Source organism: Toxorhynchites rutilus, chromosome 3 (genome assembly GCF_029784135.1).
Source record: "Toxorhynchites rutilus septentrionalis strain SRP chromosome 3, ASM2978413v1, whole genome shotgun sequence".
Classification (NCBI taxonomy): domain Eukaryota; kingdom Metazoa; phylum Arthropoda; class Insecta; order Diptera; family Culicidae; genus Toxorhynchites; species Toxorhynchites rutilus.
Window position 1 is genome coordinate 34,765,365 of NC_073746.1, and position 62,848 is coordinate 34,828,212.

General features: G+C 37.0%; 1 long non-coding RNA gene across 4 annotated transcripts; it reads right to left on the reverse strand.

Annotated features, from left to right (window-relative positions):
• Window positions 1–3,198: 3,198 nt before the first annotated feature.
• Window positions 3,199–47,604, reverse strand: LOC129780104 (uncharacterized). Of its 4 annotated transcripts, XR_008743832.1 has the most exons (6): window positions 47,496–47,604; window positions 47,385–47,438; window positions 47,244–47,322; window positions 10,492–11,246; window positions 3,547–3,623; window positions 3,199–3,402 (listed from the first exon to the last, which is right to left on the reverse strand). It is a non-coding gene; the product is annotated as an uncharacterized LOC129780104 (long non-coding RNA). The 4 variants fall into 4 exon arrangements; XR_008743833.1 differs by lacking the exon at window positions 10,492–11,246; XR_008743830.1 differs by having other exon boundaries at window positions 3,199–3,623.
• Window positions 47,605–62,848: the final 15,244 nt, after the last annotated feature.

A 62,848-nucleotide genomic window follows, 5' to 3' on the forward strand; every position in this document is an offset into this window, starting at 1 on the left:
GTTTGAAAATGCCACCTCCATGTACCCATTATGGTAATACACTCTGTCCAACTTCTATAAGACCAGGTGATGATCTTGCTGCTTTGTGTCATTGTAAGAAACAATGCTTCAACTTATTCTAGTGTGTTTGTATTGGTGACTACCATACATTGCATGATTTTCATATGTGTGTGTGCAAGCACTGAGCGTAAACCAAAGGTTTTGTATTTTCCAAGTGTCAAGTTTCTATAAGACCAGTTACATTTTTCCGTTGTTTTAGATGTTTTGATCAATAAATCTGGAAAATGCCGAAGGGAAAAGTGTTCACGGAGCAGTGCTTAACGAATCCTCAAGGATACGGTAAGAAGGAGAGATCTCCACGTAAATCGAAGCTATATGACCGGGATAAGCGGGAAAAAGCTAGAACAGATTCGAATACCTCAAAATCGCTTATGCAAATAAAGCAATATTCCAATTTAAATGTTATTCGGGTGACAATTCGTCGAGTTTTGGTAAAAAATCCCCATATAAAGAGGGTTTGAAAGGTTAAAGCTCCTCATCTTACACCATCTCACATCGGAAGACGTCTGAGTTTTGCCAAAGCTCACATAAACCGACAGTGGGACATGGCATGTTGTGACAAAGAATGTTTCCAAAAGAACAAAAAGTTCTTCAATGTATAGGTTATCTTCACTGACGAAAAAAAGGTCAATTAGTATGGTCTTGATGGTTTCAACGGGTACTGGCGTGATTTACGGAAGAAGGAACAGCATTTTTCAACCAGGAAGTTTTGTGAAGTGCATGGTTTGGGCGGGATTCTGTGCAACCGGAAAGCTCAAGACAGTTTTCATATCATTCAAGGATTACATACAGGTTCTGGAATCCTCTCTCCTACCGTTTTTGCGTGGATATCGTCACAAAAAAATCAGAAAAAAAGGCAGAATCTACACTGAGAGAAAACGGTACACCACCATTGAAGAGCTCAATGTCGTAATTTCGGAAACATGGAAAAATATCGAGAAATTCGTTCAGTAGCATTTGGTAAATAGTATTCCAACACGAATTTACCAATTTATTACCCCGCTGGTAAGGTTGCCAGTTATTGACATGTAAATCAGCCGATCGTTGTGAATTTTTCATTGATAATCTTTATGAATTTTGAAATGGTCTTATAGAAACTGGACAGCTGAAATTATCATATTTAAGCACAATAAATAAACAAACAACTCTTTTGAACAGAAATTGGCGTTAAATATACTTTATTCTAAGCATTCAACAATGTATAAATGCATCTTGTTGAAATTTTAACTAGTTGTTTTGCAACGAAATAGAATCAGGGTGGTCTTATAGAAGTTGGACAGAGTGTAGTGTTCGTGGAGTTTCGTAATAATCGGACCCATTATGGTAATAGTCGGTGTCACAGGGAAAAGTGTTAATATAATTCAAATAATACTTCAACAATTATTTTTAAATAAAATTGTGCTTCTAAATCCTATTCCTAGTATGCAATACAATGTCGTTGATTCTATACTCGACAAAAATTATGGGAAAGGAGCGCGAAGTCGAAGTTTTTAAATGATTTTAGAAACGCTGTAACTTTGTGTAAAACCAACCGATGAAGATGGGATATATATCATTTTGAAGCTTCAAGTTTTGAGATGTAATACTTGAATGCTTCCATCTTTTTGTGTGTAGGTGTAGTGGGTAATAATACCGGAATGAAAAAAAACTATTTTTCCGTTTTTTAAAAGATTTTGTAGATTAACACAGTGTTTTATTAACCGTGTCAATAGTAAATCCAATTAACCTTATCAATTAGCATTTATTTGATTCCAAGAACGCTCCTGTAGGTCATTGTACTACAGGAAAAAGTTTTGATAGAGTGAAAAATTCCCCTTTGACAAATATCAATTCTGATGAAACACCAACTGGAGAGTACGTGTACAGGATCCAATGAGCACGTTATTGAAGACTTAGCTGGAATTATGGTAGACGACTGCACAGTGACGAAAAATTGTGATTCATAGAAGAAATAATAATCTGGATTTCTACGCCAAGAAACACGCCTTGAATGTATTTTGAGTGACAAGTTCTAGAAGATATATGACCACAGAAGTCAAAAGTAGTTTCTTTTATGAACATCATTACTTTTTATGAATATGTGGTTAGAGGAGACGAAGCAAACAAGCAAATTTGACGCGATAAGGACAACGTCATTATCCGATGTAGAAAGCTGTGTCGATAATTTATGGTCGACATTCACGCAGAGGTAAACAGGGAACGACACAGCGATTTCTACGACACAATTAACAGAAGGGGCGTGAGAAATAATATATTCACGCTATCATGAGCAACACCGACACAGCCTTCACTATTGCCAAACCAAAATGCATGCAACGTCATGACATTACAGCACATGTGTTCGAACAAAAATTATGTCTTTAGTGGCCTCCATTACCATTCGATCCCACACGTTGATGGATATAGTCGGTTGAATGGCAACTGCGAGAATTACTTCATACGCACATTTTTAGTTTGATTATTCGGCAAAATACGCCTTGAGGAAATCGATAGTGTAATTTCCTCGGAATCCCATATCCATCTATTGATTAACTACTTCTGTATTCTAACATCTTCTCGAGTCAGAATTGCCCGAATGGATCGCAATATTGCATTCTGTAATCCGTTCGACACAAGTTCAATCGGGTTGTGCAAATGTGCCGCACAATTCGACACAGATGTCATTGATCCTCGTGTTCCATTTCTGTGAAGGGCAATGGCAATGAATTTTTGGATGAAAGAAACACACTTTAAAAACAAAAATTATATATGAAAATACTGTGCCAAATTTATTGAAATAGGCTCTTCTATATGATCTGTGTAATGTGGTGAAAAAGCTTGAACAAAAATTGTCTCTGAGAATGATTTTATATGATGGATATAGTTTTGACGGAAATGCAAGTAGATTTATAGAAGAATAAATTAAGTTAGGGGTATGACTAAGTATCCAAGGTATTTACACAATTTAGAGGGATAGTTTTCAATTAAATTTTAACAATTTATAGATCATATAGATTTTCTTTATTTCAGTTTTCTACTTTGCTATAAATTGGTAAAACAGTCATACACACTTACACTTATGCATTAGTTATTGTTCATTTAACGACTAAAATATTCACTAGAAAAATAATGACCAAAATGTTTTTACTAGATTTGATTTATATGACAGAACAACGTGTGCCGAGTCAGCTAGTATATCTATATAAATGAAAATGGATCGCCAAATGTGTTGGTGAACGCAAAATCCGAGAAAGAAATCGTCCAATTGAGCCGTCTTCATTTTGTTGTATTCGTCTCTGCCCGTAGATGGATGTTGTAATTTTTAATTTTTGAGAAAATTTAAAGGAAAAGCTCGAAACTGTACTGTAATGACATAGTTATTAGTCCAATTTGATTTCGTGTTTGCGGAATTAAGCTTCGTGTTCCGCTGGTGTAAAGTAAAAATGGTAATCGATTCTCAGGAGGGATAACGCGCTTTGAAAATGAAAATTATGAATGAAAATTTACTTCTCTTTATTAACACGTTCACACTGGCCCTGTAATTCATGCTCCTCGCCCACCAATGCTTTTCGCGGAAATTGCATCTGAAAATAAATTTATATTATAATGCCGAATTTTGGTAGAAGTTATAGGAAAATTAAAGTAAAAAAAAAGTAAAGGGCTATTTGCGATTGAACCCACGAACGATCGTTTAGTAAGAAAACGTGAATGTTCGAAAGAGTTCAAGTTAGGAAATCTATTTTGTGCGGGATTGTTTCACATTACTGATAAAATTTTATAAATTAAAATAACAAAGCTTAATCAATTCAATAATTCTATAATTCATCATCTTCAAAAGCGAATTATTTTCCAAACTAGCAAAATTTTAAAATTCCGTTGTTTTCTGAATATATACTGTACACACTCAAAAACTCACACAAATTAATAAGTATACGCGAAAGAAAAAAAAAATGGAAGAGAACTAATCAAGACAATTTTTCATGAACTAGACTGGATTGAATATGATGTTTGGAACACTTTTTTTTCCAATTCATTTATTTGTAAGGCTTTGCATAAGCTTTTCGGAGCCGCTAATTCAAGGTTTGTTTATACAAAGTTTCAACTAATTGCTATGTTTAGTAGAATTCGACCGAATACTCGTGGTTTACTCGAGGTTAAAAGGGCAACAATTTTTGTGGGACGGGTCAGGTTAGGAATATGGATGTTTAAAGAGTTGATTTTATTTCACGTCCGAGCTGGTGTACATCACAAAAGAGTATATTCATGGTGTGGAGTGACGCTGCTTAACTACGCTATCTAATAATGAAACTGTCCCTAAGACAAATGCATGGCGGTATTGGTTATGTCAAAGTAAATCCATGTATGTGTGAATAATTTAAATTAAACTAAATAAAATCACATATTATTACACGCTTTCCTTTTTGTTTGTTGAAACTTAGCCTATGGTTAGCATTTGGGGACCGTTTACCCGCGGCCAACTCGGGGTTAGTAAACTACTAAACTACCCATTCACCATAGCGTTTCGGAAGAATAACTGTACGACCTGAACGTGTTACAGGAGGGGAAACTACAGGGGACAAAGCGTCTTGAGAAGAGTGATGAGACTGTAATGAATCATGAAGATTTTGTGGAAAGGAGCTTAAAGGTCTAGCTGTAACTTCACCACTAGGGGACGAGTCATCTAGCTCACCAAAACTATCACGGGAACGGGGATTAGCTAATGTCTTACCCGAAACTGAGATCTCCGTAGGACCACAGTTCGATTTAGAATGATTGTGATTCGAAGGACTTGGTACAGGCAGGTGTTGATGTTTCGGAAGATCATCTTCAGTAAGTAGCTCACTAGTATTCAATTCATTATTAGTGGTTTGGGTTATAAACCTGCGATTTCGACGAAAGTGATTTTCAAAATTGTCTCTAACCACAAAAGAGCTACCGTTGACATCACGTAAAATTTGCCCATAATGCAATTCTTTAGAATTTTTCTTAAACATAACTCGATCTCCAACTTTCAATAGTGGGAGTAGAAGGCCTCCCAATCCATGGTGGGATAGCCAATGTTCAAAGCTTTATGTAGAAAAATCGAATGCATTTAAAGCTTTTCGGAAACGAGGAACCATTGACAATTTTCAAACGTATTTAGACCTTGAAAATCAATTTAAAAACTTGAACAAAGGTAAAAAACGTGCTTATTGGCGAAATTTCGTGGGAGGTTTGTCACGAGAAACGTCAATGAAAAAATTATGGAAAGTGGCTCGAAACATGAGAAATCGCTCTTCATCGAATGAAAGCGAGGAACATTCACATCGATGGATTTTTAATTTTGCGCGAAAGGTTTGTCCCGATTTCGCTCCCGTGCAAAGAATTGTTCGATATATACCACAAGATAGGTGCGATCTTGATTCCGAGTTTTCGATGGTAGAATTCTCTCTTGCTCTCCTTTCAAGTAACAATTCGGCTCCAGGATCGGATAGAATTAAGTTCAACTTGTTGAAAAACCTCCCCGATGTGGCCAAACATCGCTTGTTGAATTTATTCAATAAGTTTCTGGAGCATAATGTTGTTCCGGATGATTGGAGACAAGTACGAGTTATAGCTATTCAAAAACCCGGAAAACCCGCGTCCGACTTCAATTCGTACCGCCCAATAGCAATGCTGTCTTGTATACGGAAATTGATGGAGAAAATCATCTTGTTTCGCCTTGATCGATGGGTTGAAACGAATGGGCTACTCTCAGATACACAATATGGGTTCCGCAAGGGCAAGGGGACGAATGATTGTCTTGCGTTGCTTTCTTCAGAAATTCAAATGGCTTACGCCGAAAAAAAAAACAAATGGCTTCAGTATTCTTGGACATAAAGGGGGCCTTCGATTCTGTTTCAATAGAGGTTTTGTCGGACAAATTACACTCTCGGGGTCTGCCGCCTCTATTGAATAATATGTTATATAACTTGCTTTGTGAGAAACATTTGAACTTTTCTCACGGAGATTCGGCAGTAAGTCGGGTCTCTTACATGGGCCTCCCCCAGGGCTCATGTTTAAGCCCCCTTTTGTACAACTTCTATGTAAGCGACATCGACAATTGCCTTACACAAAATTGCAGCCTAAGACAACTTGCAGATGATGGAGTGGTGTCTGTCGTAGGATCAAACGAATCCGACCTGCAAAGACCCTTACAAGATACTTTGAACAATTTTTCAACCTGGGCCATTGGGCAAGGGATCGAATTCTCCACGGAGAAAACAGAGATGGTGGTTTTTTCTAGGAAGCATAGACCAGCAAAACCAAAGCTTCAACTTTTGGGTAAACCGATCACTCATGCTATGTCATTCAAGTATCTTGGGGTCTGGTTCGACTCCAAATGTACTTGGGGGGCCCATATTAGGTATCTGAGTAAAAAATGTCAACAAAGAATAAACTTTCTCCGTACAATTACCGGCACCTGGTGGGGAGCCCATCCCGAAGATCTTATAATGTTGTATCGAACAACTATTCTCTCAGTGATGGAGTATGGCAGTTTCTGTTCTCAATCAGCTGCCAAAACACACCTCATTAAACTCGAGCGAATTCAGTATCTTTGTCTCCGTATCGCGTTGGGATGTATGCCCTCAACGCATACCATGAGTCTCGAGGTTTTGGCAGGCCTACTCCCACTAAAAGATCGCTTCAATTTATTATCTCTTCGGTTCTTCATCCGGTGTAAGGTCATGAACCCATTGGTGATCGGAAATTTTGAGCAGCTGATCGAGCTAAATTTTCACTCCGGATTCATGAGTTCATATCATGAATTCATCTCCATGCAGGTTGATCCTTCTTCGTATATTCCCAACCGTGTTTGTTTCCCTGACTACATCAATTCCTCTGTGCATTTTGATCTGTCCATGAAGCAAGATATCCATGGATATTCAGATTATCAACGATCGAGGATCGCTCCAACGATCTTCGATGAAAAGTATGGGGGTATCAATTGTGACAATATGTACTTTACTGATGGGTCCACTATAAATGAGTCCACAGGATTTGGAGTGTTCAACGAATTTTTTAGCACCTCACACAGTCTTCAGAATCCTTGCTCAGTGTATATTGCTGAATTGGCAGCAATTCATTGGGCGTTGGACAGCGTCGCCTCACGACCTGTTGAACACTATTACATTGTAACGGATAGTCTTAGCTCTGTCGAAGCTATCCGTTCAGTGAGGCCGGAAAAGCATTCGCCGTACTTCCTTGAGAGAATACGAGAAATTTTGAGTGCTTTATCCAGACGCTGTTATGTCATTACCTTTGTCTGGGTCCCTTCACATTGCTCAATCCCGGGTAATGAGAGGGCTGACTCATTAGCAAAGGTAGGTGCAATTGAAGGCGACATTTATCAGCGTCAAATCGCCTTCAATGAATGTTATTCTTTAGTCCGCAAAAATACCATCGCTAACTGGCAACGAAAGTGGAATGAAGATGAATTGGGCCGGTGGTTTCACTCGATTATCCCTAAGGTTAGCCTCAAACCGTGGTTCAAAAGTCTGGACTTGAGTCGGGACTTTATTCGCACCTTCTCCCGACTCATGTCCAATCACTGTTCGTTAGATGCGCTATTCTTTCGTTTCAATCTTGCCAGCAACAAACTCTGCGTCTGTGGTCAAGGTTATCACGACATCGAGCATGTTGTTTGGTCGTGCGAGGTGTATCTTGTCGCCAGATCGAATTTAGAAAACTCCCTTCGGGCCCGAGGAAGACAGCCCAAAGTGCCGGTGAGAGATGTGTTGGCTCGGTTAGACCTTGATTACATGACCTAAATATATGTTTTTCTTAAAACTATCGATCTTCGTGTGTGATTGTCCCTATGTCTTCATACCCTCCTTTTCATCCATTGCGAGCGATTGCCCCCCTTGGTATAAACAATAAAATAATTTGAAATGTAAATATACAATAGATATACGAATAGATTTAAGAATTGAGTGTGATCATCAACATTGTAACAATTCCCTTATATCCCATCCCCTTCCTGAAAGAATATGTCACCCTTCTAAACTCGAGTAAACCGTGAGTAATCGGTTTTCCACCTTACTAACCATAGTGTTAGGAAAATTGTATATGTATAGTTTTAAAAAATACATTTAAGAATTCGGCTCCTTTTAACTAATGTAACTGAGCCTGTAAAAATAAACGATTTATAAAAAAAAAAAAAAAAAAAAATAGTGGGAGTTTGTTAGCAGAGCGATCGTAGTATTGTTTTTGCACCTCTCGTTTCTTCGATTTTTTTTCTCGAACTACATGTTCATCAAGCGACTCTCGAATCAAAAGCGTTTCATTCATAGGTAAGCGTGTTTTTTGTTAATAACAAAAAACAACTGACTAGGGGAAAGCTCATGCTGGCGACAGGTGTCGTGTTATATTCAAGCCGTCGATATTGGAACTGTTCAACCTCTCCAACTTCATAACATCGTTTCAGTATTTATTGGCTATAACCACCGCCTTTTCAGCAAGACCATTGCTTTGCGGATAACGAGGACTAAAGAATTCGAATTTGATGTTATTTCTGTTCGCATATCTTTCGGATTCGAGGGAATTAAACGGTACGTTGTCACTTTGAATAAGAGTCGGATATCCATAGCAGTTGAACATCTTGTCGAACAATTTACATACACTAGCAATGGTCTTATCTTGCAATCGATCAGAACAAATGAATCCAGAATAAGCATCTGTTACTACCAACCAATCATATCCACCATACTCATAGATATCAGTTGAACTCTTTGATAGGGATACTCTGAAATATTATCCTGCACCAGAGGTTCTTTGCAGTTGTTACGCCGGAACTTCTCACATATTGTACAAAAAGAAACCAGTTCCTTTAAGTCATTAGTCAACCCGGGCCAAAAGAATTGTGTCCTAGCCTTGGAGAGCGTTTTCTCGATGCCTAGATGTGCAGCATGTAACCATTTAGAAATCAGCCTTTGTAGAGCAGTAGGTACAACCAAACGATGATTTTTGAACAACAAACCATTTTCATAATGCATCTCATCTCGATACTTATAGAAAAGCATACTTTACTATGCGCATGTAACGTTCATCTGATACAAGAGCTTGCAAATATCGATCATAATTTTCCTTTGACATACAGGCATTTCTTGTCAACGAGTGGACAACATTTTCAAGTTCAGCATTTGATTCGTCGACTTCTGGTAATGGAGCTCGAGAAAGACAATCAACGACAGGTATTCTTTTCCCAGGCGTATACAAGATTGATAACCCAGGATACCCGAATGTCTTTATTGATAGCATTCGTCTTCCCAGAGTCAATGATACTTCCCATGAATGTAACTTTGGCTTGGCGGTACTGTAGTTTAGCAGCATTGAACTTAACGTTGTTGATTTGAGCTCGCTTAATGACTTCAGCTAGGGCTCTGTCATGCTCAATTTCATCTTTGCCCGAGATTAACACATCGTCGAAATAAACTACAACGCCCGGAATATCGCCAAAAATTTGCACCATCCGTCGTTGAAACATTTCTGGTGCAATGTTCAAACCGAATGGAACACGATTCCATCTATATCTCCCGAAAGGTGTCATGAATGTGGTTAAATCCGAACTTTTAGGATCCAACTCCATTTGCCAGAAGCCACTACTTAAGTCAAGAACCGAAAAGACATGTTTCCCTGCCAAGCGACTGAGCAAATCTTCTTGAGTTGGAATCAGGAAATGTTTACGTTTTATGCACCTGTTAAGAGGCTTAGGATCTAAACAGATGCGTAATTTTCCGTTCGATTTTTCCACTAACTGCATATTGCTGACCCAGTCTGTTGGATAGTCCACAATAGAAATCACGTCTTGTTCCACCAAATGTTCTAGTTCCAATTTCAATCGATCTTGAATCGCTAATAGAATTCGCTTTCTGTAGTGCAACAACGGAGCAGAGTTCTCTTTCAAAACAATCGAACATTTCCCAGGAAATTTTCCTAATCCCTCGAAAATTCCATGGAAGCATTCTATAAACGCTTTACTTTCCTTTGGGAACTCCGAATGCCTTTCTATTGCGCTGAGACGTTTGATTAACCCAAATTCAATACACGACTGTAAACCAAGCAAAGGTTCAAAAGAATTATCAACGACAAGAAATGAAGCCCCGTACGAATGATCACTAGCAGAATCGACACAAACTAGCTTCACCTTTCCATGTATTTTTATGTCATTCGAACTGTAATCAAGAATCTTTCCGGACATCATCAATGGGAAGACACAATTTCCTAACAATCTGTATGGGAATACAATTAACATCAGAACTTGTGTCTAGTTTGAACTTAACTGCTTTGCCATTGATATGAAAAACCTTTCTCCACGGACGGGATTCATCAAGGCGACCACACACGGAATTGGAATTCACTCTATAAAAATTCAATCTTTGTTACTTTCAGCCGCGCATGCATTGTCTACCTGACCTAAAACTGACAACTCACCAGCGTCATTCCAGTTCACCGTATGTATCGTTTTATCATTCCTTCCAGCTGACTTTGATGACTGTTGATGACTTCCTGGCTGCTTCATTGTCTTCTTGCGGCAACACTTGCTGTAGTGGCCAATTTCTCCACACGAATGACATACAGCAGTCGACGCCGGGCAATTCCTCCGATGATTTTGATTGTACGGCCTTCCACAATTATAGCAACGGTTACGTGTTACTGCATCCACGGTCCTGGCACTCGAATCAATTTGCTCCTTCGAAACCACCTTCACTTCCAAAAAAATACTCTTCCGATCCAGTAGCTGTTTATTCTCGGATGCGGCTTCGAAAATCTTGCATGTCTCGATGATCTTTGATAAGGGGTCGTCTCTGCCATCCAGAAATTTGAGTTGCAGCTTCTTATCCTGAATCCCAATTTGATGATTCTATCTCGCAGCATACGGTCGCTGTAGATTGTTTGACAGGTAGCGCAACTAAATTCGCAATATTGAACTTGCGTTCTCAACTCAGTCTCGAACTCAGCAAAAGTTTGCTTCTCTTTCTGCGCAATGGAATTGTATTTGAAGGCCTCCATTGCAATATTCTTACGAGGCAGACAGTACTCATCAAACGCTGCGATCGGTATCGTTGTCTCAACCGAGAGTTGCCGCACGCACTGTGGCATTGTGCATAATGACCAGGGATAGCATCTGGTGTTCGACTATCCGTCGAGGGTGGGCGACGGTGAGATGAGGGGACAAGACAAACAAACTAATAATGAAAAAGAAAAACACAAAAGCATTAAATATATACTTATACTAGACCGTTTCACAAACATATAGATCAACTGCATATAGCAGATGTCGCGAGTTCCCAACACGTCTCTAACAGAAACATAGGGTTGTTTTCCTTGGGCCTCAAGGGCATTCAAAAGGTACTCTCTGGCTGCGTAATTATCCGTACATTGCCAAACTGCTTGATCGATGTCATCGTAAACGTTTCCACACCGACAGACGTTGCTTTGAACAAGATTTATTCTGTGGAGATGCACATCTAGCGAGTAGTGGTTGGACATAAGTCTGCTCATTACACGAATGAAGTCACGACTTACGTCCAAACCATTGAACCACGCTCTCGAAGAAACCTTTGGAATAATAGAATATAACCACCGCCCAAGACTTCCAGTGTCCCAATCGGTTTGCCAACTCAAGAGGGAACTCTGACGCAGTAATTGGAAAAATTCATCGTATGAAATCTGTCCATCAAACAATTCGCCTTCCCGGGCACCCACCTTTGCGAGAGTGTCCGCCTTCTCATTGCCAGGAATTGAGCAATGAGAGGGGACCCAAACCCGTGGCCGAGTGATTAGCGTCTCACATTATCATGCCGGGTGTTCGGGTTCGATTCCCGTTCTGGCCGGGGGATTTTTCGTCAAAGAAATTACCTTCGACTTGCGCTGTGGTCACGCGTATTCAAGAGCTTGCCCCTAGGAATACATTCAAGGCGTGTTATTTGGCTTAAGAAATCTCTACTTAGTATTAGCAAATGACGCTAGTTAGTAAATACGTTGAGACGGCAAAAGTTCCACAGAGAACGATAACGCCATTCAAGAAGAAGAAGAAGAAGAAGAAGGGGACCCAAACAAAGGTTAACTTATAAGATCTTTCGATCAGTGCACTCATCTGCTGCCTCACTTTTGTGAGGAAATAAGATGGGAGCCTACAAGTTTTCATCGACTGGAGTGCCTCAAGCGAACTGAGACTATCCGAGAAAATGAAGTAATGGTCTGCAGGCTTGTTGGAGATCATCCCCAATGCGAAGTCGATTGCTGCCAGCTCAGCAACATAAACGGAACAAGGTTCCTGCAGTTTACGGAAGGCGCTCGAATTTTGAAAACACCAAAGTCAGTGGATCCATTGCGGCAAGACCCATCAGTGAAGTATCTTTTCATGCAATTGAATTTTTGGTACTTTCGGTACGGGGAATGAAAGTTGGTCGAAGCTGATCTGAAATCCCAAGTATTGCTTGTTTCATCGACAGATCGTATTCAATTGAGGAACTGCTGATGGTGAAGTGAGCACGGTCTGGAGTAAACGTTGGAAGGCAAATATCTGATGAAATATAGTGATGATAAATTCTCATAAACCGAGATTGTATACTTAGATGAAGAATTTTTTCAAAGTTTTCAATCACAAGTGTGTTCGTGACACCGCATTTCACCAGTATTCTGAGAGAATGTTCCCAGAATCGGTTCTGTAGAGGAGTTACTCCTGCCAGAACCTCGATACTCATGTTATGCGTTGAGTGCATACAGCCGAGAGCTATACGCAGACAATGATATTGAATTCGTTCCAATTTTAGAAGGTGACTTTTAGCTACTGAGAGAAAGCAGAAAGAGCCATACTCCAGAATAGATAGAATAGTTGTTTTATAAAGCGTTATGAGATCTCCCGGATGAGCTCCCCACCACGTGCCGCAAATCGAGCGGAGAAAGTTGACTCTTTTTGACATTTTTGCTTCAAATACGTAATGTGGGTATTCCAAGTGCGTTTTGAATCAAACCAGACACCAAGGTACTTGAAGATCAATGATTGGGTAATGTTTCTGCCCAAAAGCTTAAGTTGCAATTGGGCTGGAGACCGCTTTCGAGTAAACCATACCAGTTCAGATTTTTGCGGCGAAAATTCGATCCCTAAGTTCCTTGCCCAAGAAGACAAGTATCTAGGGAATTTTGCAATATTCTTTGCAGGTTTTCGGCATGAAGACCTCTGACCATCACCTGCAAGCTGTCTTAGCGTGCTTTATTCTGCCAAACAACTGTCAATATCTATCACATAAAAATTATAAAGAAGGGGGCTGAGACATGAGCCTTGGGGTAGACCCATATAACTATTTCTGGATGTTGTCAGCTATCTGAGGGTGAAGTTCATTTGCTTTTCTGACAACAAATTGTACAAGAAGTTATTCAAAATTCCAGGAAGTCCACATCTATTCAGATTGCCCGACAGAATTTCTATGGAAACTGAATCAAAAGCTCCCTTAATATCCAAGAATACTGAAGCCAGTTGCTCCTTGTGCGCAAAGGCCAGTTGAATATCTGTAGAAAGCAACGCTAGACAATCGTTTTTTCCTTTGCTCTTGCTCTTGCTCTATCACTTTGACCTGTCTCCATTCGGGTGGCACAATATTGTTTTCTAGTAGGGTATTGAATAAGACTAGCAAGCGTATTTTCGCGATATCGGGAAGATTTTTTAGAAGAACGAATTTAATCATATTGCTTCCGGGTGAAGAGTTGTTCGATGAAAGAAGTGCCATAGAAAATTCCAGCATTGAGAATGGTCTGTCCAGAGGTCCACCGCTCGGAGACGTTTCTCGAAGAATATGTTGGGCTGGAACTGAGTCTGGACAGACCTTTTTAGCGAAATCGAATATCCATCGGTTGGAGTATTCTTCACTCTCGTTGGTAGATGAGCGGTTACGCATGTTGCGAGCTACCCTCCACAGGGTGCGTATTGAGGTTTCACGAGAAAGACCTTCGATGAAATTGCGCCAGTAACCGCGTTTTTTTTTTTGCTTTATCTAATTGTTTCAGCTGTATTTCAAGCTTTGAATATTCCTCGAAGTGTGTGGATGTTCCATGTCTACGAAAAGCTTTGAAAGCATCAGATTTTTTCAAATACAATTTTGTGCATTCACCCAGCCAGGAGTGGCTGGTTTTCTTTTAAATGAAGTACTTGGAACTTTCCTTTTTTGTACTTCCAGTGAGCTTTTACACAATAAATCGACGAAGAATCGATATTCTTCCAATGGTGGGAGTATATCTATTGATTCGACACCGATTGTTACCGCCATTGCAATTTTTTGCCAGTCGATGTTCCTTGTTAGATCAAATGGAACTCGAGATGGTTCAGTGGATTGCGGGCTGCACTGGATTGATATATTGATTGGCAAGTGATCGCTATCATGGGGATCATTGATGACCTTCCACTGACAATCTAATGATAGCGAGTTTGAGCACAAAGATAGATCGAGTCGACTTTCCCGAGCCGGAGGTTTTGCAATTCGTGTCACTTCACCAGTGTTTAAGATAGTCAAGTTGAAATCGTCACATAAATCGTCAAAAATAGCCGCCCTAGTTTCATCATAAAGATCGCCCCACTCAGTACCATGGGAGTTCATGTCACCCAAAATTAGAACCGGGGTTGAGAGAATCGAAATTAGATTCCAAAGTTGACTACGGCTAATGGAAGTATTCGGGGGAACGTATACTGAAGCTATGCAAAGTTCTTTATTCTTTGCAGTTATTTGACAAGCGATGATTTCAACGTCTGATAGAGCTGGGAGAGGAATTTTATAGGAAGAGTAGCACTTTTTGATCCCAAAAGTGCTCCTCCATAGGAATCATCTCTATCCAGGCGAATAATAATGAAATCGTGAAGGTGAGTTCTGTGTCAGAAGAAAGCCATGTTTCGGAAAGGGCGAATATATCACAATCATAATTTTGAAGTAAAAATTTGAACGAGTCTAGTTTAGGTACTAGACAACGGCAGTTCCATTGTAGCACATTGATCATATCTTCTACTACGTTAGATGAATTATCCATCGAAAGATATTTTTTTTATTCTTTATTTTAGAGACTTTCAGCCTCCTGGGCTGGTTCGTCTCAGCAAAAACGACCGAAACAATGCCGCGATGTGCGCTTACTTTATTTCATTTTACATACACAAACGAAGGCAATTAAAAATAAAACAATAAACAAAAAAGAGATTTCGTCACGAGAAGTTTCACGCATTTGAGCTTTTTTTTCCCTTGTCGTTTGACGAGGATGTCCGTTTACCATGGCCCCAGGCCACAGGTGGGGAATCCGCGCCACTCGAAGATACCGACTGTTCTTGTTCCCTTTATCGCGAAGGTAAAGGAACAAGGATCTTCGATTTGATCACAAGTTTTTTGTTTACATTCTAAAAAACAGATCGACATCTTTCAAAAAACAGAGCAGTGCAGCAGTTCGTGGAAGGTCGTCGCCAAGCACATCACGAATGCTCCTGCTGATCCCGTGTAAGTTCCGGAGGTTCTACGGAGGTACTTTGGGCAAATACAGACGATGTGTTCGACTGAATTGCGAACCTCGCACAAGTCACAATGGGGATGAAATGGTCCTCTGTTGAAGTTATGAGACATGTTGCAGTGGCCCGTTCTTAACCTGGATAAGATTCGTTGCTCTCTCATCGTTTTGAGGTCTTCGAATCTGGTTATGAATCCTTTGATTCTCCGAAGGAACAGCGTCGCTTCAACGGACCATTTTTCCGCCCAAAAACTTTTGAAGGTGTTGGCGATCCATAGTCTGATGTCGTCTAGCGGTACTTTGCGCGTTAAAAGTCGTCCAAGGTGACCGATTCCGGCAAAACGGTCGGCCGCTTCATTTCCGGCTATGCCACTATGTCCGGGGACCCACATGAGGACTGTATCCGACAGCAGATACCTCCTGATAGCTTGTATCCATGGGTGCCTAGTGATAGCCGCGCCAACAGCATCGATGACGCTAGCCGAATCGGTAACTATCAGGATCGGTTTGCTTGACGGCATAGTGGCACCTTCAAAGATTCCGGCAGCTTCGGCCGAGAATACCTGGCAAATGTCGACGAGCTTCTTGCTGGAAATAAGAGAGTTATTATGCCCGCTTACCCCGAAACCAACTCCTTGCATCTCGCCCCAGCTCGGAATTTGTTCCTGATTGTATCATCCACTCGGACCACCGGCAACCTCCAGTCGTTAGTCCCAAACCAAAGCTGTTTAGCTATCGGTGGAAGGTTTGAGTGTGTCACCTGCTGCAAGATTTCGTTCGTTAAAACAGTCAGGTGTGTCTCCTTACCTCCGCTGGTTTTAGCGAGGAAGCTCGCCGTTCTGGAGACTATCGCTGCGTCCACAAAAATGTCAAACGGAGGTTCTGCTATTTCGGCGCATACCGAGGCTGCTGGTGTTGATGGTAGCAGACCAGAGATCATCGAAAGATATGATTGATGCAAGGAGGGGCCATGAAGCAGTCAATTGCTTAAGATAAGACTTTAAAGATGGAAGCAAGGCAGAAATAAGGCTTCTGAGGGGGTCTTGAATTTTGAACGTGTTAAGTATGACGTCCACAATGTCCGAAAAAGCTATAAATCCTCGATTAGACGCGAATTTTCTACGAGAAGATTGAGGAGCAGCGTTTTTATTTCTCTCTTCTCTAGGTAATGACGTAAAATTCTTGCTACAACCAGGAACTGGCTGAGAAGGAGCCTTCGGATTCGTTTTTTTACTACTACATATTACCCTTGGAATTAGACAATCTTCCTAAGGATCATTTTAGCTTTCTTACGGTGCACCATTGGTGAAGAGAGCTTTCTTTTTGATGATTCATCCATTATTGAAGATTCTGGTGCAGCCGTAGTATGACCCTCATCAGAATCAGAATCCGATTCTTGAGATGACAAAACCGAAAATTGGTTTTCATTTTGAGCGGCTGATGCGGTCTTTAGCATTTCAGCATAAGTCCGCTTGGAGCGTCCCAGCAAACATTAAATCGCATAACAAGCGTATATATAACATCATATGCCCTAAAATTTGGTTGGCATATAATGCGCCTAACTGGCATATGCATGCAAAAGTGGAGGCCATATACATACATGGCAAATGCTTACCGAATTTGTTTGGATGAATATGCAACTTTGACCGGCTATAATAGCGATTATGTTGAAATTGAATTGCGATCTAATATGAATATATTCATGAATTGTCGAAGCACCAAATACGACTTTTGCCATACTCATATACGATTTATTACAGACATGAAAAAAAAGAAATGGCGCAAAATATTTTCGTGAAATGTTTATTATAGCCTCACGAATCGCCATTTTTATATATGAGTATTTATGTTTGTAGAAATAATAATTGTTTGATTGACTTGTGTTGGGAGTGGAATATGAATGTTTAAAATGGCACAATTCCATTTTTGATGTTTGGTGAAAACTGCTCCGATGGGGGTTCGAACTCCGGTCGTCTGGATTATCATCCACCAGCTATCTCGCGCGGCTATCTGAAATTTAATTCAACAGCGGTTAAAACTTTCGAGTGCATCAGCATTTCATTCAATACGATGTAATATGTTCTTTATTAGGATCTAATATGATTTACTGTTTCATGATTTTCATCAGCATGCAACACGATTTACTACAGTACTGAATCGATTTAAATTATACGATTATACGACCCACAAACTGCGTCAGCGTAATATACGCATATGATGCGGATTAAATATATTTTACGACAATGTACATCATAAAATTGATGTTTATTATACCGATATGCGACTTAATTATCAAGGTATATGAAATCGAGTTTTTACATTTTATGCGATTTTCAATATACACGATACATACTTTGATTGATATTATATGCGATTATGATATATTCGGATTTCTTGTAAGACTTGGCACGTGTAAAATTATACGATTTAATGTTTGCTGGAGTCCAGCGATAGAACGCTTCACTTTATCGGAGTGCTGTTTGTACCTTGGGCACTCTTGTAGAGGGTGAGGATTCTCGCCACAGTGGATACATTTTTCCACTGTTTGTGTGCAAGAATCCTCGCTATGTTTATCGCCACATTTGCCGCAATGAAATTTGCTGCCGCAGTGGCTAACCGGAAGTCCCAACTTTTTACACTTGGTACAATTATAAACCCGCGGTACAAACAGGCGCAATGGGAAAAAAAACATTTTCTACTTTCACATAGTTTGGGAGAACAGAACCTGCGAAAGTAACTCGAAAAGAGTGCGAGGACTTAGAAACTTTTTTGTTTTCTTCCAAAGATGCTGAATGCAGATTTCTAACATCCAGGATCTTTACAAGATCTCCAATTATCGAGTTTTTGAAGGAACGCGACGCTTTTTTTAGTTCATCGACACTAAGACTCGCGTCGGTTACTACGCCTTCTATCTCCACATCTCGAGAAGGGATGTAGGTGTGATACTCCCTGTTAAAAACTTCGCGGTCAACAATCTTGTTGGCCACATAAAAAGTCGGTGCTTCTACACGTAGTTTGTCCGGTCTCTCTTTATGTATCGAGACGCCCTTATAATTACGCAGCAAATCTCTTGAAATATCAAGAGTTCTCAAAGCTTTTTCCTTGGGCCGAAAGAAAACAACCCATTGTGCCTTCGAGGTTTGGAACCAAATTTGTCAGTAATACATCATTAAAAAGAGATTTCCCATTATACCTATGAGAGAAAAAAAAAATTATAATGGCTGTTTAGATTTAGATTAGCGCTGAAGTTCGCTCTCTGACAGCAAAACTTCGTCCAAGTTAAACGTGACCTCGAACCAGCAGTCATCATACACTCGAATTTAGTTCCCAGTGACGGTTTTTCTTGTTTCCCCAAATGAATAAAAAAAACGAAGGGAAGCAGATCGACATAATTCCAGTGGTACAAAAAAATGATCCCGGCATTGACGTAATCCACATCCGATTTCGGAATGTATCCTCAAATCTAATAAGTCCCCGTACCGTGGAACGATAATACCCACTCGTCGGTGTTGATTAGCCGCGCAGTGCGTGTCTCCGAAGTGCTCTTGCGTACAATCAATTTAATTAAAACGCCATTTGCAGCCAGTGTTCCCGAGGGATAGTGGATGTGGCCTGCCAGCGAATCAATAAACCCGGAGATATTTCTCACCTTTAGCCGCCGGTGTCAAAGTGCCAATATACTCCTGCTGCTCGCTGCTGTCGTTGAGCCGGCTGGGATCATAGCGTAAGACGCCCGAAAGTGTATCAATTAATTAACCAACAGAGCCTTTCCAATCAAGCGAGAGATGAGCGTGGACCTATTTTACGTCGTTGCGAAGCGCATCGTAAATGTGGGCCCACCTATTGAGGCGCAATTAGCTTCGGTATCGATCTGTGGTTAAGGAGTCGGAAGATATCCCACTCGAGTGTATCCGTATGTGTCTGTGTGTGTGTCTTCCAGAAGAGGCGCTTAAATTGATTTATCATCTATCGGTTCAGCTCGATTCGAATCGCCCATCAGTTAAAGTGGGTGGCAGCAGCAGCAATAACAACAATGGTGTCATTCTAAGACACCCTCGCACACCGAAACACCGCAACAAACGAGATTAGTCCGAGAGAAAAATTAATCTCATCATGTCATTTTCTGCCAGAATGAGAAAGCTTCTAATTGTTCTATGAATTGATAGACGTTGGGGCGATTATTGGATTACGGGCGGTTTGCTGCTAATTGAAATGAACGGATGAACGAACCTCGGGGCCGTTAGGCTTGGCCCCATCTCTTCTTAGTTTACTTGCGGTTTCTGGGTTAGGGATAAACGAGAAGCTCTTTGATTTTATCGGCTTCCCTTGATGACCGACGCGCATTCGGGATGAGCCGCCGATCTTTTGATTATAGAGATGCTGCGTGAAGGAACTTTAGTAGTATATTTGGCTAACATGGAATTTATCACATTTAGCTTTAAAGACAACTATACTTCCTGCTAGAACTCATCATGAATCAAGCCCCGGAAACCATCGTAGGGAGATCATCCTGTCAGACCGTGGAATCCCGTAACAGGAAAACAAGACCCGTTTGAGAGGACATTCATAACTTCCACGGCGCTACCGGAGCGAATCATCTGCGGAAGGAAGAAAGACAAGGAAGTCAGAATGAGCTTCCGTCTGTCGTGACGATTTGTGTGAATGATGATGTGTATGGTTATTGTGGAAATTTGCACTAATTAGGCGGAAACTAAGCGCAGTTCTGCGCTCTGGCTGCTCATCAGGTGTCATTCCGGAAAGGATGACCGTTGATGATAGGCGTGAGTTATTGCAGTTCCGTTTTTGTCACAACATGGTGGTGATGGTTTGTAGGCAGGTTTCAAAATAATAACGTTGTAATCAAATCAAATGATTCAAACATTAAAATATTATTTGTTTTAGATAAGGATTACAAAATTATGATTGGTATTCCTGCACAACTGCTTTGATTATCAAACTACTGCATTTAGAAGAAAACGGTTTATTATTGATAACTAAATTACAATGAAAATATAATTAGCATAAAAGCACTAGAATAAATTAACGCAAATTTGATAATTTAGCTCGCTAACGCACGCTAGAGAACCGTTTCTCGCCAACGCAAAATTGGATGGAAGCTAAAGCGTAATGATCTCCAGAAGAAAATGTGAGCCAATTTATTATTATTTAAAATAAAAACTTGTGTACGCCATAATATCTTGAGGAATGGAGAAAACTTGGTTAGAAGTAATTTTCTCGACAGCAATTTGAAGTTTTTCAAAGTGCAATAATATATAATAGACAAAACTAGTACCTATTTTGGCTGCGCTACAAAGAATGCGATTATACGGAGCGAGCCAAACATCGATGGAGTAACAGAACCAGTTTGATGATCCAGAAAAGTGGTACGTACAGAAAAGTGGTCGTAATTAGGAATTCATTCAGGCTAGCAAGGGATCATAGAAACATTTCCCCAAAAACCCTCACATCCCAAATTGTGCTTGAATAGTTCTCGAGTTATGCAGAAGTTTGTGTTTGTTTGTCCCCTGTAATTTGAAACATTAGACATTAGAAATGTTTCTTGCCCCCTACAACCTCCACATGCCAAATTTGGTTCAGTTTGTTTGATTAGTTCTTGAATTATGCAGAAATGTATGCTTCATTTCTATGGCAGTTCGCCCCCTCCTCAGAGAGGGTCTAACCACCATACAAACATTTTTTGCACCCTAAAACCTCCATATGCCTAATTTAGTTTCATTTGCTTGATTAATTCTCGAGTACAGATCGGACTCGATTATCCGGAGTATTGATTTTTTTTCACTCCGGATAATCGCATTCTCCGAATAATCGAGTAAAAAAAAATGTTTGTTTTATTCGCATGTATTTTTTTGTTTTTTGAATATAAAAGAGGAATTTGATTTTTTATTCATCCCCTTAAAGTAAGAAGACACCTTTCTCACATGAAAAAAATAAATTTATACAGATTCTCTCAGGAGGTGATAGGCGATCATATTTGATGAAAAAAATCTTTCAACGCATATGTTCGAATTTCAACAATGACAGAGTTATAGAACTTTTTTTCTGTTTCGTACTTTGTTGCCTCAAACTGGCTCTACATCAAAAAGTACGCTACGGAAGACAACTCTGTTGCCATCAATTGAAAGATGAGAAAATTTAGTATAGGATATAGTAGTGGAATATCTAAATTAGTGTATTTTAATAACATTTTGGAAGTGATAAACTTAAAAGTTAATAATCTTTAATGTGTTATTATTTTTTTTATCCTAAAATTTGTACTAACTGGATTATTCTTATCAATTAAATTGAAGCTCTCAAACCGCTCTACAATTTGTTCTTTGATACTCAAATCCTATCTTTCTTAATTTGGCTGCAATATCAATATATTCCTGGTAAAAAAAATCAAGCAAAATCTCCAAAAATCACTATTTTCACCCCACTGTACCTGTAATTGCCACCCAAATTTCACCTTAACGTTGAAAGGTTACATTTCTTCTTGAAATAAGTCATATTTGAAATATTAAAAAAAAAATTTTTTTTCCAAACTGTATAAAATCGAGTCCAAAATTGTATATAATCGAATCACATATAATCGAGTCTGTATATAATCGAGTCTGACCTGTATCAAATGAAAGGGATTGACTAGTAGAACACAGTTATTTATTAAAAATGCAGATCCAAAATGGCCGCCACCACAAAGTGGCGCCAAATATATATTTTTGACGTAGGACTACGTCTAACCGGAAGATATAGGGGGTGAAATGGAAATCTAGGCACTGAACAAGTAGGAAAAAATGCAAGATTTGGAACGCTTATAACTCGAGTATTTCTCAATAGATCGCAAAGGTTTTTGCATCAATTGATAGGAAATATATCTACGCATCTATCATAACGAATAACATTTCATTTTTCTTGAGATAAATAATTGAATAATTGTGAAATATCAAGCATTGTCAAAATGCACTATGTGCCCATTTTTGATTGGTCCATTTTGTGCTCCTCAAATCGTACCGACCAAAACGGGCAACCAGAGCAGCAGCGAAATAGAATGAAGCACGATTGGGAAGGAAAAAGAAAAAAATGAACGAAACATTGGTCGCAGTCTCACACATGCGTAACTCTCGAGCCAGCCAGTCAGCTTAAAAATCCCCGCTCCGCTGCCGTAACGATCATTCTCATTCAAACCGTACACCACATCGGTTCGCATCACAACACATCAACAAACCAACCCAAGCAGCCATGTCTGGACATGGTAAAGGAGGAAAAGTGAAGGGAAAGGCAAAATCCCGCTCGAACCGTGTTGATCTGGAGTTCCCCGCAAGGGTAGCTAGGCCGAGCGCGTTAGTACCAGTGCACCAGTCCACCTATCCGGCGTTATATAGTTTCGGCCGCCGAAGTGATCGAGTTAGCTGGCAAAGCTGCTCGCGACGATAAGAAAACCCGCATTCGGAACAGAACACATTCGGTTCGGTGGACATCAAGACAACAGGCAGTTGCAGCGAGTGGCGAATGGCAAACGCAATCGCAAAACGGCATCAGGTAGCAGAAGAAAAAAGTTTGTTCTTTATACAAACTGCTTTGGTGGCAAATCCAGAACAAGGCGACATCGAGGGCGTTCGAAATGTTTTTTTTTCAAAACCACGAGTACTAAGTTTTCTAAATTGGAACCATTCCATAAAACAAGGCGCTTTTCAGGGCCATTAAACCTTCCAAAAAAGAGTTTAAAAAATACAGTTCAATGCTTTCTAAAACATTATCCAAAATAATAATAAAACACAAATTGATTTTTTCATAATTTGTTTGCCAGGATCTGATGAGTATGTGAATTTAACAGTTGTTCTGAGCTTATTGATAGTTGGGGACTTTCCTGATTATTCAATTTTCACCAATTCTTAAATTGTTTCCAGATTGAAAGTACAGTAATTTACAATTAGTTCGACATTAAGCTAATTGGACGGACATGTAATGCGACTTATTTAGTTGGAAATTTTTGTAAACATAGAGATCCAAATTATGACCCCACATTGAAAGTCGACACTGTACCACTGTCATCGCAAATGTTCAATTACAGGTTAAAATCGCCTCCAATGCGATACTGAGTGGCGCTTCGGCACGTCGCATTGAATGTAATTTACTGTAGAACATGTGACAAAGCTGGATGGGAAGAAATTTTCCAACTGTGAAAGCTGTGGCGAGTGGCAACAAATCTCTAAACAGGAAGGTTTAGCCGAACAAGATGAGGATATCAAGTGATAACAAAACAATAAACTCTTTAGATTGAAGATAATTTTGTGATCCTGAAAAGGACCCTTTTTAGCCTGCATGTGAATCCAACGAGCGAACAAATCATAACGAATGTATTTTTTTGCCATCGCTCCCTTTTAACGCTCATTCGTTCGTCTCGTTGGACTCGCCCCTCTGGCTGAGTCTGCCGATTTGTCTCTATCCTGTGAGTGTGTACCGCTAGAGTATAAAACACGCGGACCCCAAAAAAATATCTTATTTTCTTTCCAACCGTAAACCCGTGTGGTTGTACGGCATCGGCATCGTGGACGTAACAAAGGAGGACAAGTTAAGGGAAAGGCAAAGTCTCACTCGAACCGTGCAGGTCTCCAGTTCCCTGTTGGTCGCATTCACTGATTGCTCCGCAAGGGTAACTAGGCCGAACGGATTGGTACCGGAGCACCAGTATACCTAACAGCGATTATAGAGTTTCGGCCGTCGGAGTGCTGGAGTTGGCTTGCAAAGCTGCTCACGACAATTTGAAAACCCGCATCAAGAACAGAGCAGCTTCGGTTCGGCGCTCATCAAGGCAACAATTAGTTTCAGTGAGTGGCAAAGTGTTTCTCCGGCACGTCGCATTAAATGTAATTTACTGAACAACATGTCACAAGCTGGATGGGATGAAATTTTCCAACTGTGAAAGCTGTGGCGAGTGGCAAACGCAATAGCTAAACAGGAAGGTTTAACCGAACAAGATGGGAATATCGAGTGATAACAAAAACACAACACCAAAGGTTCTTTTCAGAACCATCAACATATTCATAAAGAGTAAACAGTAAACTAATCCATTTTTCAGGTAGATAGGTAGGTATTCACGTAGGAGAAGAAAATAAAACAATATATTTAAAATATATATTTAACAAAAGCTGTCCCCTGTGTATAGTCCTACGTCACTCCGGTTATGTCCCCGACATTACCCACCCGTCTTTTTTTTCAAATACACATCAATATGGGTATCAAATGAAAGTGCTCGACTAGTAGAACGAAACAGATCATGAAAAATTTAAATCCAAGATGGCCGCAGTCCCCAAATAACTGATTACTTTTTAATGGTTTCATTCAGCTTGCCCTGTTTGTATGTACGTTTGAGTGTTTGTAGGATTGCCACACAACAATTAAAATTTGACCCCGTTCCTGATCACTGATTGTTCTGGAATATGGAACATACCTTTAATTATACTGCCATTATAAAACTGCTTGAAAATTCAATTTGGCCGCCGCTAAAAAATGGCTGAATGGCTTGACTTGGAGAACAGACTACATTATGAACAACATAAATTCGAAAAGGTCACCGCCACTAAATAGTCGAGTATGTATTTTTTGCATTCCCCTCAATACAGGGAAACTTCGATATAGCGTACCCTCGTTATAACGTACACATTTTCAAAGTCCAAAGGAATATTTTTTTGAATAGTATTTTCCTGAAAGAACAATGAATTATCTGTATTTTGATACTGAAGCTTTGTTTGTACTTTTAACCAATCCCGAAGTACAACTGTTTTGTGATTCCGGATTCTAAATGAACCAAATTTTAATCAACAGTACGAAGAGAAACATCATGAGAAAGGTTGGCTTCGTCTTCTAGTTGAATTTATCCATTAACCTTACTTAAACAGCAACACAATAAAGTAATATAAGCTACGTTTCTGAGTTCCTTATTATGTTTCGAAATAACGTACAATTCGATACAACATACAATTTTGAAAGTAAAATGTACGTTATATCGAAGTTACCCTGTTTTGTTATGAAATAAAATGATTTGACTAATAGAATACAGTAAATAATTCAAATATTCCGAAGAAAGTTAGGTAAGAAATAAAAATTTAAAAAAAGTTGAATGGTTTTATTGTAGAGATACCATTGTGGTATGCTAATGGTACAGATAATTTACTAAAAACTAGAAAATAAAATAAATAAAACAGCTTTTTGAGTTATACGGATTAATGTACTAAAAGCTAGAAAATAATTAGACAAGTAACAGTTAGTAGTTATCACATCCGTTCCTTCATTTATGTTTGTGTTGTTGATAATGTAGTGTACTTTCCAAGTCAAGCCATTCAGCCATTTTTTAGCAGCGCCCAAATTGAATTTTTCAAGGTCATGGAATACGCAGTTTTCTAATGGCAATAGAATTAAAGGTATGTTCCAAATTTCAGATCAATCAGTGATCAGGAACAGGGTCAAATTTTAATTAATGTGGGGCAATCCTACGAACACTCAAACATACATACAAACAGGGCAATCTGAACGAAACCACTAAAAAGTAATCAGTTATTTGGGAACTGCAGCCATCTTGGATTTGTATTTTTCACTGTGTTCTACTAATCCAGCCCTTTTATTTGATATCCATATTGAAGGGGTTGGGAAAAAAATATGGCACCATCTTGTGGTGGCGTCCATCTTGGATTTGCATTTTTCATAAATAACTGTATTCTACTAGTCAACCCCTTTCATTTGATACCCATATTGAAGAGATTGGGAAAAAAATATGGCACCATCTTGTGGTGGCGGCCATCTTGGATTTTCATTTTTCATAAATAACTGTATTCTACTAGTCAAGCCCTTTCATTTGGTACCCATATTGATGGGGTTCTGAGAAAATATGTAATCCACCATTTTGTTGTGGCCGCCATCTTGGATTTGCATTTTCTGTAAATAACTGTGTTCTACTAGTCAAGCCCTTTCATTTGATACCCATATTTATGGGGTTCTGAGAAAATATGTAATCCGCCATCTTGTGGTGGCGGCCATTTTAGATTTTTTCACTTTTTCATAAATAACTGTGTTCTACTAGTCAAGCCCCATATTGGCTATGCAATATGGAATTATTATACAAAATTATAAAAAATTTCGGAAAATCAAAAATAAAATACTCCGGATAATCGAGTCTAAAATTCCGGATAATCGAATCCTGGATAATCGAATCTCCGGAAAATCGAGTCCGACCTGTAATGCAGAAATTTGTATGGCAGCCTCCCCTTAGAGAGGGGGGAGCGGTCTCAAACTATCACGAAAACCTTCCCCGACCCCAAAAACCCCTACATACCAATTTTCATGTTGATCGGTTTAGAAGTTTCCGAGTCCATAAGAATCAAGACAGACAGACAGACAGACAGAAATCCATTTATATATATATATATATATATATAAATATATATATATATATATATATATATATATATATATATATATATATATATAAAACGTAGCTTCCCATGTGAGAAAGTGAAGTTTTAAAAAAAAAGACTAACTAAACTAAGCTAAAGCTAAAAAGGAAAACGCGACTGTTCTCGTCGGCTCACTAATTTTATCTGAATCTTTATTCAATTTCTTTTGGTACAATACGAGTTGGAAATCATTATTACTTGGAGAGATGTTGAATCGGCATAGTTTGATGCCTCCGCGGTTGGTCTCTGCTGCGATCCGGTTCCGTTGTTTACAGTCACAGCACGTCTTATGCCGTCTGGCGATAACTTATATATATATATATATATATATATATATATATATATATATATATATATATATATATATATAACTCTAAATGGGTTGATGTTATGTCGGATTAAAAGAGCACATGTCTCTTAGCCAGTTTACCTTTCGAATGGAAGTGTTATCATACCACTTCATTGAGCAGGTAAAGTATTATTAGCGCTCAAAGTAGAAATCGATTCCTCCTCGGAAATACCCAACGCAAATAATAATCACATTATTGATTACACTACACTACATCATTAAAGATTTTTACTTCTTTTCACTAACAATGAGAAGAATGATAATCGCAGTTAGGAGTGGCTTGTCTGGCAGTGAATATTATACTAACATTCCTTCCCTTCTACTGGTGACTGCCTGGCGTTGTTATTGTCTTTCCAAATATTTAATCACCGTAACTTGTACAGTGAGGTTTGATACCTTCGGTGTATACATTATGCAATTTTATTTTACTTCATAAAAGAAATATTGGAATAATTGAAGGTGCAACCGAAACAAACTTTGCTCCAAAACAATCACTCAGTTCTGACTGTTGTTGGGCGGAAAAGCCAACCCCACGCCTTTGCATGCTGCAAGCGCACAATGTTGACGAAAGCGCATCAGCATCAGCTGATGCAAAGTGTGCTAAATTAATTTTCCATTTTTGCCGACCTGAACGCGAACTAACAAACACATGATGCGATATGACGAGTGTCTGTGAGCAGGAAGGCAAACAGGCAGGCGCGAATATGTACGAAATGGATTATGACTGATGTGCCAACCGACCTGTTTTCCGGATCTCGTACCACTGGTGCTGCTGCTGCTGCTGCTGTAGAAGAGATCCTTCGCGCTATTCAACATAATTTGAAGTCTGATGGAAAGCTTGTGTGCACATTTTGCCAAATATTGCATTGTCTGGCAGTGCAAAAGAGGATTCCGAGCAGATGTGCAGCGGTGGTATTTGCGGTAGTCATGAGAAAAATTATAATTAAAATTTCTCTCGTATGTTACGTTCTAGCGAACAAGGCAGATGTCATTTTAGCAGCTGGATTTTAATATAAATTGGACTGTTCATGCAACGCGAGAAGAGTTTGCTTTATCATTTTGGCAGAGTAATTCGAAAATCAATGCAGTAATACACCAGAAATATGTTTCGTTTTCCCACTCTGACAAGAAGCAATCGCAGTTTGACGCGTCGATATCGCTGGGAAATAACTTACTTAGGAATGACATCTTCATCCCTTGCTTTTTTCTAGGCATCGCAAAAAACAGCAGCCGGAAATAGAACAGCTTGCTGTTAAATGTACCAAAATGTTATCTTGTGTGCGATCCGTTTAATTTTGGAATAAAATCGCAAGTATAAAACTTGAATCTTTTTTCGCTCTAGTTTTTATTGCATGATATCTACTTTCTGTCTATTCGCACCACGGAAGCGAGGCATTGAAGCGACTCTACTGTTTCAATTTCTGTTTTTCACTGTTTTTCCTAGTCGTCTAGAGTGGATTTCGAGTGAAATTGGGAGATTCTCATTTCCTCGCCTTCGTCATCTGGGATAGAAAACAAGACTGAAATGATGAATGGGACTTTTTTTCCTTTTCTGTTTGCTCGGAGGAAGAATCGCACTAAAAAGCATGCGGAAGGAACAACTTTCCAGAGTTTTAGTTTTTACTTTTTCGAGTTTGTGGCGGCTTTTGTGACACTGTTGCTAGGCATTGTTTTCGTGGCTGATGTCATGATCAATGTATAAAGTGTATTTTATCGATAGAGGAAAGTTCAATGGATGGAATATTAAAATGATCATAAGAAAGTTTCCTGGCAAGGAATTGATGTCCGTATTCCGATAACTGTTATTTTATTACGGGATTTTTTTTAACAATAAGTCTTCATTGACAACTTGAATTTATCCGAATGTATATGTAAATATGAATACAATTGAATATAAAAAAACACTTGTAACTTTTTCGAAGTAAAGTAATGGCTGTTGCACCCAAAACAAGACTCTTTTCTGAGAAGCACTTCTGACTTCAACAGTGTTCAATTTCACCGAACATTTATCAGTTTCCAACAGTTGAAGCATTCCTCTCCAAATTCTATTTTCCAGCACTCTGAAATTCATTGCATCATATTGTTACTTCGCGATGGGTGTTGCATTACTCGAGAACGATCTTCTCATCCGATTTGATTTAGATTATGCTCCTGTTACTGCGACGAGATTTTGAAAAAATAAATCATTTTGTCAAGGGAATATCAGAAAAGGTGAAGCCTCCTATTTGAAACTTCACGAAAAATGATCACTTTCCCGGAGTTGTTATCGTTTAAAATTCATCAGTAATGCCTCAGTGCTCAATTTGAAACTTGAAGGTTAAGATTTATGTCGGAAAAAGAAACTGATCTGAACAACACAGAACTATTCTCGAGGGATGAGCTGTAACATCACCGCTCATCCAATAAATTACAATTCCGTCTAACCGAGTGAGTGAGTCTACCAGACTCTCTGTTGGTTTCGTTCGACCAACTTTGCTAATCCCTTCGAATAGCAAACACATTAGTTGTGGTATCTTACTTCAAGATAATTTATTTCAACTCGAACTGCTGCTGCTGCTGCTGCTGCGAATGTTCTTCACGGTCTGTAAATAAGAAAGGATCGGATTGAAATTTGCATTTTGCACACATGGGAAGAAACTTTCTCAAGGATTTGAGGCACTTCGGTTTTGGTGCTTTCGAATTATGTTCGAGCCATGTGGGTGTGGGCGGATGGTGCGGGAAAACTCCTGCTTTGAAATGGGTTTCCGTTGCGTATTGAGAGTTTTCAAGTTAATTGTCGCACTTCACAAAGGATGTCTTTCCTTGTGCTTCAGAGTTGATTCAGTGTGATGCGTCGCATTCGGAGCATCATAATGTGTTTTGAAAAGTTTTTCTTTATGCTTCTGTGCAAATGATACCACTCAACTTCCATTTCGAAACCATAACATAATGTATGAATTGAATTGTAAAAGCAGTAGAGTATATAACCTATCAGTTTTGTTTGAGGCTTTAGCATTGAAGCAATGTATTAAGGATAGCAGACACGGCGAGCTTTACATCAGTGTATTATCGCTATCAAAAAATTATAGCAACTAGGTTAGTCAATCAATTCCGATTTGTAATCGGCCTCTTCCTTACCCGAACGTCAAGCAGAACAGACGTCTCGTAAAACTTAAAAAGTATCGTGCGCGTTTTACTCCGCCTGAACATTTCATCATCAAAATTTAAATGGAACACTTTCCGAATTCGATTGAATTCAATACTTTTTATTTACTATTCAAGCCTTACATTGGTTGAGCGAGTTCCATGCAGGTAAATTAAATGCTTTGTGTTAGATCACGATCTGAATCGTTTCTAGTTGTAGTGCCGAGAAGCTAATGATAGAATTTTGATTTGAAAAGATTTTTTACTTAGTGGTAAAAAATTAACAGACTTGATACACGCATTGAAAAGTTATCGTAGATGGAACGCGTGAAACGTGAAAAAAAATATGCACACTCTAGATAAAACACTGAAACAGACACCGTGCAAGGTACGACGAAGTTCTGATCAAGTACAACAAATGTCTATATATCTATTAAAATAAAAATGGATTTCTGTGTGTCTGTCTGATTTTTATGGACTCGGAAAATACTGAACCGATCGACATAAAAATTTGTATGTAGGGTTTTTTGTGGCCGGGGAAGGTTTTTATGATAGTTCGTGCCCCCACCCCCTCTCTGTAAGGGGGGGGAGGGGGGATGCTACCATACAAATGAAACACAAATTTCTTTATAACTCTAGAACTAATCGAGGCACCGAACCCAAATTCAGCGTGTTGAAGTTTCAGGGTATAATAAATGTTTTTATGTTGGATAGACATTCCTCCCCCTTCTTTAAGAGAGGGCTGCCATACAAATGAAACACAAGTTTCTTTATAACTCAAGAATTAATCAAGTAAACGAACCCAAATTTGACATGTGGAGGTTTTAGGGTGCAATAAATGTTTCTATGTTGGATAGAGACTCCTCAAAAGAAAAAAGATTTTTTTTGCAACCATACATTTTCTAAAAATACTGAAAAGTCTTTGTCACTAGTGCTAAGCGAATGGTAAATTTTAGCATATACTCCAGATACACTCGAAAAAAAAATTAAAGGAACAAAGTGCGATGTCGAAATGAAATGCTGTAACAAATCAACTCATTTGAAGTTCCATCTTTCAAATTCTGGAATATTTTTCGAACTGAACTGTACTGGACAAAAGAATCGAGAAGAAATTAAAAATCGGTTTCTTCCTGTTTTTTCAAACTTTTTGTAGACCAACACAATTTTTTGCTAACCGACCCAATAACAAATCGAATTCACCTTATCAGAAAGCTTCCATTTGATTCCTAGAACTTTCCTGTATGACCTTTCCATACAGAGACATTTCTGTTTGAATGAAAAATTACCCCTGCGTCTTTGATGATGAATAATTGAATAAATAATGATGGCACCACAAGCCAAAAAGTAGTTCCGATAGCTCCAATAAATTGGGTACTAACTGACGTTCGATTATGGAAAGCAACATTATGATGTGCACTCGCAGACTTACACATGTATTCTTGGCAACATGAACACAAGAAAAAAATGATAAGATATACTGCATGACTCTCTTTCTCCCACACGCGGAAAAAAATCTATAGATAATGATGGCATACGAATCATTCCCGGATACCACAAGAGCAATCTTCCTAGCACAGGTGTCAACCTTCCTAACGGTAACATTTGGGTCACCGTTGGCGTTGAATATAGAGATAGCAGAAACGGCTAAGCATGCACATTCATTATTTTCGTAATTATTTGTGAGAAGATCTGCATTGGAATGAAAGTATAGATAGAGAGAATGTTTCTTACCGTGGCCGTCGTCATTTTCGTGGTTATATTGCTCATACGGAGCAGACTCTACAGACATCAACGGCGGCAATGCGTGACCTGTGATAGGAAAGTTCTCCTTGTGCATGCATAGTGATACAAGCAAATGGCGGGAAAACCTGGAACGTCACCGTGGGATGTTTTGTCGAGCTTCGAGCCTTTTGCTATCGAGCTTCCTTTCGTTGGTAATTTTTAATGAGGATTAGTCTCGCTATCCACAAACCAGATGTAAACAATGGAGCCCAAGAAATTTGGCATGTTTGAAATGAAATTTTGTTTTCCATATTCTAATCATTCGTTTGCTTCGTTGATTCGACTGAAAATATGTGAAGCAATGATTTCTCACATTGGGCTGAACATCAATTGAGATTTAGAAACAAAATGCATTGCTTTGATGTCTGAACGTTAGCCAATGGGAATAGGCTAAGGATTTTCGTCTCAGGAGAATATTCAACAGAACCATACGAGTCGCCACAGCAGAAAATAAAAGTTCAGCTAGCTTTTTAGCCAACCGGGTGAAGACAAACAAAAGGGAAGGTCTTTTAGAAAAATACACACACTAAACGACATTTCTTCCGAGCAGTTGATTCTGTTTGGTTCCACAAACAGCATTCCAGCATTTTTATGTGTTTTCAACTGCTCCGTTGTGGGTGCTGGAGAGAAGAATGTGAGTTTTTTTTGTGTGAGCGGAACTAGGGAATGCTTTTTGTGTTTGCTTACTACTCGGTTCCGGTTATGTGTGGCCTATTTATACGTTGTCAGTTACTCGTGAGCGAGTTAAACGGATGCCGGATCGAAGAATGATGAACGTAATCATACCAATTTTTGATCCAATAGTCCAATAGTGTCTTCAACAAATGAATTTAATGACAATTTAAAAATTTGAGCGTTTTTTTATAAAAAATTCTAACTCAAAAACCATAGTACCTACAAATTCTCGTCAAAGGATGAAATTCAGGAAATCATTCGAATGTATCAAACAATACAAACAAAAATCATTGGAAAGAAATATTTAGTAAACTAAAATTAATTTTTTCTCAAAAATTTGTTTTTGTAATTCTGGAAAAATATATATTAATTGCGATTACCAACAAGTCATGCATACATCGGAAGAAGGGCACTGCTACAGAGAAAACAATTTCCTAACAACAACTTTTTCATACACTCGACAAAAAAATTAGAGGAACAGAGTGCGAAGTCGTAAATTTTAAGTGATTTTTGACATGACACCAAGTTACGTGAAAAATCATTGCATATCGACGCGATGTGCATCATTTTAAAGCTAAAACTTTCAGGTGTTAGAATATTTTACGTGCACATTTTTATATTGGTGTGTGTAGGTGTGGTGGGCAACAATATCGGGAAGGAATATGAAAAATCGATTTTTCTTTGTGTTTTTAAGACTATTCTGGACTAACAGTATTTTTTGCTAACAAACTCAACAGCAAATCCAATTAACCTTATCAACCAGCTTTCATCTGGGTCCAAGAACGTTCCTGTAGGACCTTCCTACCCAGAGATATTTCAGTTTGGATGAAAATTTCCCCCTTCGTCTTTGATGATGAGTTATTCAATAAACATTCATCACAACGCAAATCGAAAGGCAGTTTTGAAAACTCCAATAAATTCTGCTTAAGGATAATTTGTTACTTTGACGAAAAAAAAAGTTATTAAAATTTTTTGCATCGACTTCAAAAAAGTACCAAAATCAGGATTTTTATAGTGCTTTACAAAATCCACTTTAATTCTACAAATATCACAGTAAGTGTTAATGTTTGCAGGCAAATTTTTAGCATGTCGATATGAGTTGATTTTTCACGAAATTACAGCATGTCAAAAATCACTTAAAATTTCCGACTTCGCACTCTGTTCCTCTAATTTTTTGTCGAGTGTATTTTCTATTTAAACGTGTTCAACCTTTTTTCTATTTAAAAACACGTCAAGATCATGTCAAACGTCAAAATCACAAAAATTTTACGTGTGAAACACTTTTTTTCAGCAGTCTCCATACAAAAGTGCTATATATTCCAGAAACTATAAAGGATAAAAAGTTATCGTCTTCAACTAAAGTTCATGTTCAAATAAGATTCAAAACATTGTCGAATATAGTGTACGGCTTCATTGACTTCAAATAAAATTAATAATAGTTGTAATCTCGTCAAAGGAAACATGAGAAAGCTGCTGTTAGAAAAATTTTCTCCCTGTAATAGTGCCCATCTTCCGATGTATGGGTGACTTGTTGGAAATTGTAGAGACTATTCATATATTTTTTGGAAATTTAAAAAAAATACGTTTGGGTTATTTTTGGGCAATTTTTATTTTTTTTCAGTTCAATTTTGATTGTATTTTTTTTATGAAAATTTGATTAATTTCGTACATTTCATCTCTCTATATATAGTTTTTTTTGTAAACTTTGAAATGCCAAAAAAAAAGGATTTTCCATCTGCCTAGGATCAAATGAAAAACCAATCGCTGAAGACAATATGGGCTCTACTGCGTCAAAAATTGAAATTTTAAAAGAAGTGTAGTTTTTTTTAGATATTCCATTTTCAAACTTTGTTTTCAATTTTTCTCTATCAAAAAAAAGTTTAGATTCAGTGTGTACTTTTTTCAGAACCGCAAAATTATAATCTGCAACTTTTCCTGAGACACAATTTCGACCGAATAACCCGTTTTGGCGTTATAGTTTATTTTCTGAAATGGTATCATGTTTTTCATAATCAAAATTATCAAAATTTTTGTAACAAATATTTGAAAAATTTAAATTTGTGTGTTTTTTTCAAATTCTCGAAGAAATTATATATACAGTTTATATCCGATAGCCGATACATCTAAAGATTGACACTTTTGCCAGGAAATTTTTTTTCTAACAGCAACTTTTCCATGTTTTCTTTGACAAGATTACAACTAATCTTAATGTTATTTAAAGTCAAGAAAGCGGTACACTATATTTTTTTATAAATTCTGGAAAATATATCTTCTTTGTATGCAGACTCCTGAAAAAATAATGCTTTACTCGTAAAATTTTTGTGTGTAAATTCTCGCTTTTGACATGTTTGGCTAGCAGAACATGTTAATCACGATCATTTACACACCAAAATGTTATTAATAATTAAAAAAAACATGAAAAAGTTGTTGTTTGAAAAACTATTTTTCTGTAACTGTGCCCTTCTTCCAATGTAGATGTTTTGTTTTGAAAAAAAATTTGAACAAAGGCTAACCCTAAAATTTCAAAATGTTAACCACCTCGAAAGAACATCCTATGCTGAATTTCAGCTCAACCGGACTTAAGGCAGAGTGGCGCAAAGCGGTCAAAGTTTGAGTTTTTTTTAAAATCGAAAAATCACCCCTTGGGTGATAGGAAATAGGGGTTTCCGAAAAAAAAAATTATGCCGAATGTCTTAAATTGTATGAAACGTCGAGATCTAGTGTCATATCGAAAATTATTTTTTGTCAAAAATCGAAATTCTGGGACTTGATTTTTTTTCGGAGTACGAAACAAAAGGTATAGTTTTGTGTGCCAATGAAAATAGTTGTCTCGATTTTTCATTCGGAACTTGCTACGAAATGTTGATTTGCACGATAATATACCCTAGGCAAAAAATTAGCTCATTCGGATTTCATTTACTAGTGTCGCAAATTTTAAAATTTAAATTTTTTTGAAAAACGAAAAATCTCCGGAAATCGAGGTTTTAAAAAAAAAGTTGATGTTAAATGTCTTAAGATTACATGACACGTCGAGATTTACAGTTATTTAAAAAAAATGTTTTTGCCTAAAATCGATTTTTCAGGCGGAAAAACGACCAAGTGCCAAAAAATTCCGATTTCCGGAGATTTTTCGGTTTTCAAAAAAATTAAATTTTATAAATTTGCGACACTAGTAAATGAAATCCGAATGAGCTAATATTTTGCCTAGGGTATATTATCGTGTAAATCAACATTTTGTAGCAAGTTCCGAATGAAAAATCGAGATAACTATTTTCATTGGCACACAAAACTATACCTTTTGTTTCGTACTCCGAAAAAAAATCAAGTCCCAGAATTTCGATTTTTGACAAAAAAAATTTTTCGAGATGACACTAGATCTCGACGTTTCATGCAATTTTAAGACATTTGGCATCAAAAAATTTTTTTTTTCGAAAACCCAGATTTCTTTTGAGTTTGAGTGATTTTTCGATTTTCAAAAAACTCAAACTTTGGCCGCTTGTCGTCACTATTGCTTAAGTGCGATTGAGCTGATATTTTGCATAGGGTGTTTTTTCGAGGAGGTGAACATTTTTTATGTGGTATCTTGTTGAAATTCGAGATTACCATTTCCATTGGTACCCTAGGGCTCAGCTATAGAGAATAACTTTTCCTCACAACAACCTTTTCATGATTTCTTTGAAAATTACTACTAATGCTTAACTCGTAACATTTCTGTGTGTAAATCATCGCTACTTAAAATTTTATGAGTGAAACATTTTTTTCAACTGATTCAGGCTGAAATTTGTGAAAGAAATTATGATATAAGGATGTTGTGTAGATGTAGGTGAAATTGAAACGTGAACAGTTGAAGTTAACGCGGAAGTAGAATTGAGAATTAGATTACAGAAATTGCAAGAACGAAGTAAGTTCAAAAGCAAAGAAAAGGTTTGGACTAGGAATAGTGAAACTTCCGTGTAGATTTTGAAATTCTATACTCATTCATATGCATTGAAACTTGCCAAGGTTGCCAAGAAATTTATGAGTTATATTTAACAACTATAACAAACGTGCAAACGCTTCCTTCTTGTCATACTATGCAGCTTGCAGCTCACAAATAATTTGCTTCAACTAATTAGAACTAATTGCAATCTTTCCAAACGATTTTACTGTGATATTTTTCTTAGTTGTGCTTTCGTGGCACCTCTATCATAATTTGTCGCAGTGGGTGAAAATTTGCAGGTATTTCTACAAGCGTTGAGCTCCTATAATCCACTACAAGTACGATAAGCTTAATCTTCCTGTCACTCTGATGCTTGTATTTTTCTTTCTCTCCTGTTTCTATTTGATTTTTCTCCGGCCAAATAAAAAGGTGTGCTTGGAAAAACATTACGTTTTCGATGCGGTGGAAACTGTTGTTACGTAAAACAGGTGATAGTAGTGGGGCGTTTTTCTCGTAGAGAAATAAAAAGATTCAAAATGAAACTGGAAGGTGCAATCAATTTAGATAATGTTACTGTGTTTTCAGATTTTGCTTTTAGAAATGTATTCATCTTCATGAACGTGATTGTTACATTGCAATTTTCCTTGATTTGCACAATTTTCACATTTAAACATTTGATTGCTATCAAATTTTTGAATGTGAAAATTGTATGAATCATTCATGGGTTCGTACTTCTAAATTTTTGTATACTGCTATCAAGCTAACACTCGCCATCTCCCTTCTCCCACTCGCTGGAAAGATTGGACGTCATTCACCGCTGAGTGGCAGCCATCAGCCGGAATGCCATTCGGTATCCGCTTGAATCTGCAACACTTGAAATGGGAAACGATAAGAGCCGGAAGATACTTCGTTTAATGTCGAAAGAAACCGGAAACACCCTCCTGGGAGCGGAACCGTCGTTGTATGCTCTTATAATTTAATCGTCGCTAGCAGCTGAAAGAGAAACGAAGTCGTTCATTTGAAGTGTCGGACGAAATACTTGCAAAAAGAAAGAAACCAAGCGCAAATATCAGGCGAACAGCCAACACTTTGAGCTCCACTGTGGCCTGTGGGGGAAATGAAGCGTCAGTCACAACGTGTGTTCTATGTGTGTGTGTGTGTGTGTGTATGTGTGTGTGTGTGTGTGTGTATGTGTGTGTGTGTGTGTGTGTGTGTGTGTGGAGGAAAAGATGAAAATTCTGATGCGATGACCCTTCCCGAACTAGACACACCTCTCTCTAAGCTATTGACTCGATCCCGGTAGTCTCCGCTCTTTATAATGAGATTAAGTCCAATTTAGCTAGAGCAAACTTTTGTTTCGTTCCATTATTCACTCGGATGAAATTAGATTTTCCACTTGAAATATTGAATCATTCGAACATTGTGACCTTTCGCTCGGAGCTTCGGACGGGACGGGTTTGTGTGTGCTATGAAGCTAGTTTCAAACCGACAGGGGTTTAGTTCGTGACATTTGCTTCAACATTTTTGTAGAACGTCTCGCAGAACTCATGCTTCTTTTGCACCAAAACTGGAGCACCAGAACCAGAGAAGAAAGTGCAACTTTTAACTTGGTACAAAGCAACTGGATACCAGATTCGGTGCGGCACAGAAGAAGAATTTATCTCATTTTCGACAGAATTCATACAGAACAAGAAGGATGGAATTCATGTTCGAGATCGAATTCAAATCATGGTTCGCATGGTTTGTATTTACAATACTTTTTCCAGACGAATATTTTGTTTTGCAAATATAACGTTCAAAATTATTAACACATCATTCATTGAAAGATCGTCATCTTAATGTATGATTTAATGAGTTTTTGAATTCATGATATGGACTTGTTTTAAAAAAATCGAACATAAATATTAGGAGTTATATCTCTTCGTTTTTTTTTTAAAAAACTTCATGTTTACACTTTTTTGAATGTCAAATTTCGTGTTAATCAAGTATCATTGGCATGAGGTTTTAGGTTTTTTTTATAAATTTGTAAGCGCAATAGAAGTTACTCGTTGCCGATTATCGAGACGATGCACGCAAAATTATCCATGGAATGATTTTGAATGATTTTCGAAGGGCCAACTCAACAAGACGTTTTTGTATGATTGCGAGTTATGAATAGAATGTTTGAAAAAATAAAATAGATGGTTTGTGACGACTAATGACGACTAATATTGTAATTTTTCACTTATGAGCAGCTGACTCAAGGAAATCACCGGAAAGGATTTATGTATTAAATTGTGAAATAAAATTTAGTACTGTCGAATAATGGATGGATATCCCTCCAAAAATAAACAGTATGAGAATCATCATTCTCGACATTAATGCCAAACATCTTTTTTCCGAAAATCTTCTTTCAGATATCCCATGAAAATGAACCGGTTTTACTCAAACCTTGCACATTTATTCCATTTCCTATTTATTGTTACTTATTTTCACTAAGACATTTTTTTTTGTTTTAATTATGAGGATCTATGTATCATCTCAAACCATCTATGTGTTCCTATAATTAAATTCAACCAATAGAAGCGCCTCGGTAGTTTGAGGCGAAATATAGGACCTAATAATTGAAAAAAAACATGTATCTCGAAAAACTAAAAAATATTTATTTCTGAAAATTAAATGTATTATGCCAAAAGATCTGAACCTTCCGAAATTTTATTATAAAAGGCGGACTAAAAAATTGTCCGATACTTCGAAAACGAGAAAAAAAAAATGTAAAAAAAAAAGTGAAAAATCACTAAAAAGCGATAAACTATTCCCTCATATGCAACTGGTATATGACCATATATTTGTTCTATGCTTTTATGTGCTTACCTATCCGTGCTGTCAATATCGAGCATCAATACTAATATATTAGCGAGACGCAATGTTTATACAGTGGTGAAATTTTATTTTTTATAAAAACAATGCGTCGATTGAAACAATGGTGGCATGAAACCAGAGGGAGAAAGAAAATAGACCTTTCTTTTCATTTTTTCCGTTAGTTTTTGGTACAGATTTTTTTTTTGCTAAAAATACAGATGTCAGATACAGACAGATTTTTCCAGAAAATTTTACAGAATAACAACCCTGTATGTACCCCGAGGACCAAATAAAAAAGGTGTTTTTTCGGTTTTTTTCGAAAATTAATCAATGTGCAAGACTGGGGCAAAATCGAAACCAAGTTTTTGACGTAGGATTACGGCTTTCAGTAGAGTGCCCAATTAGCAAACAGGTCACGTTTCCATAAAATAGTTTTAATGTTAATAACTATTTTTGTTGCGAGGGGTTTGCATACTAATGCATACTAATCGCACTGAAAAATCACTAAAAATAGATCACTATTCCCTCATATGCAAATGGCCTCAATTATTGAAGATTGGAAGCTATTTCATTTTCATATATTTGTTCTATGCTTTTATGTGCTTATCATCCGTGCTGTCAATATCAAGCATCAATACTAATATATCAGCGAGACGAAATGTTTATACAGTGGTGCAATTTTATTCGGTGGAGACAATGCGTCGATTTTCATGCAACCAGAGGGAGAGTGCTTCTATATGTCTGCATCACACGCATGTATTGTTGTTGTTTTATGTGTTTCCACAGTTAGATAGAAGTGGTTGACAAATTTGTAACAATGGTGCTGGCGGAAAAAAATATATGATCGCCTTTTATTGAGTGCCAACTGCAATGCGTACATCAACACAAGGAAACAAATTGCGACTTTTCGCTAGGGCAGGGCAGTAATCATCAATCAACCATCTCCAACTATTTTTACAAAACCAAACAAACCATCGACATATTTTAGGTTCGCAAACATTTTCTACTAAAGTGTTATCATGTCCATCCCTAAAGAAAAGTTATACTTACATCCGTAAACAAACATAGGTGTGTGTTTTCAGTGTTTCAGTGTTGCTCCAAACAGCGAGCAATCAACAGTAAATGTTAATGCTTAGAGGTTATTTAACAATTGGGTTTTTAATACATTGCAAATCGTTCGCGTCCCTCAGTGCAAGCATGCATTCATTGGCCCTTGTCAGTGCTACCAATAATGTGTACTAAAACATTTGTTCTTAAATTTCGCTTGCATTAATTTTGTAGTTCTACATCGACAATGCGGTAGTGTCTTGGGTCCTTCTAATGTTTTACAGTAAAAAAAATTTCAAACTAAATTTTTTTCTAGAAACTATCATTTCACAAATAGCTAAAATATTTTTCATGAAAAGCTAAACTTGCTCACAAATCGCGAGATTCTATTAAAAGCGGATCGCGACGACCGCGCTTGGTAGTATTAAAATCGGATCGAGACGACCGCGCTAGGTATAATTAAAAGCGGATCGTGACGACCGCGCTTGGTATTATTGGAAGCGGATCGAGACGACCGCGTCTGGTGTTATAAAAAGCGGATCGTGACGACCGCGCTAGATTCAATTAAAAGCGGATCGCGATGACCGCGCTTGGTATTATTAAAAGCGGATCGTGACGCTAGGTATAATTAAAAGCGGATCGTGACGACCGCGCTAGGTGTTATTCAAAGCGGATCGCGACGACCGCCCTAGGTAAAATTAAAAGCGGATCGTGACGACCGCGTCTGGTGTTATAAAAAGCGGATCGTGACGACCGCGCTAGATTCAATTAAAAGCGGATCGCGATGACCGCGCTTGGTATTATTAAAAGCGGATCGTGACGCTAGGTATAATTAAAAGCGGATCGTGACGACCGCGCTAGGTGTTATTCAAAGCGGATCGCGACGACCGCGCTAGGTAAAATTAAAAGCGGATCGTGACGACCGCGCTTAGTGCTATTAAAGGCGGATCGCGACGACCGCGCTTGGTGTTATTAAAAGCGGATCGTGACGACCGCAGTATTTATAGCGGATCGAGACGACCGCAGAGTTTATAACGGATCGAGACGACCGTGCTTTCACTATTTGAGCGGATCGAGACGACCGCAGAGTTTGTAACGAATCGTGATGATCGTGCTTTGAAAATTTGTAGCGGATTGAGACGACCGCGCTTTGAGTGTTTTTAGTGGATCGAGACGACTGCGTTTTTATTAGCGAACCGCGATGGTTAGAATGAATGATAGCGGATTCAAACGACTGCGTTTGATAGATGCGGTAATCATATACGATGGTGGATCAGGATCACCAAGCGAAAAACGTAATGGATTTTGGAAATATTTTGGGAGAACGAGTTTGGTTAACCAGTATGACGAAAAATGCGGAGAAATAGACGAAGTTTTTAATTTTTGCACAATCACCAGAGAACTGCATAAACCGGTGAAAAAAAATCATAATCACAGTGTCTGTAAATGAATAAACTAACGGGAGGAATTGAACGCAAAGGCTCGAGAAGGCGCAGGGCAGGGAGCTCGTCGTCGTTTTAAATGTCGTTCTAAATTAGGCGAGACAGTCGTTGTTGAAAGTCAGACTTGTGCAAAAAGGGAATAACGATTCTACCCTGACGGAAGAACGGAATGACATGGCATACATATTTGATCATGTAATCGACAACATAATGAACTATTTATCCCTGAGTTTCGGTTTTGTTTTTTCGGAAGAGGGGTGATGTGTACAGGGTGAATGTGATCCTCTTATTACATCCAATGTATTTCGCTTGCAATGCGTTGTCTTCCCTTTTATACATACCGTGCCTATGCGACGCATCCCTGCCGCCCATATTTCACCCGCTTTGCTGTTGGCTATGTTTGAATGTTTGTATGGTTGTACCACATTAATAGAAAATTGACCCCGTTCCTGTTGACTGATTGATCTGAAATTTGGAAGACACCTTTAATTCTACTGTCAATATAAAACTACGTATTCCATGCTCTTGAAAAGTTCAATTTTGGCCGTCGCTAAAAATTGGCGAATGACTTGACTTGGAGAACACAAAACATAATAGACAACAAAAATTCAAAAAGTTCGCCGCCACTAAATGGTCGACTATGTATTTTTTGCAATCCCTCAATATCGATATCAAATAGAATGATTTGACTAATAGAATACAGTACATTAGGTAAGAAATTAAAATTTAAATAAAAAATATTTTTTAATGGTTTTAATGTAAAGAAATATAATGATGATACAGATAATTTACTAAAAACTAGAAAAAAAAATTAAGTTAAACGGTTTGGTGTACTGAAAGCTAGAAAATAATTAAACAAGTAGCAGTTAGTTATCACATCGAAACATGTTTGAGAAATGATGATCGATAATATTAATAGTCATACGATGGACGGCTCGAAACAGTTTATTACTGACGAATTACGAACCACATCATATGAAAACCCACCGCTGTAGACCTTCCCAAGTTTGCACAAACATCCAAATTTCGCATTCCATCCCTCCTGGTGAAACCCAAACCTACTAGAACAATAATGCACCAACAGCAGCGGCTACTGTCGATTCCACTTGATGGACACCGAAGCCCTCTCTCCGGGATCCGAAACGACACAACTTAAAGCTGGAGGGAGCACTCATTGACGGTTGCAACCGCAGCAATGCTGATCCCGTATATTACCCGTAACGGCAGCAGCAGCAGCACGGCCAGCGCGCAAATAAGCGAGGGCTTCATTCCGGATTAACTAGATTGTACCACGTCCACGTCATCGCCCGCCGCCAACCAGGTGATTCGGCGTTGTATACGACAACGGATCTCCACTATCATCCGGTTTGCCGGCATCTACGGCAAAGTTATTAAGCGCACGTGACGCGGGATTCTGCAAGCTTTTCCGATGTGCCTGGCCGGGAGTGGTGCTAACAACAATATTGAATCCGTACGCGCGGAGGAAAAGTTTGAGCCTTGGCATCTGATAAATATGATATTACCATGTCAGCTGGAGTTTCTAGCAAAGGCGAATACAGACACATGAATTCCGGCGGTAGCAAAGCGAAACGTGTTCCCTTGTCGATGGTTTCTTGGTGAGGGTTGGAAGTCAGGATATATGTTTTCCTATTACATTACTCAACGTGTACCGTCATTAAATTGTGTAAATAGCAGAGATGGGCAAATCAGCTCATCATGGTGAGCGACTCAGAGCCGTTCAGCTCATACAAGTGAGCTGATCGTTTGGAACAGCTCTTCAGCTCAGTAAATTTTTCGGTTGTTTGCACAATTGCGTCAGGAACGTATCTTTGCTTTAGTTATAGTATGCAAACTCCCATACATTCTAATATAGAAAAAACATAAATTTACAAATGCCAAAATGAAAGCTGAGAGTTGCTACTAGAAGCGGCACACTACAAATTTTGCGTGAAGCCATCACAAATTACTAGAAAACTTCAGGACCTGGCATATCGGAAATATTTGGCAATACCATTACATGCAGGATAACACCCTGTAAGTCCCAATCATTTATAATTTACAATTGAAGCAAGATTTTGAATCTGTTGAAGTTTTATATTATAATGTTAATTTCATTTTTTTTTCTCATGTTCTGGCCGTTTTTATAAAGTGATTTATGAATGTTCGTAATAAGAATGGATCAGAAGAAACGTGCATCGTCGATGTTGTTATTTAAAATTACAATTTAATTGAATCCAAAACCTACTATAATATATTATTTTATATATGTCTTTTCACCTATAATTTTATTTTAAAATCGCAGTAAAATATAGCTATAAAGGTAGTTCTTTGGGAAGTGACATACGGTGCCTTTCAAATATTATGACTGCTAGAAAAAACAAAAGTCGTTTAAACTTCAAAACAATAAGCAGCATGGGGGTTTGCAGAGAAATAATTAACATAATGACGGATTGTTGATATTCAAATTCATGATAAATTATCTGATTTTTCTGCTATATTAGTACAAAAAGAATTAAATGTTTATAGTGAGATAAACATTTATTTTATTCATTCTCTCTATTCATTTCTGTTTACATATTATGGTCAAGGATGGAAAACAAGGGAGCATGATGTGATTTACGATTAATCGCAAATTGCACAGATCGCAATCTGTGCAAACTGCGACTAACTATTAATCCTCACCCATCATAACCAAATGATTTTCACTTGGTAACTCTGAGTTGACCAAAGCATTGCTAGACTGAAACTAGTTCGAATAATTAAGTTACTCTCCGTCCTCGTTTTGTTTACAACTCCTAACAAGAATTTGATCCATGGGAATGAGTATCTCTATGACGTACGCTTTACGATTCTCGCTCTCTCATCCGGGCGTTCAATTTTCTTTCCGACCGCGTTTACTTCGATGAAACTGGGTAAAATAAAAAAATGCCATCATAACTCTAATGTTTCATGTTTCACAGAGGATTTCTCAGATGGTGTTTTAATTAATCTACAAGAGACTACAAACAATAATCCCCCTCAAATCACTAATTTTATGAGTTAATGTAAATGCGTTATTGGCCAAGGCTATTACGACATCGAACACGTGGTCTTGCGAGATATATTTTTCCGCCAGCCTAAATACAGACCTCTTTTTTCGGGCCCGAGTGGCTATAAAAGACCTTGATTACCTTGAATTAATCAAAAAACATAAATTAGCGCAAATATGTCAACATGTGTTTTTTTGTGTAAGCACGTAAATATTTGCTCATAAATTTTTTGGATTGTGGAACTCTACATAATTTGTATGCAGATAGACTATCCACAGTTTGTGGGGGGAATACTCATACAACTCAAATGGATAATGATTCTCTGCTATCACAAAGCTGAGAAATTTTTTGACGTTTTGTTTTACTATTGATTCATTCAAAAAAAAAGCTTTATTTTTAAATGTTTTCTTATCCTGAGACTGGCTCACCATATTGCACTGCTACTAAAACCTCAAGGATATTTTTTATTCATTTTCGGCGAATAATCAATAGAGTTCCGTGTTATGAAACATCAGAATAATAGCAAAAACAATATTACGATCATAAGGTGTTGGACAGGTTATTCCAGACGACATTGGAATATATTCCATCTGATCATCTTTAGAAAGGCTAATGACCTTCAAAGGATAAATTTATCTTGGGCACATTGAATTGATGTTCATGACCTCAAATTTATCAGCTCTGATAATAATTGTGTGGTCCTCACAAAGCATATATTCCAATGCCGTCAGTTCACTGAAATTCTTCGCATACCGTTTGATGATAAGGTAGGATGTTGATAATCATTTGCTGCGATACCTATTGTTCCAACAGTATTCATTCGACGAAATGAAGACTGAATACCTGAAATTAAACAGATTTAACCATGCCAAATCTGCGGTCAAAGCAATATGTAGTTAATACACATTTCAGCAATCGGTACTGTACCATTCCGTCAGCACGCATCCTGGAATAACGACCCGTTATAAAAACCAGACCCCTGCCACATGTTACCAGAAGGAGATAACGAAAGAGATGCGATAAGAACGAGACGAGATAATGTGTAAAAATTAGATAATGCTAGAGCCAGGCTTTGTAAGACTCTAGCATAGATATAATGACCAGTCCCTTTTTAGTGTTCAATAAACGAAGAGCCTCACTCTCGTCAAAATAAAATTAGTTTTATTTATTAACTATGTACACTTGAGAGATGCAACAAGTTTGAAGGGATATAAAAAAACATTAGTCGTTCGATAAATCTACTGCCAGATATGTCGGAAGTCCACGATATATGAAAAAAATACGTCCATACTAATTCATTACATTTATTCGCAACGAAGAACGTAACCACACAGAATTGAATTAATCAAATATGTGATCCGTTTTATCTACAAAATAAAAAAGGGTCTGAAATTCAATCGAATCCGAAAGGTGTTTCGTGAAGTCACTAATTGGATTACTATTGGAAAAATTATTTGGAGAGAACTGTGAATGTTCAGAATTATTGGTATTTAAAAAACGATTTTGGGCGGGATGAGATTCGCCCAAATCTGCTGGTAATAAAATTAATCAATTGCATCCATTACCCGTCTGCTGTTCATCGGGCGGGAGACGACAGCAAAATAAAATCGACACGAGACTGAGTCAGCCACTCACTTCGGACAATGCAATAGAGAATTAAAAATCCCTCGACGAGTGTCGTAAGATTTCAGTTGATCGTCTCTTGTTACACTTTCCGATCAAGAACTCATCATCTGCTCTATGGAATGGGATTAACCATTTGTGGCTTGCACTCACGATAAAACTTGAGTAGTAGAAGTAATGCTTCGAGAGTGCAAGCAGTGGGGATTCCGCTTTCATATTGCTTTTTTGAGATCTTGGTAGCTCACCGTTCCAAGTTTTCTCTCTGTGTACATATGAAGAATAAAAGAGCATCGCCTGCTGGGGGTGATTTAAAAATATCCGACTAGAGGGATATACTTATTCATTGATCGTTGAATGTGATTTTTTACCATCCCTGATTATGGTTAAGAAATAAAATCTGCGAAATGTGCTCCGATGATAACCTACTCCTCTTCTCTGTCACTATCTGGCCAGCCTTTGAAAACAGTCTTTCACAAGGAACCACAGAATACCACAGCGTCTCTCACTAAAATGAAATTTGAATTTGTTTAGTGTGATGGAAATTTATAACTTGTTTTTTTTTCTCACCTTCTTGTTTCAAACGAAAAATATCGTACTCCAGATATACTCCTCCCTTTCAGACTAGAAAAATAAAAATTATTACATAACGCATTTATGAATTATAAATAATATCCTCACACTTTTATATATGATAGACGGCACAAGCCGAAAACGACACTACTCTTGCACCGAAAATATGGCCGCTTATTTGATGCGTTTGAGAAAAATGTGTCTATCTTTTGATCTAAAAAAAGAAAGAATAATATGAATATTTAAGAAATGTAGTTACATCTCATGAAGCATTTTACTTGCCTATATTTGTTTTCAGCGAATGAAGGATACTAAAAAAACTTTTTGAATAAAACTCTCGAGCGAACTTTTTTAACCTCTAACCATGTGCAAGAAAAATATGCGAATAATTTCAGGCAATCCGCGATGATAGATGTACAGTGTTGACATCTGGTGGCGATATCCGCGATGACAACGGTACGGTGTCGACATCTGGATACGACATTAGTTTTCAGGAGATAAACTACTCTCTCTCTCAGATTAGTCGGCCCGAAGACAGTTACAAATTGTTGAAATTTGAATGAAAATTACTACTTGGCGTTATTTAATTACTTGAAGCTCGTTGTTCTGACCTTTTAACCTATAAATTTTACGATATTCCTTTTTTAATATAAAATTATCTTCAGACATATTTAACCTTTAAATTTTACGATATTCCCTTTATAATATAAAATTATCTTCAGACATATTTTTGTATTAAATTTATTATCACCTGAAAATAAAGTGTTTTTCATTCACATTGATTACTAATTTGATACGGAGAAGTTAATTCATATTGTGTACAAAGTGCGTGTATTATTATCTTTCACGCTTCATCAACTCCTAAAACGAAGCTCAATGCCACCAACGTAAATTCATTTAATAAAGTAAATTAATCTCTATCAAATTAGGTTGCATTATCATGATTAAAATGTTAAAAGTTGAATAAAAAAATTACTTCATGACATTTGATTATTTAAAACTCGTAGTATTGATCATTACTTAACAATTTTGTATATAAATCTCCTTATATTACGTTTAGATTTATCATTATATCAAAAACAATTTTTGCGAAATATTTTTCCACCTCTTGCAAAAAAGGAAACGCAATTACCGAGTATACATGTTTTATACGGAAATGTTAATTTTCATTCATTACCCTCATTCGCTTATTCCACCTGAGAATCCGTTATCATTTTTGCTTCACAACAACGTAACACGAAGCACAATCCCGTCACCGTAAATGAATGAAGAGGAACAAACGAAAACAAACTGACGTCATATCACGAGGAGCGGGCGACAGATTATTCTTTCCCATCGCACAACTCACACTCTCTGCAGATCTGCCACTCCATCGCTCAGCTGCTCCTCAGCTCAACAGCTCAGCAGCTCAACAGCTCAACAGCTCACCAGCTCATCAGCTCAGCAGCTCAACAGCTCAACAGCTCATCAGCTCAACAGCTCCGATATGAGCTGAAGAGCTGCGTTTTTCTTATTGCGAGCCGATTCGGATCAGCTCACTGTGATGAAGCGATTCGGATGAACAGCTCATGAGCGGATGGCACATCTCTAGTACATAGATGATCACGGATTGCATTTTTTCATTCTCCGTGGTATGTAATGATGTGTGATTTTTCATATAACTTAAATAGAGCTAGAATAAAATGAAGCAAATCAAATTTCGTAAAACAACACCTGTCATATTTTGGTGCAAGCAGATGAATAAGCGCAGATGAATTCTCAATAGATTATTCCCTCCCCTACACAAGCTACCATGCGAACATGGTAGCTTGTGTAGAAATTGCGTTCCGTCAATTTATACTTTGTATGTGAAATAGTGTGCAAACGTGAAAAAAGTTGTGTCCAACGTCTAATTAAATCGATGATCCAGATAAGTATAAGTCATGTTGCTGAGGCCTCTAATGTTCTACGTTGTTTCAAATGTGGAGAATTCGGGCACAAGAGCACAGTTTGTAGTAATGAAGATAAATGCTCAAGATGTAATGAACAACATATAACATCTGGATGCTCGTCAACTAAATTTAGGTGCGTAAATTGTTTAAAAGTTAATCAAGAGCAAAAATTTAAATTGGACATAAACCACCCAGCTTATAGTACACAGTGTTCAGTGTATCGGCGGCTGTTAGAAAAGAAAAAAAAGCAACATTTTTTCTAGTAAATAGCAACCCAAGGAAAGAAGATGTGAGAGGAAGTTAGGAATATTGTTCTTCAATATAGCTGGGCTTTCTACAAATTATGTGGCAATGCGCCAAGTAGTAGAAAATTTCTGTCCACGATTAGTCTTTTATTCTAAAACTCATACTGTTGATGAGAATTCATTTGATCAATATAGCATCCCGGATTACAAAGTTGCTTTTTGCCTTCATATTCCAGACACACCGGAGGAGTTGCTATTCACGCAAAAGAATCGATTGAATTAAACATTCGGTTAATTGAATCTGTTGAAAAGAATTAATTCTTGGCAATTTCAGTTGAAAGAGGTATGCAGAAGGGAAATTTTGGAATTTTGTATCATTCCCCCAATTCTAGTGATCAGCGATTTTTAGAAATTTTGGAAAACTGTTTCATTGACTCCAGTAATTTGAATGTAATTGCTGGTGACTTCAATATCGACTGGTTCATCGTCCAGAGTTCGAAGCAATTGAAGCAACTATCTGATTTTTACAACTTGAAACAGACTGCAACAGAAGTTACAAGAATTTCGAAAAACAGTAGAACTTTGATAGATAACGTTTTATCTAATTTTAATACAATTCATTCTCTGATAGAGGCCAAATTTAAAATAACGGATCATGAGACAATTTTTATTTATATTGAGAATGAACAGAGTGACGTGAAGAAAATAGAGTTAAAATCAAGTGCTGGAACAAGTATTCAAAGGAAGCTGGATTTTACTGCAATTACTGACAATCTGGATTCGAAAGCAGCTGTTCTCACTAATATCTTGAAAGAGTGTATCAATAGCTTAGTTTTTGAGAAACAAATCAATTTGAATAATTCGAACAGCTGGTACACTTTATCACTCGTTTGTCTCAAAAATAAACGAGATAAAATGTACTCAAAATTTTGTAGAAGTAATATAGAGAACGATTGGAAAAGGTACACCTGCGCGCGTCATATATCTTCACAAGCCTTGAAAAAGACAAGATGTGAATATATACAGAGGAAAATCGATCAACATCAGAATACCAGCAAGAAGTTATGGAAATTCTAAAAAGTTTACTTAACACTAAAAATAGTTTATCGCGGTCCATCATTTTTGAATGTTCAGAAAAACATTCGGAACAAATCATTGCGGAAAAATTCAACAGTTATTTCGTGAATAGTGTTCAATTGATCAATCAAAGTATTGAATTGGTCAGTGAGCCATACGAAATAATTCAACCAATAAGCAGCAATTGCAGATTAGAATGTTGTTTTTACCTTTTGAGAATTAAATAAGAACTCTCTATGATTGAACTGATCCCTCATTGGAATGTATATTATGCAGCACTTTATTATGCATTTTAATGCATATTACGCATCATTCGAAGATAAAAACTACATATGTAAATTACTCGCTTTGTTTAAAAGTGGATTAAATGATATCATGGATATGAATCTACAAATCCTGTACTGGTCTAATAATTGTTTAAATGACAAAAAGACATTAAACATCACTCGTGACCTGAACGATCTAAACTTAAACTGGCTTCAGAATTTATTCTCATGTGATGATGATCACTTTATCTGTTACATTGATTGACTCATATTTATCGTGTTATGAAATATAAAAAAAAATCTGTATGCTTTTTATTGGTTAATAATAAAACTAGACTGCCTCTGGCTTGATTTATTAAATCAAGTCTCTTTCACACCTTCAAGATCCGACTAAAATTGGGAAATATCTACGATCATTGAATTTCACTACTTTCTCTCGCATGAAGCTGCTAATTTGAGGAAAAATATATAACATTCACCAAAACTCGTCTCGTCTAATTCATTATGTTATATGTTTCGCCGATTGATATCACCGCATTATTACGGTGGTTTAAGGGTGCTAATTATTCTATTCTCTATATTTGGTACTTATAATTAGGCTAATAAGGTATATGTGAACTATCTCGATATCATATAAGAACAATTGAAAAAATATATGGATATTGAGTTTTTATTTCCCAACATATACAATTAATTTTATCCAAAACTGAATGGTTGAAAATAATGTTTTTTTTAATAATATTCTTATTGAAAGTGGACTAAGCATTCTCAGACTTCTTAGACTGTGCCATCTTCTTGGATGGCACTTACGTTTTCAGTGGAACTTTTGCCTTTTCAACGTATGTATTTACTTGCGTCATTTTTGTTAGTAATACTTAGTTGAAATTTCTATGCCGGAAACACGCCTTGAATGTATTCTGAAGTGGCAATACGAAGTGGAAGTGGAATACACGTGACCACAGTGCAAGTCGGGAGAAATTTCTTCGACGAAAAATATCCCGGCCAGAACGGGAATCGAACCGGAACCCCCGGCATGATAATGTGAGACGCTAACCACTCGGCCACGGGAGCCTGTAAACATTTAATCACACTTTTCACTCTGGCTAAAAGGTCCTAATCGGAGGCAACCTCCTTTTACACAACAGGCGCAACGGCATCTCTTCGTATGGCCCAGCAGCATGAGCATGTGAGCATCTTGCCAATGCTCACAGCCAACATGATAATGGGATAGAACCATTTCCGGGAATCGTGCGCAAATTAGAGAATGGCTCCCAACTCGGTGATTAGGCTAAAAGGTCGGCGCAGGTGAGGTTAGACTATCTGGAAAAGACTCACGAAATCGCGAAATTCGAGATGTTGCGCGAAATGTGGGAAAGTAAATGAAATCCTTTGCTAATATTATGATCGTTTAATTTTGTTATAATGGGTGGCAATGAAAATTTATCAATTTCTTTCTCAAGATGTTGAAAAAAAAGACAAACATACTTGAAAAAGAAATGATTTATTGAAATTAAAGAGACCTCGTTCATTGTTGAAAAAAATAGTGGACATTTTAGGACGGTCCGTAATCGGCTGTTCGGCGAAGATTCCGTTTGATGTCGGAACACGGAACTGTCACAAACTGGCTCTAATTCAACAAAGGTCGCTACATATGACCTTTTGTTGCTGCCATTTTAAAGAGAGAAGGACAAAACAGTTCACTTTGATGAATGGTTTAGTCGCTAACCGTTCATCTAAGTGAACCAGTTCTATTGAACGGTTTTTTCGCTATTTCGTTCAGCGGTGTGGGGTATCAAGGGTATCAAGAACAACATAGAATGTTAACTGGAACCCAATATACATGGACAGCTATTCATATCATAGCATCGATATAGTTGGACATTTTTGATTTGTATGGAATTTATATTTTTGAAATTACGGGGAATAGAAAAGGTGCTTCTTCCTTAAAAGTCGCAAACTGTATGTGAAAATATGTTTCTAAATCCATCAGAGAAAAAATCTAGTAATGATTTTTTTTTTCAATTTTCTCAAACGACCAATCATACAAACAATCACGATAACACGTACACGCAATAGGCCAAACAATGGATTGAAAGCAACGCAAAAACATTTTTCGAACTTGAAGATTTTATATTTACCTAGTTCATGAATCGCCCCAAGTCCACCAGTTTTTTTTCTGATAAACCGGAAGTATATAAAAATTATACGGAATTGTTAATCAAATAAGAAATAATATAAAATTGAAAATATACAGCTGTGCCTTTAATACTCAATATTGAGTATACATTAACAAAATAATCCCTGCGTTACATGCATTTTCATTGCATCTATCTATTCCGTCCACCGTAATCTGCCTTCTACCACTATTCAGTTCAGCTGCACTCATTTGTAAACAGTTCGCTCGTGACCAGTTCGTTCGAAATCAATTCGCTCACAAATAGTTCACTCTCAATCAGTTCACTCTCGATCAGTGCGTTCTCAAACCGTTCGCTCACTATCAGTTCGTATGGCGAACTACCGTTCTTTAAAAAAGAACGACCGTTCGTTCACTCTTTTTGACGAACTAGTTCTTTCGTACCGTTCGCGAAAGATTTGCCCATCTCTTATTTAAAAGATGAAAAATATTGGTACAAAATATTTATTTTTTATTTGTCCTCGTGTTCAATTTAAAATCGTACAAACTGAAACTTAAACTATGTCTCTAATTCTCTAAATGGCATATTGATGGCGGTCAGGTAGTCAGATGGTAGTCAGTAGTGTTATGAGACATCTAAATAAATGGATTTAAGTTACATTTTGGAGGTAGAAAACTTAAACGTAATTTTTTTTAGGTGAATCATTGATTTTTCCTTCAAAAATCCAGATGTCTGATTAAAATGTGATGTTTGTCAAAGTTGTTGAGAAATCAAATAACTATTTAGGAAAAATAACATTTAAAATGCACTGTTAAAAATAGGTCAAAATTTGGTGCTCTTTGATCGATTTGGCATGGAATTACTCATATTTACTATATAAAACCAAATGTTTTTTAGACTGTATATACAGCCATTCCATGCCAAACCGATACAGTGGTTCTCAGATTTTCGTTTCAAAAAAAAGCTGGCTAGTAGGCTTTAATTTAATATGTCGATCATCTGAATCGGTCCAGTAGTTCAAAAGTAATATTTTTTTAAAGAAAGTCATTTTTGGGAAAAAGGGAAAAATGATTTTTTTGGACCATCGGCTAACTTTGAAAAATCATAACTCAAAAATGAAAAAAAGCTTCTCTGGTTTCGAGATATGTTATGTAAAAAATCCTCAGCTTTCCAGAAAAAATATAAAAAACTATAGCGCCTTTGGTCCCTAGACTATGAAAACAATAAAAAACGGATACAATCAATAATAACGGAAGCAGAATTCAAATTTTCTGCAGTTATAGTATTTTTCCGAAAAAGACCAGGTGATTGGCTTTAATTTGATATGTCGATCATCTGAATCGGTCTAGTAGTTCAAAAGTTATCAATTTTTGAAAAAAGGCATTTCTGGCAAAAATACGAAAAAATGGTTTTTTTGTTTTTGGACCACCCTAAAATGGAAATGGTCACCCTAACAAAAAAATAAAAAAATACGGGTCGCACAACTAGCGATAAAGAACAAAACTACCACTTTTGACGAAAATCTGAGAACCACTATATCGGTTTGGCATGGAATGGCTGTATAATGAGGTCTCAAATTGTATAAAACCGTATTACAATATTTTACATTTCACAATTATTCAATTATTTATCTCAAGAAAAATTGAATGTTACACAGAAACAGAAAATATTTCCTATCAATTGATGTAAATATCTTTGTGATCTATTAAGAAATGCTCTAGTTATATGCGTTCGAAATCTTTCATTTTTTCGTACATGTTCAGTGCCTAGATTTTCATTTTACACCTTATATCTTCCGGTTAGAGGAATTCCGGCCCAAAAAAATAGATTCCAGGGCTTTCATATGTTTATGAAATTTGTTCGGTGATTCAAGGTGAGATAAAAATAAATGTTCACTGGAAAACAACATTACAAAAGAATTAGTACGATCAAAAGGATCGGGAATTTGAATTTAAGAAATGCGTGATCCTGATCCGTACTAAAGTGTTTTTCATTTTCAGTATTTTCGCTGAAACTTCATCACTTTGATATAAAATCGTTCTCAGCTGTGCTTGTGCTTGCGGGTAATAGATTCTCTTCGAATATGACTATTTCCCTCATTTTTTTCCAATTTATTTCATCATCATTATTTGAGGGGAGACGAACACAACGAAATGACAACAGCTCAAATCTGACCATCGTCTTGTGACCGAACCGAACCTTTATTTTTTGTATAAGAAGAAGATTTTTGTATACTTAGCTTCGGTATTCCAACTGATAAATGTGTAAAGCTCATCACATTTAAACTAATTTTACAATGTCATTTCCCGATTTATTCTTACCAATTGTCGCTCCGACAGCCTGGTTAAAGATATTCTCTACCAGGTAGAAGTACGCGAATGTCGCCTCTTTCTGAATAATCTTTCTCACAGCTCACAGATGTCAAATTTCTGCTTATCTAGTTTAACTGTTCTATGCAAATCTTTATTATCTTCTAGTTGGCTAACAACACAGTTAGAACATTAATTTCATGTGTCTTTTCACATTTTCTTTTTCATGTTATTCTTTTGCGGTCACGTGTTCTAGCTTAGCGTTCCAGCCAATTACAATTATAAGTTATGTATTAGATGTATAAAAGTTGTGTTACGAGTAAAACATTAATAGTTATTTTTCGAAGAAAACATAAAAAAGTTTTGAAAACATTTTTGTTTATAAATTATCGCGATTGACATGTATTTTTATAAAAATTTAAACAATTTACTTCATTTCATTCTCTGACCAAAATTTTGTATATATTATAGTTTTAACTCTTTGTGGTCGTTTGTCTGCTCTCAGCCACCACAGCAAGAAACGATGCTAATCTTATATTTTACTCAACCAAGTATCAGTTTATGCTTTTCCTAAACGAAGCTTGATGTCTAATGATCATGTTCACGAATCAATACGGTGCTCCTTTGAGTAATAGATAATGGTACTCAGTTTCAAACGCAGTACAGGGAAACTTCGATATAACGTACCCTCGTTATAACGTACCCTCGGTATAACGTCACTCGATATAACGTACATTTTACCTCGATATAACGTACACATTTCCAAAGTGTGAAGGAAATTTTTTTTCAATTCTTTTTTCCTGTTAGAACAATGAATTATCCATATTGTGATGCTAAAACAAGTTTTGTGACTTCAATCAATTCCGAAATACAGCTGGTTTTGTGATTCCGGATTCTAAATGAATCAAGCTTTAATCAATAGTACGGAGAGAAACATCATGAGAAAGGCTGGCTTCGTCTTCTGATTGAAGTTATTCATTAACTTTACTAAAACAGCAACACAATAATGTATTATAGACTACGTTTGTGAGTACTTTATTATGCTTCGATATAAAGTCCAATTCGATACAACGCACAATTTTGAAAGTGAAATGTACGTTCTATCGAAGTTTACCTGTAGACACCCACACAAGACAACGCACAGTGCGTTGAAAGCATTGAAATGTGGGACAAAAATCTTAATAGCAGAATTTAGCCATTGTAACACTTTGGTGTGATGGAAAAGATTGTTCATAATTATCATAACTACTGTTTGCATGAATGTCTCATGTTATTTGAATAATCGCATAAGTGTCTCAATCGACAGAATCTTTGTTCCTCTAAAGTGAAATGTTCTGATCTTTTCGGAGACGCAGAAATCATTATTTGAGTTACTTGTGGTTTAAATTATATTGAAGGAGTTATTTCTAGAGAGCAGAATAATTGTAAAAATGTAAAGAAATCTTTGTTAAAAGTGAAAAGTGCTGATCTTTTCGGATACACATTGCTGGCCTTTATTACACATTTATTGTATCAATGGCAAAAGTGTCTCATATTCAACGGATAATAAAAATAAAATTATGTATTGATTATCCTCATATGATTTACTCTTGGTGACTGTTTCGAGAGATTTCATTCGAAGACAAATTATAAAATATATTTTTTATATAAAAAACATTACATTAAAATACATTGTTAAGTTGATACATATATATATATATATATGTTCACAAAACAAAATTGAAAAAATGTTCATTTTTTGTAATCTTACATGTATCACTGTTTCTTCATATAAAAAATAATTCCGACCAGTACGACATCCATGCCCAAATTTAATACGACCCCAAAGGGTTAATATTATAGATAGAAATTTTTATAAAAAATAAAAAGAATCTTTGGCTCTTTTCAAAAAGTAGTCTAATTCTTTTTTGAAGATTTGAAGTATGCAAAGTTGCTAATTTAAGTATTTACATCCACAACGTTTCACTGCAATCTGAGATGGCGCTACCAACTCATGAGATGAGTTGGCATGAAATTCGTCATTTAGCAGATCGAGGACTCAGTACCGCTACATTTACACTCCCGATGTCCATTTATTTCCCTGGATTATTAGTATTCATTATTTATCATACTTTGTAATCAATGATTATAAGCTTTCATAGGATATTGACTGTAAACTAAAAATGATACCGATCTTGAACGGAACGGATGCATTATCATACAAATCACACAAACAAATTAAGTACAACGGCAATGCAACGGCATTTCGATGCCTTCTAGCTGAAAGTTTACTGACGAATAAATGTTTCCTAGCGAACTGAAATGTCGCAAAATTTCTGAAACTAAAATCTGGGATGTTTTCAAATTCAAATAAATCGCTGATTACGAGCGAATCAGATGGTACGAATATTTTTCATGATAGATGTTACCAACAACATCGTCATAAAGGCGATGTGAACCCTAGTCGGTCTGAATCAGGATTTCTCAAAGCGGTCGGTATCGACCCCTTGGGGTCGATCTCGGTTTCTCAGGGGTCGACAGAAACGAAACCTGATTTTGGGGGTCGACGAGCTCTAAAAATCGACCCCTATTAATTAACACAAGTTCTCATTTGACACTTTCAAGATACTGTCTAAGTTGTACAGCGTCTTTCAGATTAAACGCTCACGCAAAAAAAAATATAAAAAAATAGCTCCTTATATTATTTTTTTTCGCTCCGTCGATGGTAACACCGCATTCCCCACTTCGGGACGATAATATTCGGCTACTCGTTCAGTCTGATCGGATGGTTTTTAGTGTCAAGATGTACAATTTACAAGAACGTGTATTTTTAGTGAAATCGTATTACTCGAACAACCGAAGCCCTAATGAAACATTGTCCTCTTATGGTAAGAACTTCAACATTCGCATCCGCTCGATTACTTCCTCTGGGGGTACGTGACCGTTGCTATGTTAATAAGCCACAAAATTTGGAGGAACTCAAAGAAGAAATAATTCGGATTTTCAACAACATCGAAGTCGTAATGTTAGAGTTGTGCATGAAGAATTTTGTTCATCGTTTAAAACGCGTTATCGGAAAAAGGGGTGGTCACATCGAAAATATCCTAAAATTTCGTTCTTTATTTTCGTTCTTTTAAAATAAAAATCGGTTCACTTTTATAGAAATTATTAAAATTTGTTCCGTGAGCGTTTAATCTGAAAGACCCTGTATAACGTGAATCAAGTTTTTATAAGAATGACTAATATTTCAGTAGAATATATTAAGTTGGGGAAAAGTAGTCCATTATGTTTGCGTAAAATTCAACTCTATATGAAATATTTGTTCGATTTGGGTCAATCGTTTGGTTGTATATTTTGTTGCCATTTTAAAGGTAACGAAGAACCAAGAATTCTATAAGAGAGACATTCGTCTTGGTCTTGATTCTTATTGGCGAAAAAGTGATCGATTTTCACAATCTTCTCTTGATCCCCCAATTTATTATCACTCAGGAAGTTTTGCAATGCGAGAAAAAGGTGGTAATCACTTGATGTCAGGTTCGGACTGGATGCATTATTACTTCCCAGCCAACCTCCCAGCGTTTTTTTTAATTCTTTATTCGAGAGGTTCTCATCCTCCTGGGCTGGTTCGCCTACCTCTCGGAGTTTCTGGCGAGTCATTATAGACATGTTTGGCCTTGCGTTGCTCTGATGGAACACAACACTTCTTCTGTTGGGCAATTTCGGCAGATTCTGGCCAATCACTACCTTCAAACAATCCAGTTGTTGATAGTAAAGATCTGAATTTAGTATTTGGCCATACGGAAGTAACTCCTAAAAAATGATTCTCTTCTAGTCCCACCAAATACGCAGTAAAACCTTCCTAACCGTTAGTTCTGGATTGGCCACCGCTTGAGCTGCTTTGACCACAATAATTTTCGCACAATATTGTCGTGTGTGACCAATTTTTCATCGCCAGTCACTATCCGTTGAAGAAATGGGTCGATTTCATTTCAGCAGATGGAAATTCGATCCATCGTATGTTTGTGTTAATTGGGGCGGCACGCAAACACCGAACATCTTTGTGAATCCAGCTCGGCGCAGACGGTTTAAAACTGTTTTATGGTCAATCTTCATCTCCTGCGCGATGCGAATGAAGTGATTATCATACCACTTCGTGCGGCCGGCAAAGAGTTATTAATCCTTTCGTTACGAGTGTCGTCTATAGACGACATCCGCGCGACGAGCTGTGTGTATGAGCGTCGTCATTAGACGACATGAAATTCATACTGCTCTTCGATCACACCAGCGCGATGTGCATACTTTTCGGCGTAGTGCTCCATACAGGGATAGTACTTCGGCGGAGCACACTGCTATAATGAAAGGGTTAACGCTCAAAACCGACGTAACATCTTGTTTTTGATGCTTTTAACTTACACACCGGTACATAAATGAAAGACATAATTCTAAGTCAAAATCCATTCGAAAGCAAGCTCAGCACTGTACAGTTTTCTTTGTGCATATTGTGAGAACGCTTTGTGAAGCTTCATTGGAGCTTGAATGATAATACACTCATATATTAATTTAATTCAATAGATTACAAAGTGATTACATCGCTAAATGAAGTGAACTAGAGTAAAGTGATTGAAAAAGAATTTACGAAATGCTAAATTACCAACGTGCGAAGCATAACCATACTTTTCTGCTGTTTATGAAAAAGCGACAGAAAAGATACCAAAATAAGTTTTAATATTTTTCTATTTTTTTTCATAACCCCAGAACACTTGTGACCGAAAAGTTATAAATGTTCGATTTTCTTTGTTTTCTTCTTTCGCGACGTATTACACAAGCATTTTACTAAGAGGATTGAGAATATTTTAAATTTACAAATTCCTCAATGAATAATAAATTCCTACAATATCACATCCATGGAAGAGGGCAATGTCGACGATCCATGAAGAGTTCATTACCTTCCGCACAGATGAGGATCTCAAGGAGGTATTCTAGTGTAGAGAGAATAAAACAAAGAACATTTTTACTTTCCATTACATCATTATTTGTTCATCTATCTTTTTACAATAAAACAAAAATTGAACGAAGGAAAAATATCCGTAACTAGAATAGTTACAAGCTGACAAAGTGAGTGAGTTAAAAAAAAAGTTGTGCCATGGCGTACACGATTTCAGTCTTTCTGGTTATCTGAAACAAAAAAATCGAACAGATTCTTAATCAATAGAAATGCCGCTATCGCATGAACCTCGGACAAGTCAAGAACATCTTTTTTGAGAAAATGGCGGCCGTTTGAAAAACAAAATGCGGTTTAAAACGATTTTACTTACGTTTACCGATTTTTTAAAAATTGTGAAAATTAAAAAATATTATTTTTTAGAGGTTCATCCGTTAGAGAAATGCCTGCAGATTGTATCCATATAAATTCGACATGAATTGGTTTAGTAGAACTTGAGATATCGTGTACGCCAGTTTGAAAAAACTACTTTCGAGAAAAACGCATTTGAAGTTTATTGTTATGGGCTGGTTAGATACCGCGTCACTAAAATGGTTCTAGCTCGGTAAATAATAGGATTTTCGATAAGTCCTTTCCAAGGTATATTTTTGGATGCCTAAACTATAGAAATATGAAGGAAACATAAAAAAATATTTATTAAAAATGATTAGTTACACTTGATAATTACTGAATTTCATGTATATATTTATTGTGTTGAATTTTAATAAGAAAATAAGGTTAAGTTTTCTCATTTGATCAATCGCGAAGTTTTTAAATTAGAAAGTATTATGTATGAATGAGAAAAAAAACTAGAGATTTTTATAGAAATTTTGCTACGGGGGTCTTTGGTATCACTTCTTTCTGGAAAAGGGGTCTCTCGCCCAAAACGGTTTGAGAACCCCTGGTCTAAATCTTCAACGAGTCATTCAATGTTGGAACAGTATCTGTGAACCCATGCTCGGAATAAAAAGCACATTCAGAAGATGATTCCAGCAGTTAACGATGAAAGTTATTATTAGATGAGTTGCATTAGAGTATGTTCATAAAATAACAATCATGAGATAAAGGACCTGGCCTGGTAAAAAGTGCCCCAAACCAAATCACTAGCTGTATGGCAAATATTGTGAAGGATATTAAATAAGAAATTTTGGTGGTTTATTTGAACCCCTATGTGGTTTGACGTAGGATCTATAGTGAAAAACGTTTTTTTTCGTTTATTTCACGCCATCCTCAATAGATCCGAGATAAAAATTTGAAAAAAATACTAAATGCGCATCTTAACACGGTGTATCAAGAAAAATTATCAAAAAAAAATTTCATCAAAAATTTTAGTACTAAAAAAAATATTATAAATAATTTTGAATTTTTTTTTTTGGGATTTAGAGATTCAGTACTACTCTAATTCATATTTAAACGTATTTCTACGACTTTTCTAGATATGTGTGATTTTTTTCAGTGTTGCGCGGTATCAAAAAATATTTTTTTTATATTTCCAAAGAGTGGTTAGGTAAGGGAGTAAAAAGTGCCCCTAAACCAAATCACTAGCTGTATGGCAAATATTGTGAAGGATATTAAATAAGAAATTTTGGCGGTTTATTTGAACCCCTATGTAGTTTGACGTAGGATCTATAGTGAAAAACGTACTTTTTCGTTTATTTCACGCCATCCTCAATAGATCCGAGATAAAAATTTGAAAAAAATACTAAATGTGCATCTTACCACGGTGTATCAAGAAAAATTATCAAAAAAAAAAATTCATCAAAAATTTTAGTACTAAAAAAAATCTTTAAATTCGGAAAAAAAAAATTTGGGATTTAGAGATTCAGTACTACTCTAATTCATATTTAAATGTGCTCTTACGGCTTTTCTAGATTGATAAATATCTTCAAGCTGTTTTTTTTTCAAATATCTTATAATAAAAATAAAATAATAAAAAAAATGCACAGTACAAAAAATGTTAAAGATTTTCTGGCATTTCGAAATTTTGAAAAGAAAATATAACTTTGAGACCCACTTCTGCTCAATTTTTTATTTGAATGCGTTCGTATGTGTCGTTTTTCTACATGTAGCGTAATTTTTCCTGAATTTTTAAGAGCATTGTGTGACACAAAAATAATTTTCTTCATCGTCTGCATTATTATTTTTATTTTCTTGAAATCGATTATTTTATCGTATTCGTGGTTTTCAATTGTAAGATTAAAATAAAAAAAGCAAATCGGATTTGTGGTCTGAAAGTTATATTTTTTTTTCAAAATTTCGAAATGCCAGAAAATCTCTAACATTTTTTCGTACTGTGTATTTTTTTATTATTTATTTTTATTATTTTATTTTATTTTATTATAAGATATTTGAAAAAAAACAGCTTGAAGATATTTATCAATCTAGAAAAGCCGTAAGAGCACATTTAAATATGAATTAGAGTAGTACTGAATTTCAAAATCCCAAAAATATTTTTTTCAGAATTTCTATATTTTTTAGTACTAAAATTTTCGATGAAATTTTTTTTTTGATAATTTTTCTTGATACACCGTCGTGGTA